At 43.0% G+C, this 72,089-nt stretch overlaps 1 protein-coding gene across 2 annotated transcripts; it reads left to right on the top strand.

The window, feature by feature from the left end:
* Positions 1-20,994: 20,994 nt before the first annotated feature.
* Positions 20,995-50,374, top strand: LOC132765469 (uncharacterized). Of its 2 annotated transcripts, XM_060759751.2 has the most exons (9): positions 20,996-21,406; positions 25,503-25,790; positions 27,779-28,960; positions 32,252-32,367; positions 34,421-34,553; positions 38,235-38,392; positions 44,723-44,862; positions 47,601-47,927; positions 49,677-50,374. In XM_060759751.2, the coding sequence occupies exons 1-9, from the start codon at positions 21,202-21,204 to the stop codon at positions 49,858-49,860; spliced, it is 2,733 nt and encodes a 910-aa protein (XP_060615734.2). In that variant the 5' UTR covers positions 20,996-21,201; the 3' UTR covers positions 49,861-50,374. The 2 variants fall into 2 exon arrangements, with proteins under 2 accessions (XP_067320301.1, XP_060615734.2); XM_067464200.1 differs by lacking the exon at positions 25,503-25,790 and having other exon boundaries at positions 20,995-21,406.
* Positions 50,375-72,089: the final 21,715 nt, after the last annotated feature.

The raw sequence follows: 72,089 nt of genomic DNA on the forward strand, positions 1-72,089 counted from the left end.
CTTTGACTAAAAGGATAAAAATGGATGGTTACAGTTAGCCCTCCATACCTTGGGATTTTGCACCCATGGATTCACACTTTCATGGTTTAAAAATGTATTTTTTTATTCTAAAAGACAAACCTCGAAATTTTATATATGAGGCACTATTTTACTATCTATTTTATGTATGTTGTTGTTCTTTTCATACATGTAATTGTAGTACAAGAGACTTGTCTCCTGTTGAAATATTAAGAAGAATTCATTACTTGAAGAACGTGTTTTCATCACCAACACCGAAACAAGGAACTACACCTGGGATACCTTGTTGTAACCTGGTCACCGTGTAGAACTCTTCTCTGACACAACCTTAGATGCTACAAATAGTCCTTCAAAACATCTACAAGTGACTTTTTAAATTATCAGACAGATTGGATTATTATGTTTATCTACATGAATATCCATGACAAAGAGAAGTTGTTCCTCTGTATTGTGTTTATAAGTAATAAAAAGTGTCATATGACATCATATTTGAAGTATCAACAGCAATAACATAATACTTTGTGTACCATTTTACTACTACTACATTGTCTTTAAAATTTTGGTAAGCTTGAGGGTTCCTGGAACCAAATCTCCAGCAGACACAATGGGCACACTGTACTCTTGAATGTTTTCATTTTTATACACATTCCCTTACCACAACCCAATGATTTGAATGGTTTATGTCTATGAGGCATCTTTAGTGACTTATATCATTGCTAACTAAAGATCCATCTTAGTTCAGCCCTTATGTCTTCCTGATGACGAGGATGAGCCCTTTGGAAACTACATTAGGAACAGTTGCCAGCACTTTCACTGTGTACAAGTAAAATTGCATGCACATGTACACATGCATACATAAGCAAATACCAGCTTTGTCACTGTGCTCCTGATCCATGTTGAGTGAAATTAGAGAATTAGCTGCTTTTCTCAGAGAAATGAGTAACACTGAGTTGAAGCTGTTGTTTTCTATTTCCCAGTATATATATAAAAAAATCTGGTCTTGATGGGACTTGGTGATATATAATAGAGGAGTAGAAGCTGTATAATTTTGGCCACTTAACAGGATATTTTGACAACACGCACCATCATTGCTCTCATCACAATTATTGCTGTTTCTGGCATAATATGCCACATTTCACAGTGCCCCACAAATACAAAAAACATATTTGGATTACATAGGATTTAGGATGTTTTCCTGGATGAGTGCATGTGAATCTTGGCAAGGCTGCCAGCTTATTTTGGAGCACACAACCTTGGTTCCTGGTTATTTCACATGTATGTGTTTCTATGTGTACTTCCTTTTCTCTCTTGTGTGTGTATGCTAGGTATATAAAAAGCTTTGGTTCAAATAGTATTCATTACAACTGCGCAGAGCGGTAGCTTGGGAGTGATCCTGGACTCATCGCTGAGCTTGGAACCCCAGGTCTCGGCGGTGGCCAGGAGAGCTTTTGCACAATTAAAACTTGTGTGCCAGTTGCCCCCGTACCTTGGGAAGTCTGATCTGGCCACAGTGGTCCACGCTCTTGTTACATCCCAAATAGATTACTGCAACGCACTCTACGTGGGGTTGCCTTTGAAGACTGTTCAAAAACTTCAATTAGTCCAGCGGCCGGCAGCCAGATTACTCACCGGAGCGTCATACAGGGAGCATACTACCCCCTTGTTATGTCAGCTCCACTGGCTGCCAATCCAGTTCCGAGCACAATTCAAAGTGCTGGTTTTGACCTACAAAACCCTATACGGTTCCGGTCCAGCGTATCTGTCCGAACGCATCTCCATCTATGTCCTGCCTTGGAGTTTAAGATCTTCTGGGGAGGCCCTGCTCTCGGCCCCACCACTATCACAAGTGAGGTTGGTGGGGATGAGGAGCAGAGCCTTCTCAGTGGTGGCCCCTCACCTGTAGAATTCACTCCCCGGGGAAATTAGGTCATCAATATTAAATTAAAATTAAAAACATGGATATGGGACCAGGCTTTTGGGTAATCTGGCAGATAGACAAAGGACAATTGACGACTAGAATTGATAGGATTTTACAATGTGGAATGAATTTACGGACTCTGAGCTGATGAACGTTGAGCATTAGATTTTTACTGATTATGATGTATAATTGATTGTTTTAATTGTTTTACTTGCTGTTTATATATGTCTTATCTTATTGTTTGTGTTGGCATCGAATTGTGCCTTTTGTAAGCCGCCCTGAGTCCCCCCTTGGGGGTTGAGAAGGGCAGGGTAGAAATGCGCGAAATAAATAAATAAATAAATCCTTCTGGCAATTACTGATTTTTCCCCCAACATGCCATGTACTGGTAATATATGCGTGCCCACTGGCAACAACGGTATCTTTCCTTCTTGGAAACTCTCCATGGACTAGCACCCAATGGCTGAATGCCAGCACTAGTCCATGGGTCACCACTTTTGAGGAGCATCAGTATAGAGGACATTCCCCATGGAAAGGTGGTATATCCCTTGGGGTGACCCAAAGCTTACTTCAGGAGGGCAAAGTCCTGGTTTTGAGGGAGCTTGGGAAGCAAAAAGAAATGATTTTTAGAAATATTTATAAAGCTAAACTAAAAAACTACTTGAAAGAAAACATTTGCTTCATTGTTCAGCATAGGAGGGGTGCTATAAAGGAGTTGAGGCTTTATTTGGAAAATAAAAATCCCAACGCTGTTCCACCAAATTATAAAGGCGTAAAGATTTATCTATCTTATCTATACACATAATAAAAGTGAAAAATGTGTATCTGCATATGTGGCCAAGGTGTCTACTCACACAGACAGCCTCCCCCCTCCACAAGCAGGATATAGTTCTAGGTGCTGAGAAGCCTTCAAAGGCACTCCCTCAATTTTATAGTGAGCACCAAGAACTTGTAGCCCAAATGCTGCTAATGTCCTCCTCAAACACTAACCACTCATGGAATGTATTCATTTGGGGACAATTTCATCCTAGATTTGATGTGCTTCCTCCACCACAGGCAGGCATCCCAGGGGTCCTTGTGTGGAATTTGCATGACCCTACCCACTGGCTCTCTCTTAACCCTTTCCTCCCATTTTCTATGGCACACAGCAAACACAGGGCAGGGCGGGGGGGGGGGGGGGAGTTTGATCAGCAACTGAACAGACTGGAGGGGTTTGAGGGACTGACTCAACAGGATGGAAGTTGCAGTTCACTGTGCATCAAGGCAGAACACCATGAATCCCTTCAATAATAGACCTGGACCCCATTTGCTATGCAGAACCCCCATGATCAGGTTTGGGGAAATTGACCTTGAATTATTGGAGTTGGAGTTCAGTTACATTCAGAGAGTACTGTGAACCCAGCCAACGATGGATGTGGACCAAACTTGGCACATAGACCCAACATGGAAAACTGTGCATACTGGCAGGTTTTGGGAATGATTGCCCTGGGAATCTGGGAGTTGTAGTTCAACCTTATCCATACACCATGAAGCCAGCTGACAACAGATCTGAACCAAACTTTGCACACAGAACCAACATGGGCAACTGTGATTACTGATATCGGATCTCGACTACACTTGGCACACAGACCCAACATGGCAAACTTTGAATAATGGCAGGGTTTGGGAAGGATTGACTCACAATTCACCCACATCCTTATACATTTTCTATTGGGAGCATTCATTAAAAAAAATGGAAAGACTGGCTTTTTTCTCTCTAATAAATAGCGTTACACATTACCAAAGTTTTTTTTGTCGTGTTAGGAGCAACCGCTTCTGGTGTGAGAGAATTGGCCGTCTGCAAGGACGTTGCCCAGGGGACACCTGGATGATTTTTGATGTTTTATCATCCTTGTGGGAGGCTTTTCTCATGTCCCCGCATGAGGAGCTGGAGCTAATAGAGGGAGCTCATCTGCCTCTCCCCGGATTTGAACCTGTGACCTGTCAGTCTTCAGTCCTGCCGGCACAGGGGTTTTACCCACTGCACCACCGGGACCTCCATAATAATAATAATAATAATAATAATAATAATAATAATAATTATTATTATTATTATTATTATTATTATTACTGTTGGACTGTTGGACACCACCGGGGGCTCCTATTACCAAACAGTTTATTACCAAACTGATATAACTAAACTTCAAAAAACAAACAATGCCTTTCTCAACCTGAGCACCGCCGGGACCTAGTTTGGAAATAAAAATCCCCAAAGCAGAACACTACTCAGGTTGGAATGAGGCTTCTGTGATTAAAAGCCCCAAAACAAAAGCTGTAAGGAAAGCTGGAACTTTCTACTGGCCGAAAAATCTTTTGAAAACCACCAAAATCAAAAGCACTGATAAGCCCTTGGCTTACTTGAGGTATCTTAGGCGAGAATGTGTTAGATTAGCCCTTCAGGTTTGTGTTTCTGAGGTAACACTAAAGATTGTTCTTTAAAATCTACGCTGCCACCATTAGTCTCCTGTTTGCTGCAGGAAACTGCTTTTAAAACTTCACCCACAGAGGCACACGTGAGGTAGTTGTCGTAAATAACAAAACCAAGATGCTTATTTAAGACAGTGTTTCTCAACCTGAGGGGGTTGTGAGGGGGTGTCAGAGGGGTCACCAAAGACCATCAGAAAACACAGTATTTTCTGTTGGTCATGGGAGTTCTGTGTGGGATGTTTGGCCGAATTCTATCGTTGACGGGATTCAGAATGCTCTTTCATTGTAAGTGAACTATAAATCCCAGCAACTACAACTCCCAAATGTCAAGGTCTATTTTCCTCAAACTCCACCAATGTTCACATTTGGGCATATTGAGTATCCATGTCAAGTTTGATCCAGATCAATCATTGTTTGAGTCCACAGAGAGATCTGGATGCAGATGAACTACAACTCCAAAACTCAAGGTCAATGCCTACCAAACACTTCCAGTATTTTCTCTTGGTCATGGGAGTTCTGTGCGCCATGTTTCGTTCAGTTCCATTGTTGGTGGGGTTCAGAATGCTCATTGATTGTAGGTGAACTATAAATCCCAGCAACTACAACTCCCAAATGTCAAGGTCTATTTTCCTCAAACTCCACCAATGTTCACATTTGGGCATATTGAGTATCCATGCCAAGTTTGTTCCAGATCAATCATTGTTTGAGTCCACAGTGCGATCTGGATGCAGATGAACTACAACTCCAAAACTCAAGGTCAATGCCTACCAAACACTTCCAGTATTTTCTCTTGGTCATGCGAGTTCTGTGCGCCATGTTTCGTTCAGTTCCATCGTTGGTGGGGTTCAGAATGCTCATTGATTGTAGGTGAACTATAAATCCCAGGAACTACAACTCCCAAATGACAAAATCAATTCTCCCTCCAACCCCACCAGTATTGAAATTTGGCATATTGGGTAAGGTAAAGTAAAAGTTTTCCCCTGACATTAAGTCCAGTTGTGTCCAAGTCTGGGGGTTGGTGCTCAATTTCTAGGCCAAAGAGCTGGTGTTGTCCATAGGCACCCCCAAGGCCGACATGACTGCATGGAGCTCCGTTATTTGGTATTTGTGCCAAATTTGGTCCAGTGAATGAAAATACACCCTGCATTTCAGATATTTTCATTATGATTCATAACAGTAACAGAATTACCGTTAGGAAGTAGCAATGATAATAATTTTATGGTTGGGGGTCACCACAACATGAGGCGCTGTATTAAGGGGTCGCGGCATTAGGAAAGTTGAGAAACACTGATTTAAGCGAACTGGAACAATTCAGGTATCAAGCTTAGCTGTTTCAAAATACTGACTGAAAAGCGTGTGGTTACTTTAAACAGTTCGGACTTAGTTCCACATAAAACACTTCTCTCTCCCTCCTCAGATTCCTGACAGGATGGCTTCTCTGATAGTAGTTACTAAACTCCTCCACACAGACAGTCCTTGTCTTTTGGGATCTGTCTCTCCACTCCCTAGCTATCCTTCCCAAATAGGTGTAATCTTCTCACTAGCTATCTCTGCCAGCCAACTGACCAATCTCAGGCCTCTCTCACTAACCCTCTTCACCAGTCCAAACTCCTAACACCTTCTCCCTTTGACACCCAAGTTCAATCTCTCTGACAGTTTTTCAAAACCTTCCCTTAAAGTCAATTTTTTTCTCCATCCACTCTCCCTCGGCCAATTACATTCCTCCCTCATTTCCCTCCAAAGCTGCTCTTTCTAAACACGCCCCCTTCAAGAAATGAGTAACTAAAATGGATTCCCTCCCGGCACCCTTTCCAAAATGGCTGCCGAACTTCCTGGCCCTATATTCTATGCTTTTCCTAGCCTAACAGGGAGGGAATTCACTACAGACGCCTTTGACTGGATCATATAGCACATCCATATAAATAAAAATGTAATGTTCGTTTGTGGGATTAACATAACTCAAAAACCACTCAACCTTCTCAATGCCGTGACTCCTTAATACAGCCCCCAATTTTGTGGTGACCCCCAACCATAAAATTATTTTCGTTGCTACTTCGTAACTGTAATTTTGGCTGTTGTTATGAATTATAGAATCATAGAGTTGGAAGAGACTTCATGGGCCATCCAGTCCAACCCCCTGCCAAGAAGCAGGAATATCGCATTCAAAGCACCCCTGACAGATGGCCATCCAGCCTCTGCTTAAAATGTAATGTAAATATCTGATTCCAGAATGTATTTTCATTCACCGGACCAAATTTGGCACAAATACTTGCTAAAGTGGAGCCCCCGGTGGCGCAGTGGGTTAAAGCACTGAGCTGCTGAGCTTGTTGATCGAAAGGTCGCAGGTTCGATTCTGGGGAGCGGCGTGAGCTTCCGCTGTCAGCCCTAGCTTCTGCCAACCTAGCAGTTCGAAAACATGCAAATGTGAGTAGATCAATAGGTACCGCTCCGGCGGGAAGGTAACGACGCTCCATGCAGTCATGCCGGCCACATGCCCTTGGAGGTGTCTACGGACAACGCCGGCTCTTCGGCTTAGAAATGGAGATGAGCACCACACCCCAGAGTCAGACATGACTGGACTTAATGTCAGGGGACTACCTTTACCTTTACCTTACCTGATACATCCAAATTTGAATACTGGTGGGGTGAGGGGCTGGATTGATTTTTATCATTTGGGAGGTATAGTTGCTGGGATTTATAGTTAACCTGCAGTCAAAGAGCATTCTGAACTCCACCAATGATGGAACTGAACCAAATTTGGCACTCAGAATTCCCATGACCAACAGAAAATACTGGAAGGATTTGATGAGCACGGACCTTGGGTTCTGGAGTTGTAGTTCACCTACATCCAGAAAGTACTGTGGACTCAAACAATGATGGATCTGAACCAAACTTGGCACAAATACTCAGTATGCCCAAATGTGAGCACTGGTGGAGTTTGGGGAAAACAAACCTTGACATTTGGGAGTTGTAGTTGCTGGGATTTATAGTTCACCTACAATCAAAGAGCATTCTGAACCCCACAAATGATAGAATTGGGCCAAATTTCCCACACAGATTCCTGATGCCCAACAGAAAATATTGTGTTTTCTGATGGTCTTTGGCGACCCCTCTGACATCTCCTCACGACCCCCTCAGGGGTCCCGACCCCCAGGTTGAGAAACCCTGCACTAGGCGAATTGTCGCCAAATTTGGCCACAAGACACCTACTTAACCCAAGAAGTGACCACCACACACAAAAAATTGATTTTGTCATTTGGGAGTTGTAGTTGCTGGGATGTATATTTCACTTACAATCAAAGAGCATTGTAAACTCCACCAATGATGGAATTGATACATACAGGACACCCATGACAAACAGAAAACACTAGAAGGGCTCAGTGGGCATTGACCTTGAGTTTGGGAGTTGTAGTTCTTCTACATCCAGAGAGCACTGATGGATCTGGATCAAACTTGACACGAATACTCTATATGTCCAAATATGAACATAGATGGAGTTTGGGGGAAATAGACCTTGACATTTGGGAGTTGTCATTACTGGGATTTATAGTTCACCTACAATCAAAGAGCATTCTGAACCCCACGAACAATAGAATTGGGGCAAACTTAATATACTGAACCCCCATGACCAACAGAAAATACTTAAGGTCATCCAGTCCAACTCCCTTCACCAGGGCAAGAAAATGTAATCAAAGCCCTCCTGACAAAGAGCCATCAAGCCATAGATATAGATATAGATATAGATATAGATATAGATATATATAACTCACTCATACACAGACACACACACACACACACAGATATAGTATCATAGTTTTGAAAGGGATCCCTAAAGAAGGACAATTATATGTTGTATTTATTTATTTATTTATTTATTTATTATTTACTTCATTTATATACCACTTTTTCTCAGCCCTCAGGCGACTCAAAGCTGTTAACAACAGCAAAATTCAAGGCAAAACATCATAAAACGATTATGGGACAGTTAAAACAATAGCATCATCAACAATTAAACATCAATATAACAATCATTAGCGTCTCATCAGTAAAATCAGAATCCAATCTCATCATCCATTAATCTGTGTTCCTATATTCATTACACTGCTTAATTGAATTCTTGTTCGAACAGCCAGGTCTTCACTTTCCTCCGAAATGCCAATAGGTATGGGGCTGCTCTGATATCTATAGGAAGGGTGTTCCACAGCCGAGGGGCCACCACTGAGAAGGCCCTGTCCCTCGTCCCTGCCAAGCGCGCCTGTGATGCAGGCGGGACCGAGAGCAGGGCCTCCCCAGATAATCTTAATGTCCTAGTTGGTTCATAGGAGGAGATGCGTTCAGAGAGGTAAGTAGGGCCAGAACCGTTTAGTGCTTTATAGGCTAACGCCAGCACTTTGAATTGTGCCCGGTAGCAAACTGGCAGCCAGTGGAGCTGGCGCCACAGAGGAGTTGTATGCTCCCTGAGTGCCGCTCGTGTTAGTAACCTGGCTGCCGAGCGTTGGACCAGTTGAGGCTTTCAAGCAGTCTTCAAAAGCAACCCCACGTAGAGAGCGTTGCAGTAGTCTATACGGGATGTAACCAGAGCGTGGACTACCGTGGCCAAGTCAGACTTCCCAAGGTCTGGGCGCAGCTGGCGCACAAGTTTTAACTGTGCAATGCATGTTCCCGATTAGGCAAACTAGACATCACACTGACAAAGAAATAACAAGAAATACTGTTTACCCACAAGCATACAGAAATTACGTATATTAGAAACCAACACTTTCTCATTACTTTATTTTCCAGATCACCAGACTGGGTCAGAGCAACGCGTGGCAGGGGACAGCTAGTAATTAATAAACATGTAAACACAAGCTGATTGGACATTTAGGCACCCATCTGAATGACCAGAAATCATGTGCCTTTAGCGAAATTAAAGTTAACTAGAAACTTACTATGAGCACACTTCACCCAATCAGCTAGTAATGAAAAACCACCTGACTTCTGAGAATTCACATGTGTTGTAGGAAATAGAAACCTACTTTGAGAAAAGGTATAAAGGTCCACCCACTGTATGTTCTGGGTGGGCAGTTTAAATAAATAAATGAATCCAGTTTGTTCTCACCTGAACCAATCTCTCTATTTTTCTCTGCCTGCACCTTTTCTGATCATGTACCTTCACAAATCCACTACAGTTGTATGTGACTTCCTATGGCTAGAGAAAATAAAAAAGGCAGATTTGTGTGTGTGTCAGGAGCGACTTGAGAAACTTTAAATGTTGAGTCCCCCTCGGGGTGAGAAAAGCGGTATATAAATGCTATAAATAAAATAATAAGTTTCTTCTGGTGTGAGAGAATTAGCCATCTGCAAGAACATTGCTCAGGAGACGCCCATATGTTTTGATGTTTTACCATGCTTGTGGGAGGCTTCTCTCATTATTATTATTATTATTATTATTATTATTATTATTATTATTATTAACTTTATTTGAACCCCGCTAGCATCTCCCGAAGGACTCGATGCGGCTTACACAGGCCAAGGCCTCAATAACACAACAGCATAACAAAACACGTAACTTAATACAAATCAAACATTAAAACAATAGCAATAAACAATAAAAACCATACACCATAACACAATAAAACTAGGGCTTGGCCAAATGTAATGGGTACAGATTAAAAAGTGCTGGGTGTGTCCCCGCATGTCCCCGCAATGGAGAGCTGGAGCTGATAGAGGGAGCTCATCCGCGCTCTCCCCGGATTTGAACCTGTGACCTGTCTGTCTTTGGTCCTGCAGCGCAAGGGTTTAACCCATTGCGCCACTGGGGGCTCCACAAAAAGGCAGATTTAAATGGCAATGCAGGTTAAATCATGCACATTTTATTAGTGATTGTGATTTTCATTTATGCATCAATGTACACTGTGTGAAAATGACTATATATGTGTGTGTGTGTGTAAAATTATATATATACGGTCTTCATTTTATATATATGTAAAATTATATATATACCGCCTTCGTCACAAGTATGTTTGGTGGAGACGAGAGACAGGGCCTTCTTGGTGGTGGCCCCTTGGCTGTGGAATGCCCACCCTATAGACATTAGATTGGCCACCTCCCTTTTAACATTCTGGAAAAAAGTCAAGACGTGGCTTTTTGTACAAGTGTTTGCAAATGTAGAGTAATTGACACAGGAAAATGGAATGACTAGACAATGAGTCTGGACAATGTATTGTCGAAAAGCAAAACAACAGAGGGGAAACAAACAGGCACATAAAATCACTCTCAACAAAGGATTCCCTCCAGGCACTTCCAAGCCATTGAATGCTAATCAAGGTGATCAGCTGAAACATTCACAGCTAGCCCCAGCAGACAAAAGTCCTTTGTCTCACCCTGGTCATTCCACAGATATATAAACCCATTTTTCCTACTTCCAACAGACCTCACTACCTCTGAGGATGCTTGCCTTAGATGCAGGCGAAACGTCAGGAGAAAAATTGCCTCCAGAACATGGCCATATAGCCTGGAAAAACCTACAACAACCCAGTCTGGACAATGTTTTTAACAAGGAGACACTATGAATTTATATTTTATTGATTTGTTTAGTTTTTATTATATGTTATGTTTTTAATTGTATTTATGACATTGTAAGCATTGAATTTTGCCCTGAGTTGCCTACGGGGCTGAGAAAGGCAGTATACAAATACAGTGTGTGTGTGTGTGTGTGTGTATCAGGAGTCATTCTAAGAATAGTTTGTGGTTAATCAGCCATATAAATGAGCAATGAAGCATTATATCAAAGTTTTGTGCAAGAAAGGAACAAGGAACCAAACTTGTGCATCACATTGGCAACTAAGGCTGGAGAGAAATAAAGGTTCTCAAGAGCCAAACCAGACAGGATCCTCAATTTATAAAGAGTAATAATTAGTTCTTGGCATATTGTGTACAGGAAAGGTAACTGGCACAAAAATGTCCTTGAATGCTAAACTGCTGTTCTATGACCCCAGTCTCATGACACCATGGCTAGTATAGCCTTGAAAAGCCTACTTTCTCTCCCTGTGTGGATGGTTTTTTCTGGACAGAACCACATCAGGAGGCCTGTAACATGGTTGCCAGTTCAAATGCCACAACTAGAAATATTTATCCTATTATTTGTTCTGAGCAAACATTGACTGGAAGCACATGCGACTTCATTTCAACTGTGGAAAAGCTAAAGGAACGCTTTATTAAAGGAAAAGTCAAGGTGTCATGGTTAGGGGGAAACAGAAATAACCCAATATTAGTTACAAAGAAAACCGATATATATTTAATGTATCGTCGAAGGCTTTCATGGCTGGAATCACTAGGTTCTTGTGGGTTTTTTCGGGCTATAGGGCCATGTTCTAGAGGCATTTCTCCTGACATTTCGCCTGCATCTGATGCAGAGCATCTTCCCCCCCCCCCCCCCAAGTATTTGTAGTTCGCCAAGGGCCGGACGATGGATTCTGCTGCTTCCTGACCCAGCACACATAACTGGGTTCCTGTTTCCTCTCTGTGAATTCTCTGGCTTGTGCACTGGACCCTGGCCCCTGATCAGGGAAATGTAGTTCTCCAAAGGACATTGCCCACCTTCCACCACTTGCAGATTCTTTTACGGACCTTTCTGCCCTCTCTGATTGACTTGGTGCCCTAGCATCACGGACTTCCTCCACGAACTCAAAAGCCAAGCCGCTTGGGGGAGAGTGGCCCCCGCCTGTGTGTGCATGCCCTTACTGGAAAGGATCATATCTCAAGAACTCTGCTGATAGCCTCTATCAATTGCTGTGGTTTTCTAATAAACTTTATTGGGATGGGACGGGGATCTTTCATATGAAATCTATGAGTTATAAGAATCTATAAAGAATATATAAATGAAATATATATGATATGTAATGAAATGAAATGAGATGTACCTTCACCCCCTTTCCTTGCCTTTCCCCTCTTGAACTTTACCCTATAAAAGAGTATGTGACCTGGGGATTACAGTTAAGGAAATCCAATTTCCTTGGAAGAAACTCCATCCATATTGACATTGCATGGACAAATACTGGCAAATCTATGGCTTTGTTTTCAGAGTCAGACGAACAAAAGCCAGAGATTTGTCAGCCGAAAAGCCCGGAAAAACAGACTGATTAAATCAATCATGGTGTTTGTGTATGCTCCCTTGTGTCAAAGGATCTCCTTTGCCTACAGGGTTGAGATCCAGACACCACCCATAGCCACCCTTTTTGCCTATACACATCTGCTATCAGAACTCAGGAAATCCCTTTGTTTCCCCTGTCTGCCACCCTGCCGGGCCAGCAGCAAAGGCTTTCAGTCAGCTGGCAAGATGCCTCCCGGGCATCCTGCCCCCCTCTGAGCTGTCTAGCCATGTCCCGCCTCCGGACTGCTGATTGGACCATCTTCGGAGGCGCTAGGGAGGCTCCGATTGGCCCCCTCGGAGGCAGCAGCGCCCGCTGGTTGGCTGAGAGGCGGGACATGCGGCCAAGCCTCCTCCTAGCTGTTCCAGGGCCAGCCAATCAGGGCAAAGCCAGCTGAAGGAAGGCGGGCGGAAGTTTCAAACTGTTTTTCCTTTGTTCTGTCTGTATAAATATGCCTGAAAATCACTGTACTGTATGCCTTATGGAGGATTCATCCCTGTAACGCATCCTTTTCAGCTGAATCGCTAAATAAACGCTTCGGTCGCTGGGTACCTCTTCAGCCTCTGGCGAGATTAATTCTTAATATTTTTGCGTCTTATTGAATTGGCATCCGCTGGCCGCTCGCCAAGGTCAGGACCCCATTCGCGGTCCTTAGGGACTCTCCTCGCTGGGAGAACCCCCAAAAAGAGCTCGATATCACATCTATGGCAAGCATCCTCAGAGGTAGTGAGGTCTGTTGGAATTAGGACAATGGGTTTATATATCTGTGGAATGGCTGGGGTGGGGCAAAGAGCTCTTCTCTGCTGGAGCTAGGTGTGAATGTTTCAACTGACCACCTTCATTAGCATTTGATGGCCTGGCTGAGCCTGGGAAAATCTTTTGTTGAGAGGTGTTAAGATGTGTCTGGTTGTTTCCTCTCTGCTGTTTTGCTGTTGTAATTTTAGAGTTTTTTAATACTGGTAGCCAGATTTTGTTCATTTTCATGGTCTCTTCCTTTCTGTTGAAATTGTCCACGTGCTGGTGGATTTCAATGGCTTCTCTGTGTAGTCTGACATGAAGGTTGTTGGTGTGGTCCAGCATTTCTGTGTTCTCAAATAATATGCTGTGTCCAGGCTGGTTCATATATATTTAGTCTGTCTGGAGAATCTGCATCAGTGCTATATGTGGCAGTGCCAATGCTGGATTCACCATTGTGTTTAGGTATAGATTCATAGAATCAAAGAGTTGGAAGAGACCTCATGGGCCATCCAGTCCAACCCCATTCTGCCAAGAAGCAGGAATATTGCATTCAAATCACCCCTGACAGATGGCCATCCAGCCTCTGAAAGCTGTTTAAAAGCTTCCAAAGAAGGAGCCTCCACCACACTCCGGGGCAGAGTGTGAACGGCTCTCACAGTCAGGAAGTTCTTCCTCATGTTCAGATGGAATCTCCTTTCTTGTAGTTTGAAGCCATTGTTCCGCGTCCTAGTCTCCAGGGAAGCAGAAAACAAGCTTGCTCCCTCCTCCCTGTGGCTTCCTCTCATATATTTATACATGGCTATCATATCTCCTCTCAGCCTTCTCTTCTTCAGGCTAAACATGCCCAGCTCCTAAAGCCGCTCCTCATAGGGCTTGTTCTCCAGACCCTTGATCATTTTAGTTGCCCTCCTCTGGACACATTCCAGCTATGCTTAAGCACGGGACACCATCCAGGTATGCTTAAGCACAGGGCACCATTGGGATTTTATATAAGCACAATAGCAAGAATAATATTAATAATAATAATAATCTTTATTTATACCCCACCACCATCTCCTCGATGGGGACTCGGGGCGGCTTACATAAGGCCAAGCCCAATCAACAAATCACAGCAATATAAAACCGAAAATGAAAACAGTAAACAACATCATAATTACATAAAGCATATAAATGCATAACGATATAAAATTACAGTAAACACAATCTGTGCCATCACACCCAGACACTACAAAAATAAAACTAAGATGTGCTTCTATCTATATCTGGGCGAACTGCGGATGTCTTTCTTAAAAGCTTGAGATTCTCAACAACTGAGGCTACTACAGGTTTTGAACATCAAAACAGAATATTTATTTCTCAAAGTCCTTGCAGACTTGGCACAGCTTGCCAAAGTTACAAACAAAACAGTCAATTAGTGAAACCATAGAGATGTTCTTTCTTTCTTTCTTCCTCTAGTCACTGAGTTGCCTTCCTCCAAATGGTAGAAAAAATCCTGAGATCTTTTTACCTGAGATCTATCTATCTATCTATCACTCAATTAAGACTCAATTAAGACTCAATTGCCTTTCTGAAGGGCGCTAAATATTGGGAGAGAGATAAAACTGGGAGAATGGGAAAAATTGTGGACAAGAAAGAGCAGATACACCTACTCAACAGACATGAGAGAAAACTGGACGAAGATGTTCTTTAGGTGGTACATGACTCCCCAAAAACTGAGCATAATGTACAAAAACACCCAAAATAAATGCTGGAAATGTGAAACACAGGTCCGAACATTCTTCCACGCTTGGTGGTCATGCCCCAAAATGAAAGCCTTTTGGAAAATGATTTATTTATTTACTTCGCTTATATACCGCAATTCTCAGCCCAGGGGCGACTCACTGCGGTGTACAACATAGAAAAACAAGTGCAAAATACAAGACATAGTGTAAAATTCTTCATTATCAAAAACATCCTCATCAAAAACATCAACATTATTACAAAAGCCATTCCGTGTCGTCTCATCGTCAAACCCACAATCCAGTATCATTTTCCGATGTTCCATTCCTATGGTCAAATTACCAATCATTGCACTTCTTGTTCAAATGCCTTCTTAAACAGCCAGGTCTTTAATTTCCTGCGGAATATCATCAGGGAAGGAGCTAGCCTGATGTCCACGGGAAGGGTGTTCCACAGCCGAGGAGCCACCACCGAGAAGGCCCTATCTCTCGTCCCCGCCAGCCGTGCCTGTGACGCGGGCGGGATCGAGAGCAGGGCCTCCCCGGAAGATCTCAAAGTCCTCGTGGGCTCATAGGCCGAGAGGCGGTCAGTTAGGTATCTTGGGCCGGAACCGTTTAGGGCTTTATAGGCCAATGCCAGCACCTTGAATTGAGCCCGGTAGCAGATTGGCAGCCAATGGAGCTGGTACAGCAGGGGGGTTGTATGCTCTCTGTGTCCCGCTCCTGTTAGTATCATGGCTGCCGCCCGTTGGACCAGTTAGAGCTTCTGGGCCGTCTTCAAAGGCAACCCCACGTAGAGAGCGTTGCAGTAGTCTAAACGGGATGTAACCAGAGCAAGAAACATGCGGGGGAAAAAATTAAAACAAAAATCCAACTGAAGCCGGAATACTTTTTGCTGGGCCTAACGGATGAGGAATTCAAAAAAGACTGAAACAAGGACACCCTTTTCATATACCTCCCCACTGCTGCCAGAATGGTTGCAGCAAAAAAAAAAGGAAACAAAAAGAAATAGCAACAAAAGACGAATGGCTAAGCAAAATCCAAGAAATAAAAGAAGCGGATAAATTGACTTTTGCCTTAAAGGACTCGTACGGAAAACCGATTCTAAAAACAAACTGGAATATAGTAGACCAATACATCATGGAAGAATTTAGTCGTAAGCATCAATAGATAGGAGGATAAAATAAATAATAACAAGAATAGCAACAACGACAAAAAACAAACAAAAAAGCAACAATAAACAATCAAAGAAAAGTAACGATACTAAGAAAAAAAAGAATAAATCAAACAACCAATAATTAAGAGACCAAGGCTATATGTAATAGGGAAGAGAAGAAAATGTAAAGAAAGTAACCACAAGTCCAAGATACAATACAAGTGATAAGGGAAGATACTTTACAATTCAAATACTTACAACGTTATACTGGAAGAAGAAGTTTGGAAGTCGAAGAACTTCGCTTTTACTATCCTCCCCCCCCCCCTTTGCTTTCTATGCTTTCTCTACACTCCTTATCCTTACACCCTTTCCCATATTACTGCCTCTTCCCTCCTCCGCTATCACTCTCCCCTTCCCTCCCTTTTCTACTTTCCAAATCCCCTTTCCAAAGTACTATACTTTTGTAGACTTTTATGTACAACTAACAGAAAATGTATTCAATAAAAATTATTTTTTTAAAAAAAGACTCAATTGCCTTTCTTAATAACTCAATTAAGACTCAATTCTTTCCTTTACTCAATTGTACTTACAATGATTTTTTCAGAGCTCTCTGACTGGCCTTACAGCACATCTGAGGCTTTTCTCTAAAACTGAAGGATGCAGGGGGGATTTCAAAATGGAGATCTCAAGCCCAGGAAAAAAGGCGGACTTCTAACCCAAAGAGATACTTTTTAAACCAATAGCTGCAAAAAGGCCTGCAGGCTGGCTTTCCAGCCTCTGATGCTGTTAACTTTCAGGGTGCTGCTGAAATTGTAGCAACCCTGGGGAAATGCAAAAGAATGCTAACCCATGCAGCTAAAAGGCCATGTAAACCATGCTCCTGGAAGACGGAACACAATCACAGTGACAATGGCCAGGCTACATGTAATGATTAAAAGAAAAACTAATTAAAAACTGATTAAAAACTCGGGTGAGATAAAGGAGAAGCAGATTATTTGCGGAGGAGGGGGGCTCATTAAAACAAACTTTCCCACAAGGGGAGGGGGAAGATAATATTGTTTTTCCATTTAAACATCTCTATGTTGGAAGGTGGAAAGTCTATTTTAATTTTTTAATTCCATTGTGTGTATGTGTGGCTGGAAAAAGAATTTTAGGGAAAAAGCATCTATAAGGAGTAGAAGTACGTAATTTGCAAAACATCAAAGTTAGTTTTGTGTGTAACAAGACACCTATATTACAAATAACCAAAAATGATAAAGAAAATGACGACCATAGTGCTAATTATTGGGAGGAGATTACTGGAATGTTAACTGGAACTTACTATTTTAAAAATTAACATACAGAACTCCAGCTCTTTTTTTAGGGGAAACTCCCTTCTTAGGGAAAATAACTTTTTTAGTTTCCCACCTTTTTCCTTTCAGTGTTCCAGGCAGACATATAAATGGAAAGGTGCAGGGGAGAAAATGAGATGATGTCTGAGACGAAGCCACACTACTAAGCCGAGAGCAAGTCTTAATTGCTGGACTAATTGGAACCCTGGCACTTACACAAGGATGGTGGATTCATTCATTCATTCCACAATGAAATCTATGCAAAAGTTTTAAAGGGGTTAATAACGTCAGAAAATATACCAAAAGGCATCTTTATATTGGTATGTATGGCAAACACTAAATATCCTGAATGGCACTAAAATATCTGTTATGATATTCAAATTCTTTACAAAAGAAATGCAATTTTGCCTGGGACCCAACCAAGCTTCTTTAGGGGAAAAATATTCTGCAAGTGCAGAGCTACAACAGAAAAGGCCCATTCATCAACTGCCATACTCACAGCCCATAGAGAAAAAACTCTTGGTGCCAATCCAGAGTAAGGCTGTCGGAGGAGAGGGAATCCCTGAGGCAATAAGGTCTAAACTATGCAGAGCTTCATAGGTTAAGAACAACAGAATTAGTATGGCAAGGAAATACATTTTGGCAACCAGTGCAAGAACTCCAACAGCCAAGGAATAGTCTAGATTAATTCTATGTTGTCTATCTTTTCCCGTTGCTTTTAAAATACTCCACTCTTTCTTTTTTCAAGGAGCCCCCAGTGGTGCAGTGGGTTAAACCCCCGTGCCGGCAGGACTGAAGACCGACAGATCGCAGGTTCGAATCCGGGAAGAGGCGGATGAGCTCCCTCTATCAATTCCATCTCCTCATGAAATGAGAGAAGCCTCCCACGACGATGATAAAAACATCAAATCATCCAGGCGTCCCCTGGGCAATATCCTTGCAGACGGCCAATTCTCTCACATCAGAAGCGACTTGCAGTTTCTCAAGTTGCTCCTGACATGAAAAAAAAGATATATCCAAAAGGGGATACGTTCCTTGGCTTCAAATAGATATGTGAACCCTACTGAAATGATGGACATCTGACGTAACAGTATCATAGAGCAGAGCTTTCCTAACTGTGTCATTAGTGTCTCAGCTGAAGTGTGTAGATGTGTCACACTAACGTAACCAGAAACCTCTAATGAAATAATCAATAAATCATATCTATATAAACAAAAATGTAATGTTCGTTTGTGGGATTAACATAACTCAAAAACTATTGGATGAATTGACACCAAATTTGGACACAATACACCTATCAGGCCAATGTATGGTCTTTACTCAAAAAGTTTTTATTTTGTCATTTGGGAGTTGTAGTTGCTGGGATTTATAGTTCACCTACAATCAAAGAGCATTCAGAACCCCACGAACGACAGAACTGGAGCAGACTTCCTACACAGAACCCCCATGACCAACAGAAAATACTTAAGGCCATCCAGTCCAACTTCACTAGGGCAAGAAAATGTAATTAAAGCCCTCCTGACAAAGAGTCATCCAGCCATAGATATAGTTAGATATATATGATTCACACACACATAGTATCATAGATTTGAATGGGACCCCTAAAGAAGGACAATTATTTGTTGCATATTCCAGAGTAGGCAAACCAGATACTCTCCACATCAACACTGACAAAGAAACAAAAAGGAAATACTGTTTACCCACAAGCATAAAGAAGTTACATATATTAGAAACCAACACTTTCTCGTTAGTTTATTTTCCAGATAACCAGACTGGGCCACAGCAATGCGTGGCAGGGGATGGCTAGTATATATATATGAGAGAAGGTTTTCATTGAATATTTTGCTCTTACAATTTATGTATGTGTCCATATCTCTTATAAGGATTTGGTTTAACCTCTGGTTTAACTCCCGTCCCAGGGATATTGGATCGGCCTCCTCCCTCCTGACCTTTCGGAAAAGGGTGAAAACTTGGCTCTTTGAGCAAGCGTTTGGAGCTTCAGCATGACCAGATAAATACAAAATTGTAATACGAACACAGAACGGCTATGATGATGCAATTTTCCCGCTTCTTGGCAGGGGGTTGGACTGGATGGTCCATGAGGTCTCTTCCAATTCTATGATTCTATGAAAAATATATATTACAAGAATTCTTCCTGTTTAATTTATCAAATATGGCTTGCAGTTAAAGGTTGGTTCTGCTGCATTATAAGAGACAATATGGTGTGATAGATTGCATCAGATTGGACAAGAGAGACTTGAGTCCCAATCAGAGCTTCTGATATCATTTCCAAAAAGGAATTGCAGATAAAGTCCAAGACCCCAAGTCTTGGACTTTATGCTTTAAAATTTCTTATTCCTATCCTATTCCTCAAATGTAACTAAAAGAGTCACTTTTAAAATTATTTCAAGAAACATCTGAATGCAGAAGAACTTTTGCATTCATCAAAAATATTAATTTGTTATAAATAAATGATTTTCTTTCTTTCTAAGCTATTTTCCCATAGAGGGGTTAGCCTTGTGGCTGTCGTTTCCACAGGACTTTGTTTTGGGCATCCCCAGGTCTCAAGTTAGCAGCACGCATGTATTCGATGATGGGGTCCGTCTATCTTTTTTTTGGCTGTCCACATGGTCGCCATCCTGCAATCTCCAAATGTAGTGCTGTTTGTGCTACTGATGTTGGTTCTCTTCTCATGACATGGCTGTACCACTGTAGTCTTGCTTCCTGCGTTTTCTTGTTGATCGCTTTTATTCCTAGTTTTGGATGGATGTCATCATTTGGCACATGGTCAAAAAGTGTCCACCCCAGCACTTTTTGTTATGAATAATGTATTCTCCCAAAAAGTACAGATCCATTTTGTTTCTTGTACTTTAGAGTGAAAACAACTTGATGTGTGTGTGTGTCATTCGCTACTCTGCAGAGTATCTCGATCAGCCCCAAGGGTTGGATACTGCAATGAAGAGCATGGTCTTGTTCCATTTTAATTACATATATCAACTGTAGCAAAGGTTTTTTCCCCCCTCTGAACAACAATCCCAAATGTCAAAGAAGACCAAAGTCTCAAAAATAGAGCTTTAAAGTGTTACTTTTGGGAGAATAATGGGAACTGTATTAGGGGGAAAAAACCAAACTTTTCCAAACTCTGCCCCCAAAAGCACCATTTGAAAGCCCATCGTTTTAGAAATCACTGTGCCAATTCTCCTAAAAGACCTTTTGCAAGCTGCCCAAATCCACAACCCCAGTGGCGCCCCTTGGCTATATCCAGAAGCCAGTAAAAATCCCTTCCACTCGAGGAGAGGGATGCTGGTGCCTGTAGTCACAGGCTTGGCACTGTGTCGGGAGAGGAGGGGAGCCGAGGTCTCCTTCTCGACAGGAGCCGCTCAAGCCTTCTGGACAGTGGCTGGCTGTGTGTATGTGCACAGAAGCACCATTCATTGGTGTGAGGCCTCGGAGCCTGGCCAGGTGCTCTGAGACAAGCTCCCCTGTATGAGGTGGGCTCATACATCCTACGGCTGGCATGGATTTCCAGCACCCCCTTGGTACTATCGAAGCTTTCCCTCCAGTCAAAGTTGTGCTTCCCCTCCTCCCTCTTCCTCCTCCATCGTCAGAGAATTGTGGGGATGAAGAATATAAAAACTCTCACTGTACAGGAGGAATATATGCTCCCAAGCAGGGAACCCAGCCTGGAGAGCAACGGGCTTGCAGATAGCAAAGCAGCGAAAGGATGAAGCTCTTTCTCCTTGCTCTCTTTGCCTTGGCCCTGTGGGTTCCTCCTGGCTGGGCAGCCAGGAAAAAACCCAAAAGCCCAACCAAGGACTTGAGTTCCCCCTCCTCTCCGGCTGCCCTGAAGGTGCCAACCCAGGCAGTGAAGAGCCAAAAGCAGCTGACAGCCAGTGAGATCATCCTGGGAAAAGGTGTGGCAGTGGAAGGTGAGTCGGGGAGGGGTTTGGAGGAAAATGGATTATATGTGGACATTGGACTGTTTATCAGGAAAGGGCTCCAAAAAGGGATGGTGTGGACAAAGAGGACAGAGCTAGGGAAAGTTACGAATTTGGGACTACAGTTCCCATAACAACAACAACAACAACAACAACAACAATAATAATAATAACCATCTATCAGCTGCAAAAGGCTACCCTACTGGGATCTGCACGCATTATTCGCCGATACATGACATAGTCCTAGACACTTCAGAAGTGTCCGATGTGTGATCCAATATAACAGCCGACAGAGTGACCTTGTTTGCTGTGTACTGATCTTGTTGTGTTTCAAATAATAATAATAATAATAATAATAATAATAATAATAATAATAAGCTGACACAATATAAGGATTTAAAGATTGAACTGCTAAGGCTCTGGCAAAAGCCAGTAAAGGTGGTCCCAGTGGTGATTGGCACACTGGGTGCAGTGACTGAAGACCTAAGCCTGCACTTAATCACAATTGGTGCTGACAAAAATACCATCTGCCGGCTGCAAAGTGCCACCTTACTGGGATCTGCACGCATTATTCGCCGATATATCACACATCACACGATACGGACACTTGGGAAGTGTCCGACGTGTGATCCAATACAACCAGCAGAGTGATCTTGTCTGCTTTGGACTCATCTTGTTGTGTTTCTAATAATAATAATAATAATAATAATAATAATAATTGCTCAGATGATTCATTGGAACCTGTGTCACAAATACCATCTGCCTGCGACTAAGAACTGGTGGGATCACAAGCTGGAAAAAGTTACAGAGAATGAACATGCCAAACTCCTCTGGGACTTCCAGATTCAGACAGACAGAGTTTTGGAGCATAATACTCCTGACCTCACAATCGTGTTAAAAAACAAAGTATGGATCATCGATGTCACAATCCCAGGTGACAGCAGGATTGCAGAGAAACAACAGGAAAAGTTGACACGATATGAAGATTTAAAAATCGAACTGCAAAGATTCTAGCACAAACCAGTAAAGGTGGTCCTAGTGGTGACTGGCACACTGGGTGCAATGACTGAAGACCTAAGCCTGCACTTAAACACAATTGGTGCTGTCAAAATTACCATCTGCTAACTGCAAAATGCCACCTTACTGGGATCTGCATGCATTATTCGCCGATACATCACACAGTCCTAGACACTTGGGAAGTGTCCGACGTGTGATCCAATACAACAGTCAGCAGAGTGTCTGCTGTGGACTCATCTTCATGTGTTTCAGATCATCATCATCATCATCATCATCATCACCACCATCATAATCCAAGCAAGGGGACTCATAGCGAATTCCAACATACAATAGCAAACATTCAATGCCTCCATAAAACAAATGGATTCTGACCTAAATGAATCCCTTGGGCAGCATATTAACTAGGGATTCTAGAGGCCATAGTCCCCAAAATTTACTTTTCCAGGTTTGGAAGAAATGTAGCAAGGAGATGAGATAGACAGATTTTGTGAAACTACAACAAAACAGTGAAATGGATCAGAGATAGACTAGTGTCTCAGTGCTATGGACAATTCTGAACAGAGAACAGTACAGCCACCATATCCACAGTGGAACACTCCTAGATATCATATAGATATGAGAAATCACAAATAATAATGAACTCTATTGAAATGAAGGGCTTCTGCCCCAAGAATGCCAGAGAGATGTTGAACGACCTGGAATTTGTGAAACATGAAGAAAAGAAGCCACATATGTCAGTCCCATGTTAATGTGGGGGGTTGACTGAAAGCTGCAGATGGAGGGAACTCTGACTTTCCTCTGTGCCATCCAACAAGCTCCAAATCTCATCTTGCCCTTTCCAAGATATGTCAGCTTGCATTGGTTCTGCTTCCTCCTCTCTCCAGCCTAACCATTAAGATTACCACCATTCTTAATGTTACAGGCTCAGTGAGGATTTTACTCGCTTGGCTTGTCACCAGGTGGATGCGCCAGAGGCATATTTCAGCCAAGCTCTTTTTCTAGAGTGAACATGGCTGCTTCAAAAATCATAACACTATGTAACACGATTTTTGTTCCTGTGTTATAAATGTCATTTCCTAATTGGTTCTATCATAAAAACATGGGAAAGTTTATTAAACTTTGTTTTTGCAGGACATTCTGTAGCCCATTTTGCTATAGTTTTTCAATGAATATTTCATAGAGTCTCAACCTATTCAATATAGCTTGAATGCCATAAAACCAAGTTTCTAGAGTACAGCAACTACTTTCAAAGTAAGCGCCACACAATTAAACAGGAAGTAACGCTTTCAAACCATGAATAGAACACTTTTTCAAATTTTGTTACATCTTACTTAGGCGATCCCTCGTAGTCTGAGGGTGATGGTCCTCCAAGGTCAGTGTTCTGGCGGTGGATCCGTAGGTGACTGTGGAGCCCTATTCTTGATCTGCAGCTTCTCCCACAGTGAGGGCATCGGTTTCCAGGTGGAAGGCAGTTCCGGTTGGGGTTGGCTTAAGGCACCTTCCTCTTGGCATATTTCTCTCTTTCACCCTCCATTAGTACCTCTTCAGATTCTACAGCACTGTTGGTCACAGCTGACCTCCAACTGGAGCGCTCAAGGGCCAGGGCTTCCTAGTTCTCAGCGTCTTCACCAGAGTTTTTAAGATTGGCTTTGAGTCCATCTTTAAAACTCTTTTCCTGTCCTCCAACATTCCATTTTCCGTTCTTGAGTTCGGAGTAGAACAACTGCTTTGGGAGATGGTGGTTGGGCATCCGGACAACATGGCCAGTCCAGCGGAGTTGATGGCGGAGGACCATCACTTCAATGCTGGTGGTCTTTGCTTCTTCCAGCACACTGACATTTGTCTGCTTGTCTTCCCAAGAGATTTGCAGGATTTTTTGAAGGCCGTGCTGATGGAATAGTTCAAGGAGTTGCATGTGACGTCTGTACACTATCCACGTCTCGCAGGCGTATAGCAGGGTTGGGGGAACAATAGCTTTATAAACAAGCACCTTGGTATCCCTACAGATGTCCTGGTCCTCAAACGCTCTCTGCTTCATTCAGAAAAATGCTGCACTTGCAGAGCTCAGGCGGTGTTGAATTTCAGTGTCAATGTTGACTTTTGTGGAGAGGTGGCTGCCAAGGTAGCGGAAATGGTCATCATTTTCTAATGTTACACCATTAAGCTGTATTTCTGGAATTGGAGAGGGATTGGCTGGTGACCGCTGGAAGAGAACTTTGGTTTTCTCAATGTTTAGTGACAGGCCGAGCTGCTTGTATGCTTCTGCCAAGGTGTTTAGAGTGGCTTGTAGGTCTTCTTCTGAATGCCCACAGACGAAGTTGCCATCAGCATACTGGAGTTCTATAATAGATGTTGTTGTAACCTTGGTTTTGGCTTTCAGTCTGCTGAGGTTAAATAGCTTGCCATCTGTCTGATAGATGATTTCCACTCCGTTGGGAAGTTTCCCGTCAACAAGATGAAGTATCCTAGAGATTAAGATGGAGAATAACATTGGGGCAATAACACGTCCCTGTTTGACATCTGATTCCACCTTAAATGGGTCACTTTGGGAGCCATTGCTGTCTAAGACTGCTGCTATCATGTCATCATGGAGGAGCTGCAGGATGTTCACAAATTTGTTAATGCGCCTGATTTTTTGGAGGATGGTCCAGAGAGCGCCGCGATTCACTGTGTTGAATGCCTTTGCAAGGTCAATGAATGCCATGTACAGAGGTTGATTTTGTTCCCTGCATTTTTCTTGGAGCTGTCATGGAGTGTCCACTGTTCCTCTGGAGGAGCGTAATGCACACAGTGGTGTTACAGGGATATCGGGGAATGGTGAGAATTGTGTGCATTATAGAGTGTGCATGCTAAATATTAAGTGTTGATTATGTAGATATTAGAGCTATGTGGCACCTTCACCTTTAAAAAGAGGCTTATGGCACTGAATTAGAAGAAGACTATTTTTCATAGATAGTTTGTGGATCACAAAAGTAGTGTTAAAGAAGGATTTGAACATAGATCGGGCAGTGTGCTCAAAAGAAAATGGCGCAGGCACCTAATTTGTTTTTTTCCTGTTTGATTTTTACAGAGACAACTACACCTGCAGCAGAAGCAGGAAGTGTGACAGCGGAAAAAGAGTTGCACCAGAAAGGAGGAAAGTTTTCAGTCCTGAAAAACAGTGTCTTAAGGGCAAAGGAGCCAGCTCTTTCTCATTTTGACAGCCAAAGCCTGGTAAAGGGGGTTGTGACCAAGAAAGAGGAACTGCCCAAAGTTGGGAAGAAGGTGTTGGGCACAAAGAAAAATGAAGCCAAGAGTATTCCTGCCAGAGCAGAAACCATGGGTTCTGGCACAAACACCAGCCTAAGCCAGGCAGGGGGTAAGTACTCCCAAAGAAATGTGGGAATAAGGGAATAGTGGTAAACCTGTCAAGAGGTAAGCAGCCCTGCTTCTATATTTTAAACTTTGAATTCCAATTGTCATCACCAGCCTCAAACTTGTTAACTCAATTAAACTACCTGGATGTTACTTCTGAGTAACTGCCCCCAAACTTTTCTTGCCCACTTGATTTAAAGAGATGGTTTGGGATTGATTAATTAATAAATGATTTTGATTATATGAGCATAAAATCTCTGTGTTGGAAAGATTGGATTTGGTTTTACTTAGAACTAGAGTTGCATAATGAATGACACATTGTCATTTTAAATGCATGAAAATCTACGAATCCTCCCCTAACCTAGAGTTGGTAGATAACTAGTTACAAACAATGAATTGTTATGTGTCATCATGTCAACTCCAATAAAATAAATAAATAAATAAATAAATAAATAAATAAACTCCAACTAATGGCATCTGTCTAATAGGCTTCTCTTGGAAAGATTTATTAAGAGGTGGTTTGCCATTACCTTCCTTTGAGAATATTAAGACATAAAATCCATCCAGAATAAGCTCTGATTAACTTTACTCAGTGCTGTGTTTATCAGGACTGTGGCACAGCTGACTGGGAGTCAGCTACATCAAGATCACTACTGACCAAAAGGTCAGAGTTCGAAGCCAGCCCGGGTCAGAGTAGCTACCGACCAATTTGTGTAGCTTGCTGTCGACCTTTGCAGCCCGAAAGACAGCTGCATCTGTCAAGTAGAAAATTTAGGTGCCGCTTATGCGGGGAGGCTAATTTTCGGCGCCATAAAAATCTCCAGCAAGCATACAAAGAATGAGGAAGTACTTCATCAGTGTCACAAATGGATGGTGAAGCAACAGCTCCCCTGGTGGCCATAATACCCTCTTGAAAGCTGGAAAGTTAAATAGCCTCTGTGTGTCTGTCTATATATGTTCTTTGTCTATGACATTGAATGTTTGCCATGTTTATGTACCGTATATTCTGGTGTATAAGACTACTTTTTAACCCAAGAAAATCTTCTCAAAAATCAGGGGTCGTCTTATACGCAGGAGCCGTCTTATACACAGGAGTCATCTTATATGCTGGAGTAGCCTTATGCATGGGAGTTGTCTTATATGCGGGAGCAGTCTTATATGCTGGGAGTCATCTTATAGAGCGGGTGTTAAAATGTCCAATCCAGATTTGAGAATCTATGGTTGCTGCATATTGTGGGGGGAGCTCAAAAATGGCAATGGCCATGTGCCTGCCATATGCAGTGACTGTATGAAAGCATTAAGGGGGATGCTGTACAAGTATGGTAGAAGAAAATCCATTCATCGGGATTCATGGACTTGATGCAGTCTCGATGGTGAGGTGAAGGGGCGCCTCACTGGGAAGGTGTAAGTGAAGGGCAGAGCAAGCTGGAGGCGTCCAGGATGCCTCCAGCTTGCTCTGGAGGTATGGAAAAAAGAGATAGAGTAGCTCTGGACCCAGAAAAACACACCTCTTTTACCTGTCTAGTCCACCCTTGTGTCCTATTACCATACCCCTTCCTCTGCCTCTCAGATCTCGCTCCTGAAGACTGCAGTGAAGCGGTGCAAGTGTGCATGTGTGAGATCTGAGAGGCAGAGAAGGAGGTACAGTAATAGGAAAATTACCATATTGAAATCAAATCGCATGCTTTTAAAATTTTATTTGGTGTGTGTTGGAAGAGGGGTAGTCTTATACGGTGAGTATATCTCAAACTCTATATTTTAACTGGAAAAGTTGGGGGTCGTCTTATACGCCTAGTCGTCTTATACGCCAGAATATACGGTACATTGTAATCCACCCTGAGTCCCCTGTGGGATGAGAAGGGCAGAATATAAATACTATAAATAGATAAATAAATCAGTTTTGGATTGGTTCCATGTTGACTGGGAAGTGGGGTGTCCAGTAGATATATGAGGATGTCTGTCCACTTCATTATTTACTTCCTATCCCCGCAGGTTTGATTCATCAGGCCAAGAAAACAGCGCTGAAAGGAGAGGTTGCCTCCCACAGGACAAAGGCAAGAAAAGAATATGCTGCCGCCACACACAGAAATGCAACTAAGTCACAGAAAGGGAAAGTATCAGGCTTTCCGCACAGGAATGAAAGCCAAGCACTCTCTAGTCCTGCTCATAAAAACGTTGTTCACCTAAAAGACAGAAAGAAACCCAAGTTTCTGCACAGAAATGCCACCTGGACCTTGTTGCAAAAAGAGAACCTTTCACCTCAAAAGAATGCCAGCAAGACAGCATCAGGGAAGGATCATCTTACTCGCCACAGAAATAATAGCCACACTTTGAGGCAGAAAGACCATAACATTCCCACAAAAAACAGCACTCAGGCACAAAGGGCCAAAGAGATTAAGTTTCTCCACAAAAATGCCAGCTTGCCAGGGAAAGACAATGGTGTACCTTCCGTGAACACCAGTGCAACATTGCCAAGGCTAAAGCAGGGCATCTTCCAGAGGAATGCCAGCCGAGCACAGACATACAAGAAATCTATTCTCACTCACAAAAATGCCAGTCGGACTCTACCAGAGAAAAAACATAGCACTGTTTACAAGAATATGAGCTGGGTCGAAGCCAAAAAGGAGCCAATAACTTTTCAGAAGAATGCCAGCTGGACACGACCACAGGAAAGACCCAGGCCTTCACTTGGGAATACCAGCCAGGCACTGCCAAGGAAAGGACATGCTACCCACCAAAGGAATATCAGTTGGACTGAGGTCAATAAGGAGCACAGACCACTGCAAAAGAATACAAGCTGGAGCCTATTGAGAAAGGGGTCCAGCCCTTCCCAGAAAAATTTCAGCCAGGAATTGGCAAGGAGAGAACATCAGGTTCCTCAGAGGGTAGGTGGCCAAGCGGGGGCAAAGAACGTGTCTGGTGCCCCTTCCAGGAATACCACCCAAAGACAAACTCTAGTGAAAGAACAAGGACGATCTCGTCAGAACAGCTTCCGAGTTGGAGCGGTCACACCGAGATGGCGACTCACAGTACCAACAGGGAGGGATGAGCCCGTGATGCCGTCCTTGCCGATGACCTGCCTGCTTTCCGAACATGCCATTGCTTGTGGCAATGCCCGCCTGAAACACATACCCAAACTGAATGACTCTGCACTCAAAACCTTGTACCTTGCAGGTGAATCTCGGAGGGATTGAAGGGGATCTCCATACTAACCTTCTTCCATTTCCTGATTTTGGCACGCTGCCTGGCTGCAATAAGAGGGCAATCCTGTTCAGGTTTAGACAGAAATAACCCAATTTCAACACCAGTCCTAGGTTAAGGTGGAACAGATGCTAGTTTTTTCCAAATATCACTCTGGGGTCTCCCTTGCATTTGTAGAATTCACATATTAGGGCAAGGATAGGAATCCCTCAACCTTCCTGATGTCAACAGCAACAGCAATAGAAGAAGATAAAACACTAGATGCCCACATGACCCCCCGCCCTAATCTAATAATAATAATAATAATAATAATAATAATAAACATTATTTATACCCCACCACCATCTCCACCATCTCGGAGCGGCTTACATGGGGCCAAGCCCGAACAACAAATTACAATACAAAAATACAAATTTCAATAAAATAAACAACATAACAATAAAGTAGGGAATAATCTGGATTAAACTAAATCCAAAAGTGCAAATACTATTATTATTTATTATTATTTACAGTAAAAGCAGTTTACACATAGATAATGGCAAAAATTCGATGCCTTACAACTACAATAGTAAAACCACACTTTAAACAAAAATCATATTAAAAACAGTACATCATCAAATATCAAAACATTATTAAAACCATAAAACAATCTCATTAGTCGAGTTGCCGTTCCAGTCCTTGTCCCACTAAAAGCTGCATACTTCTGTTGTCTGAAGGCCTGGTCCCAGAACCATGATTTTAATTTTTTTTCCTAAAGGTCAGGAGCGAGGGAGCAGATCTTTCTTCCTTTGGGAGTGTGTTCCATAGGCGGGGGGCCACAGCCAAGAAGGCCCTGCTCCTTGTCTCCGCCAGCCGCATTTGCGCTGTTGATGGGAGCGAGAGCAGGACCTCCCCGGATTATCTTAAATTGTGAGGTGGGACATAGAGACAGATGCGTTTGGAATATCCACTAGCTTTCAAGGCCTCTTGTGAATAAAACTGACAGTGCAGGTCACTTAGGACCCATCTACATTACCACGTAAAATCCAGATTATTAGTTTTGAACTGGATTATGTGGCAGCATAGACTCATATAATCCAGTTCAAACCAGATAATGTGGATTATGTGCTTTTATATGGCATTGCAGAAGGGGGCATAGTTTGATCGATCAGAGTGTCAAGAATGATAGCAAACTTTATTTATGTGTAGGATTGATCCATTTCTTTGTCTAAGGAGCCTACAAGTTCCTTAGACAAAATTTAACGGGAGCAGAAATACCATATATTCTGGCATATAAGACTACTTTTTAACCCAAAAAATCTTCTCAAAAATCAGAGGTCGTCTTATACATGGGAGTCGACTTATAGAGCGGGTGCTGAAACTTCCAATCTAGATTGGAGAATCTGTGGTTGCTGCATATGGTGGGGGGAGCTCAAAAATGGCAGTGGCTGCAACCCTGCCATATGCTGCGACTGTATGAAAGCATTAACGGCGACGCTGTACAAGTACGGTAGAAGAAAATCCATTCATCAGGATTCGTGGATTTGATGCGGTCCCGATGGTGAGGTGAAGGGGTGCCTCACCAGAAAGGTGTAAGTGAAGGGCGGAGAAAGCTGCAGGCATCCGGGGCACCCAGGGTATGGAAAAAAGAGATAGAGTGGCTCTGGGCCCAGAAAAACACACCTTTTTAATCTGTCTGGCCCGCCCTTGTATCCTATTACTGTACCTCCTCCTCTGCCTCTCAGATCTCGCTCCTGAAGACTGCAGTGAAATGGTGCTGGTGCGCATGTGCGAGATCTGAGAGGCAGAGAAGGAGGTATAGTAATAGGAAAATTAGCATATTGAAATCAAATCTGATGCTTTTTAAATTTTTATTTGGTGTGCGTTGGAAGGAGGTAGTCTTATACAGCGAGTATATCCCAAACTCTATATTTTAACTGGAAAAGTTGGGGGTCGTCTTATACACTCAGCCGTCTTATATGCCGGAAAATACAGTACTCAAAAATTAATTTACAGTAATAGTTTTCCATATCAGGCAGCCAAATATGACAGGGCCATTGGAATAATCTATGAACTGTGGTATTAACTTTAAAAAAGGCTCTATTATTTGACTGGTGGTACTGGCTAAGAATGATGGGAATTACAGCTCAATACATCCAAAGGGCACAATTAAGAAGGCTAGTCTAAAGCAGGTTTTTGAACTTTATATCCCAGAAACCTCAGTCAATGGTCAGAGAGTCTCAGAGATGAAGTGCAAAACACTTGGAGGACCAGATTTTGAGAATCACTGGTCTAACAGGTTAAACAAATCAATATAAATTTTAGAAGACATTTATGCCACTTAGAAGCAAACTTTACCTGCTAACAATCCAATCCAAAAGACCAATGTGTTCTCTCTTGTTTCAGAAGAAAAAGACTTTAATTTTAAAGAACATTTGAGTTTGTGTTAATTTTGCATCTCAGTTGTGTACTGTTATTTACTCACCTCTGGTAAAATAGGGCTTTTGAACCAGGGAAAACAGTGCAAAGAAAGAGCACTGCTCTCATGCTAAAAAGATCTCCCATGTTTATCTATATAAATAAAAATGTAATGTTCGTTTGTGGGATTAACAAAACTCAAAAACCACTGGATGAATTAACACCCAATTTGGACACAATACACCTATCAGGCCAATGAGTGACCATCACTCATAAAAACACTGAAAAATACAGCGGAAGAGACTTAAAAAGCCAAAAAATAAAAAATACATTACAATGCATGTGCAAAACTACATATATACACACATATACATACATACACAAAACACTGGGCCACAGCAACGCGTGGCAGGGGATAGCTAGTGTGTAATATGGAAGGACCTTTGCAATTCTATGATTTTGATCAAGATCCCAGAAACAGAAGCAGCCTAGTTTTGGTTCTCAATGTGACCAGTAGAGATAATGGGAATTGTAGTCAGCTTTGAAAGACTATGGAGGATGAAAGCATAAATTAGTCTGAGGCCCCCTCAACACTGCCCTATAAAATCCAGATTATCTAATTATTATTAATTGGATTATATGGCCGTATAGACTGATATAATGCAGTTCAAATCAGATAATGTGGATTACTTGCTTTGAAAATCTGAATTATATGGCAGTGTAGAAGGGGCCTCAGTCTTTGTGTTGCCACTTCAAAAACATAGTTCAAGAGGAGTTCATTCTGCATTCCTCTTCCTCATAACTGTATTCACCTTCTTGATAATCCTCTTCAGATTCATTCCTGCTTTTTTCCTCTGTGCTTTCTAGAGAATGAAATTACCAATATCCCAGCTGGGATTTTCTTGGGATTGCCCAATCTGGAATGGCTGGATCTCAGCAAGAACAAGCTGGATTCTGCAGGTTTGCACCCGGAAGTATTCAAGGTCAGTGGAGAAGATTCTCCTGCCAGTGAGCTTTAGAGTCAGAGAAGAGGGCTAGAAGCAACTGAAGTTGAGGCGAGCTGCATGGGAATGAAATAAACAGGAAAAGCCTAGTATTATTATTAGAAACACAACAAGATGAGTCCACAGCAGACAATATCACTTTGCTGGCTGTTGTATTGGATCACACGTCAGACATTTCCCAAGTGTCTAGGACTGTGTGATGTATCAGCGAATAATACCTGCAGATCCCAGTAAGGTGGCCTTCTGCAGCTAGCAGATGGTAATTTTGTCAGCACTGATTGTGTTTAAGTGCAGGCCAAGGTCTTTAGGCACTGCACCCAGTGTGCCGATCACTACTGGGACCACCTTGACTGGCTTGTGCCAGAGTCTTTGCAGTTCGATCTTTAAATCCTCATATCATGTCAGCTTTTCTAGTTGTTTCTTTTCAATCTTGTTGTTGCCTGAGATTGCAACATCAACAATCCATACTTTGTTTTTTAACATGATTGTGTGGTCAGGAGGATTATTGTGCTCCAAAACTGTGTCAGTCTGAATTCGGAAGTCCCAGAGTATTATTATTATTATTATTATTATTATTAGAAAGACAACAAGATTAGTACAGAGCAAATAAGATTACTATTCTGGCCAGGCGCATAGCCAGGATTTTGATTCGGGGGTGGGGGGGGGGGCGGAGTTTGATTCGGTGGACAGAGTTTGATGGGGGGAGGTTGAGTTTGATTTGAGGGGGGCTGAGTTTGGTTCGGGGGGTTGGGTTTAGTTCGGGGGGATGAGCTTGATTTGGGGGGGGCTGAGTTTGGTTTGCGGGGGGCGAATTTGGTTTGGGGGCTGAGTTTGGTTTGGGGGGCTGAGTTTAGTTTGGGGGGATGAGCTTGGTTTGGGGGGCTGAGTTTGGTTCGGGGGGCTGAGTTTGGTTTGGGGGGGCTGAGTTTGGTTCGGGGGGCTGAGTTTGGTTCGGGGGGGCACGCAGGATCTACCCTAGCAAACCTTTTGTAACATTATCCCAATACCCCTATGCATATGGGATATATTGAGCATGGTGATCAGATCATGATATGAATAAATATAACAGTTTTAATAATGTACCAGTAAGGCCTTCTCGCGGACACCCTGAGAATTTCGGGGGGGGGGGGGGCTGAGGCTACTCAAGCCTCCCTGCCCCCGGCTACGGGCCTGATGCTGACTGTTGTATTGGATCACACATCAGACACTTCCCAAGTGTCTAGGACTGTGCGATGTATTGATGAATAATGCATGCAGATCCGAGTACGGTGGCCTTTTGCAGCTGACATCATCATCATCATCTTATTATTATTATTATTATTATTATTATTATTATTATTATCATTATGTTTATTTATATCTCACTTTTTCTCTCCACAAAGGAGAATCAAAGTGGCTAGTTGTTTAAAAATAAAAACATTCTGTTGAATTGTAGCATAAGTATTTTATAGACCAGGGGTCCTCAAACTTTTTAAACAGAGTGCCAGATGATAGCACCTCAAACAGTTAGAGGGCCGGATTATAATTTGAAAAAAACATGAATGAATTCCTATGCACATTGCACATATCTTATTTGTAGTGCAAAATACACTTAAAAACAATGCAATAATTATAATGAAGAACAATTTTAACAAATATAAACTTATTAGTATTTCAGTAGGAACTGTGGGCCTGCATTTGGCTGATGAGATAGGATTGTTGTTGTATGCTTTCAAATAGTTTCAGACTTAGGTTGACCCTGAGCGAGGGCCGGGTAAATGAACTTGGAAGGCCGTATCTGGCCCCCGGGCCTTCATTTGAGGACCCCTGTTATAGACAGTCACATATAGGTATCACCCTCTCTGATTGTGTTACCCGGTGTAGACTGCACCTTGAGTGACACAATTGTTTTTAATCAAACTGTAAAATTGCTTATCCACATGTGTTCCAGTTCTCATCTGTGAAATGCTGGAGAATATTTGAGACAGTGGTATCTGAATAACTGTAAACGCATATCAGAATTAACCGGGATTATCATCTCCTCCCCATGCAGAACCTCACCAAGCTGAAGCGTCTGAATCTAGATGGGAACCAGCTTACCACAGTCCCAGCCTTACCTAGTTCATTACAGGAATTAAAGATGAATGACAATCATTTAGAACGTCTGCAGAGACATGACTTTCAAGGTATGGAAACTCTCTTGTTTTTTAGAACACCCTTCCTGGAATGGGAATATGCATGTTTTTCCCATGTACTCTGATGGACCATTCCTCGGTGCCAGGACTTTTCTATACACAAGGTGGCAGCCTATTAATTTAGCTTTCTAACATGTGCAATTCTGACATAAACTGGTCATGGGGTATATCCTGTGATTCTTACAGCAGAATGCACAAGATGAGGAACAGATATTATTTCTTGTGGCACCAAAGTTGTCATAGTCGTCCTATGCATGAGGGCATTTCTGTCTTCTCCAGAACTAAATTAAAATATGTATTGATGAAGGCTTTCATGGCTGGAATCACTGGGGTGTTGTGTGGTTCCTGGCTGTAAGGCCGTGTTCTAGCAACATATTCTCCTGACATTTCGCCTGCATCTGTGGCTGACATCTTCAGAGGATGCTCTGAAGACATCAGCCACAGATGCAGGTGTAACATCAGGAGAAAATGCTGCTAGAACATGGCCATAGAGCCCAGAAACCATACAACACCCCAACAAGTTAAAATAGCCTGGAAGCATTCAATTAGCTTCATTTTTCCCACAGAGATCAATTATTTGATTACATTTGATGCAATGTTTGTTTTAACTGTGTGCTATATAGTCAAGTCTTCACATTTACCGGTTAAATTTTTGAAGATCTGATTATCCATGAATTTGATTAATTTGTTATCTCTAGGAATCTCTTGGTCCTCCTCTGTGATTCTGTAGTCAGCTTTTACTATCACTGTGGAGGATCTAGAGCAGGCATGGGCAAACTTCAGCCCTCGGGTATTTTGGACCTCTACTCCTGGTAGGCTGTTAGGAATTGTGGGAGTTGAAGTCCAAAACACTTGGAGGGCCAAAGTTTGCCCATGCCTGATATAGATATTCTAAGTTTTCTTTTTAAAAAAAGGTTTTCTAAATTGCATTTTCCTGACATTTCCTGTATTTCAATTCCTGCGAAAGTGGAAAGTCTACTATATTATAATATTTTCATTGCAAGAAGATGCCCAGATAGTTTAATACATCCATAGTTTGTTTTGTCAACAGCTGATTTTTTGTAATTTTGTTTTATTTTTAACTAGCCGTCCCCTGCCACGCGTTGCTGTGGCCCAGTCTAGTGATCTGGAAAATAAAGTAATGGTTTCTAATATATGTGATTTCTTAATGCTTGTGGGTAAACAGTACTTATTGTTGTTTCTTTGTCAGCATTGATGTAGAGATTGTCTGGTTTGCCTACTCTGGATCATGGAACATATTATTGTCTTTCTTTAGGAGTCCCTTTCAAATCTATGATATTATATCTGTCATTGTGTGTGTATGTGAATCATATATATCTATCTGTATCTGCCAACCTAGCAGTTCGAAAACATGCAAATGTGAGTAGATCAATAGGTACTGCTCTGGCAGGAAGCTAACAGTGCTCTATGAAGTCATGCTGGCCACATGACCTTGGAAGTGTCTACGGACAACACCGGCTCTTCGGCTTAGAAATTGAGATGAGCATCACGTCTGGACTAAATGTCAGGGGAATACCTTTATCTATGGCTGGGTGGCTCTTTGTTAGGAGGGATTTGATTATATTTTCTTGCCCTGGTGAAGGGAGTTGGACCGGATGGCCTTAATGCACCATTTCTCAACCTGGGGTTGGGACCCCTAGGGGGGTCGTGATGGGGTGTCAGAAGGGTTGCCAAAGACCACCAGAAAACACAGTATTTTCTGTTGGTCGTGGGGGTTCTGTGTGGGAGGTTTGGCCCAATTCTATCATTGGTGGGGTAGTAAATTCCAGTTACTACAACTCCCAAATGTCAAGTTCTATTTTCCCCAAACACCACCAGTGTTCACATTTCGACATATGGAGTATTTGTGCCAAATTTGGTTGAGGTTCTTCGTTGTTTGAGTCCACAGTGCTCCCAAACTTCCAAACACAAGGTCAATGCCTACCAAACCCTTCTAGAATTTTCTTTTGGTTGTGGGAGTCCTATGTGCCAAGTTTGGTTCAATTCCATCATTGGTGGGATTCAGAATGCTCTTTGATTGTAGGTGAACTGTAAATCCCAGAAACTACAAATCCCTAATGACAAAATCCATTTTTTGAGTGATGGTCATTCCTTGGGGTAGTAGGTGTATTGTGTCCAAATTTGGTGGCAATTTGCCCAGTAGTTTTTGAGTTATGCTAATCCCACAAACTAACGTTACATTTTTATTTATATAGATATATTAGTAGCAAAAGCCTTATGCTGTTCTACTCTCAGTAGCTTAATGTGTATCAGTCTGGATTGAAATCAGAGATCATATATTAGTCTAGCCTTTTCTTCATTTATCCATGGCATGGCAACATGCCCCTACAACTCTCTCCATTGGCTGTATGAACTAAGGCGGCCAAAATTTACAGGCCAAAAACATCTGGAGAACCACAGCTGCCCCGTTCCCTGCTGTATGAGGATGGATGGATGTGTGGGTTGCTTCCTGTGCAACTTGTTAGCAACTGATAAATGGTGTGTAAACAGGAAACTGAAAGTACACACTGGGCTGGTTATGAGCAAGCCTTGTTCTGGATACACTCAACAGAGAACCTTTGTTTCTAATACTCCCTCTGAGGATCTGCTGGTGGCCACTGGAAGGAAATGTGAAAATTGAGCTGACTTGCTGGTTTTTAGTTAATTCTCTGTTGCCCTGAGTATCAGCTGCTCTGATACAAGTTAGGGGGTGTTTTGAATAATTGAGTTGCCTGCTTTCCCCACTTTGCATCTGTGTATTTCCTAGACCATTAGAAATTCAGCAGGTGAAGCTTTTTCCTAACTGTATTGTCGAAGGCTTTCATGGCCAGAATCACTGAGTTGTTGTAGGTTTTTTTCCGGGCTATATGGCCATATTCTAGAAGTATTCTCTCCTGACGTTTTGCCTGCATCTATGGCAAGCATCCTCAGAGGTTGTGAGGTACCTCACTACCTCTGAGGATGCTTGCCATAGATGCAGGCGAAACGTCAGGAGAGAATGCCTCTAGAACATGGCCATATAGCCCAAAAAAACCTACAACAACCCACTTTTCCCTAACTCTTTACTAAATCAATTAATTTCAAGGAAAAGTTGAAGGGTATAAGAACAGGACTAGTAAGGGGCTGATGGATTTTACACACCTTGAACTGAAATATGCTTTTGATTGGGTAGCTCAGGTCCCATCTACACTGCCATATAATCCAGGTTCTGAATTCAGATGATCTGCTTTGAACTGGAAGCGAAGTGAAGCACATGCTTTGAACTGGATTTTATGGCAGTGTAGAATCACATAATCCAGTTCAAAGCAGATAATCAGGATTCAGAAACTGGATTATCGGTAACTCTAAAAGCACAATTGAACTCTTGAATTGGAAATTATTGCACAATGTAAGTGAGAAAGGAGTTTATTACTGGGTATTTTTCAACAAGAAAAAAATTGCTTTTCAATCAGTTCTGGGAGACCGCAGGAGAAATCAAGGGCTGGCGTTCATGCATTTTCATCCTATCTGGATTCAGCTCCCCAAAACACAGCAGCTCAAGGCAAAAGGTGTTCATTTTACTCTTGCTCTTGAAAAGAACTCCATGCCACTAAAATGGCAATGAACTTGTAAAAGATGTTAGATGTTCCCCCCAACACACACATTCCTGTCCTGCCTTGATCTTTCCCATAGGGCTCTTCAAGCTGCTTACCCTGGAGCTGGAGGGAAACCAATTGCATGATGGAAATGTGCTCCCTACTGCCTTCAAGCCGCTCGGCAGACTCATCTATCTGCGACTGGACCGGAACCACTTCAGGGCGATCCCATCCGGTTTGCCTGCATCTTTGCAGGTGAGATGGTGGTGGTGGTGGCTCAGAGTTAGCGAGGTTTCTAAAATGGTGATCCTGGGCAGATCAAGGGCATACTTTCAGCTAAAATAGTGAAGAGTAAGTAAGACATGAATGAAGGCAAATAATAAGTCTAGCAAATGGCAACTAGCTGTGAGGTTGCTTTCAAGTTGTGATACAAAGGATAGTAGAGACTTACTTACTTACTTACTTACTTTACTTACTTTACTTACTTAGGTGATCCCTCATTGGTCGAGTAGGATAGTCTTTCAGGATCAGTATTCTTGTGGGTCCGTTGGTGACTGTGGAGTCCTATTCTTGATCTGCATCTTCTTCCGCAGTGAGGGCATTGGTTTCCAGGTGGAAGGCGGTCTCGATCAGGGTTGGCTTGACGTGCCTTCCTCTTGGCACGTTTTTCTCTTTCACCCTCCATTCGTGCCTCTTCAAATTCTGCAGCACTGCTATTCACAGCTGACCTCCAGCTGGAGCACTCAAGGGCCAGGGCTTTCCAGTTCTCAGTGTCTATGCCGGAATTTTTAAGGTTGGCTTTGAGCCCATAGTAGAGAGATAGTAGAGAAAGTAGATAGTAACCACCCTGAGTATCCCTGGGGAGAGAGGGTGGGTTATAAAATTATTATTATTATTAGGGTTTTTTGTTGTTCATTCATTCAGTCATTTCCGACTCTTCGTGATCTCATGGACTAGCCCATGCCAGAGCTCCCTGTCGGCCGTCATTACCCCCAGATGACTTTACATCTGAGGAGGATTCTACTTCCCTTTCTGAAGGCTCTTCACGTGGGTCTCATAGAGCTAAGCTGTTTGAACCCAGACGTTCTAATCGGCCGTCACCACCCCCAGCTCCTTCAAGGCCAATCCAGTCACTTCAAGGATGCCATCCATCCATCTTGCCCTTGGTTGGCCCCTCTTCCTTTTTCCTTCCATTTTCCCCAGCATCATTGTCTTCTCTAAGCTTTCCTTTCTTCTCATGATGTGACCAAAGTATTTCATCATCATCATCATCATCATCATTACTAGCCATCCCCTGCCACGTGTTGCTGTGGCCCACATGTGTGGGAGGTTTGGCCCAATTCTGTCGTTGGTGGAGTTCAGAATGCTCTTTGATTGTAGGTGAACTATAAATCCCAGCAACTACAACTCCCAAATGACAAAATCAATTTTTTGGAGTGAAGGACATACATTGGGTTGTTAGGTGTCTTGTTTCCAAATTTGGTGTCAATTCGTCCAGTGGTTTTTGGGTTATGTTAATCCCACAAACTAACATTACATTTTTATTTATATAGATTATTATTATTATTGATATTACTGAGAAGATCACATGGCCATTCAAGCTCCAGATTTTGGAAGGAGACTATAACTCCTAATCAGTGTGGGCAATTATGGGATGTATAGTCCACAAACATACAGAGGGTGACAATTAGTGATTCTTCCTTTAATCAAGTTTCATTTGCTCAGAAAAACTCAGGGTGGTCACATGCCCTCCCCTCCTCCTCCTCCTCCTCCTCCTTTGTACAAACAACAATTCCTTCTACAGCAGGTTGCTACAGCATGTTTCCTACTTTTTGAAAGAGTTTTGTATTTAAAGCCTGTTCAGTCCAAATCTGGTTTATGTATGATATAAGAAAACAATTTAAATTATGATGAGAAGAGCATTGGAGTGGCCTATCAATGGTAAGGACCTTGGGGACAAAATAAACAGGCACGCCATTGATATTTTTCTCTGCCGTCATAAAAGGCCCTGTGTTTCTATTTGAAGTTATAGTAATTATGTCTAAATTTGTATCTAAACATATCAATTAGTACATTCAGTTTCCATGCACATTTCTGTTTTATTTTGTCCTCTTTATTTCTGGCAAAGCTTTTAATCTCAACCCCGTCTGCTTTCTGAACAGTTTGCAAATGAGCAGAGGGCAAGGGCTATTGCCCTCATGTCCTGTTTCCCAGAGGCATCTGGTTGGCCCACTGTGGGGAAACAGGATGCTGGGCTTGTTCGGCAGGGGTCTTTTTAATGTCCATGACATGGACTACTTTCATCATCTTCTTTTTAGAAATGCCCCAGGCTACAGCCCTATTTCAGGTAGAAGAAGCAACAAGGGGATTGACTACTCTTGATCTCATCTTAACAAATGCGGAGGACCTGATCGATGCGGTCGAAGTGGTAGGATCCTTAGGGGCAAGTGACCATGTGCTCCTGCAATTTGAGGTACAAAGGAAGGCCGAAACTAAGACAAGTCAAACCCGCATTTTGGACTTTAGGAGAGCTGATTTCCAAAAAATGAAGGAAACGCTGAGCAGCATTCCGTGGACACAGATACTAAAAGACAAGGGAGTTACGGATGGATGGGAATTTCTCAAGAGTGAAATACTCAAGGCGCAATTGCAAACTGTGCCAACAAAGAGAAAAAATAGGACAAGTGCAAAGAAGCCAGAATGGATGTCCAAAGAACTTCTAACTGTGCTAAGACACAAAAGAGACATGCACAAGAAGTGGAAAAAGGGAGAAATCACCAAAGAAGAATTCAAACAAATAGCCAACACCTGTAGGGAAAAGGTCCGCAAGGCTAAAGCAAAAAACGAGCTCAGACTTGCCAGGGACATTAAAAACAATAAAAAGGGCTTCTATTCTTATGTCAGTAGAAAAAGGAAAAACAAGGAGGCGATAGGACCTCTTCGAGGAGAAGATGGGGCAATGATGACAGGGGATAGGGAAAAGGCAGAACTACTTAATGCCTTCTTTGCCTCGGTCTTCTCACAAAAAGAGAGTCTTCAACCTCAGCAAGATGGAGTGGATGAGGGTTTGGAGGACATCCAACCCCAAATTGGGAAAGAAGTCGTTCAGGAATACCTGGCCGCTCTTAATGAGTTCAAGTCCCCAGGGCCAGATCAACTACACCCCAGAGTATTGAAGGAACTAGCGGAAGTCATTTCGGAACCATTGGCAACCATCTTCGAGAGTTCTTGGAGAACGGGAGAAGTTCCAGCAGATTGGAGGAGGGCCAATGTGGTCCCAATCTTCAAGAAGGGAAAAAAGGATGACCCAAACAACTACCGTCCGGTCAGCCTCACGTCGATACCGGGCAAGATTCTGGAAAAGATTGTTAAGGAAGTGGTCTGCAAACACTTAGAAACAAAAGCAGTCATCGCTAATAGTCAACATGGATTTATCAAAAACAAGTCATGTCAGACTAATCTGATCTCTTTCTTCGATAGAGCTACAAGCTGGGTAGATGCAGGGAATGCCGTGGATGTAGCGTACCTGGATTTCAGTAAGGCCTTCGACAAGGTCCTCCATGACCTTCTGGCAAGGAAACTAGTCCAATGTGGGCTAGGCAAAACTACGGTGAGGTGGATCTGGAATTGGTTAAGTGGACGAACACAGAGAGTGCTCACTAATGCTTCCTCTTCATCTTGGAAAGAAGTGACAAGTGGAGTGCCGCAGGGTTCCGTCCTGGGCCCGGTCCTGTTCAACATCTTTATTAATGACTTAGATGAAGGGCTAGAAGGCATGATCATCAAATTTGCAGACGACACCAAATTGGGAGGGATAGCCAATAGTCCAGAGGACAGGAGCAGAATTCAAAACGATCTTGACAGATTAGAGAGATGGGCCAAAACTAACAAAATGAAGTTCAACAGTGACAAATGCAAGATACTCCACTTTGGCAGAAAAAACGAAATGCAAAGATACAGAATGGGTGACGCCTGGCTCGAGAGCAGTACGTGTGAAAAAGATCTTGGAGTCCTCGTGGACAACAAGTTAAACATGAGCCAACAATGTGACGTGGCGGCAAAAAAAGCCAATGGGATTTTGGCCTGCATCAAGAGGGGCATAGTGTCTAGATCTAAGGAAGTAATGCTACCCCTCTATTCTGCTCTGGTTAGACCACACCTGGAATATTGTGTCCAATTCTGGGCGCCACAATTCAAGAGAGATATTGACAAGCTGGAATGTGTCCAGAGGAGGGCGACTAAAATGATCGAGGGTCTGGAGAACAAGCCCTATGAGGAGCGGCTTAGGGAACTGGGCATGTTTAGCCTGAAGAAGAGAAGGCTGAGAGGAGATATGATAGCCGTGTATAAATATGTGAGAGGAAGCCACAGGGAGGAGGGAGCAAGCTTGTTTTCTGCTTCCTTGGAGACTAGGACGCGGAACAATGGCTTCAAACTACAAGAGAGGAGATTCCATCTGAACATGAGGAAGAACTTCCTGACTGTGAGAGCCGTTCAGCAGTGGAACTCTCTGCCCCGGAATGTGGTGGAGGCTCCTTCTTTGGAAGCTTTTAAACAGAGGCTGGATGGCCATTTGTCAGGGGTGATTTGAATGCAATATTCCTGCTTCTTGGCAGGGGGTTGGACTGGATGGCCCATGAGGTCTCTTCCAACTCTTTGATTCTATGATTCTATGATTCACTTTCTGAGTGTATGAGAGATGCTAGATCTGTAAGCTACACATTTTAAAGCTTCATGGCACTTCTCTTAGTTTTTTTTTTTACTGCAAATGTAATGTTTTTTTTGTTTTTTTTTACTGCAAATCTTGATTCTGGTGTGTAATCCAAAGAAGCAATGTTTCTACACAGTGGCCCACATAGATCCCAAATCTGTCAAGAAGAGGCATGAACTCTAAGATCTTCCGGGGAGGCCCTCCTCTTGGTCCCACTACCGTCTCAAGCGCGGTTGGTGGGGGCAAGAGAGAGGGCCTTCTTAGTGGTGGCCCCCCACCTCTGGAACGCCCTTCCAAGGGAAGTAAGACAGGCCCCATCCCTCCCCTCTTTTCGTAAGAGCGTGAAGACCTGGTGGTTTCAACAAGCTTTTGAGAATGACCAGTTCTAACTCAGCCCTACACATTGTTGAATACGACCTTATTCTTCCTACCAATTACCCAAAGGAGCCCCTAGTGACGCAGTGGGTTAAATCCCTGTGCAGGCAGGACTGAAGACTGACAGGTTGCAGGTTCGAATCCGGGGAGAGGCGGATGAGCTCCCTCTACCAGCTCCAGCTCTTCAAGTGGGGACATGAGAGAAGCCTCCCACAAGGATGATAAAACATCAAAACATCCGGGCGTCCCCTGGGCAACGTCCTTGCAGACGGCCAATTCTCTCACACCAGAAGTGACTTGCAGTTTCTCAAGTCTCTCCTGACACAACAAAAAACAAACAAACAAACAAAAAACCAATTACCCAGATCATTTCCTCTAATCGGCCCCGGAATGAACAGCCACAGACCCGTACCTTATATTATTGTGAATTAAGTGCCATAGCATTGCACTTAATTCCCGGGCCACCTAGAAATTTTGGGCTCGCACAAATCTTGGCCCGGCCTTTTTTACATTTTTCAATTACCTTGAACAGGCAGAATTCTTTTAATATATGTGTGTTATGGCGACAATTTTCATGCTTATATTTTGTTTTGTTAATCTTATGGTTATGTTGTTTTTCCCGTACCTTTGGAAGTCTGACTTGGCCACGGTGGTCCATGCTTTCATTACATCCCATTTAGATTACTGCAATGCTCTCCACGTGGGGTTGCCTCTGAAGACTGCCCGGAAGCTGCAGTTAGTCCAACGCTCGGCAGCCAGACTACTAACGGGTGCTGGGTATAGGGAGCACACCACTCCGCTGTTACACCAGCTCCACTGGCTGCCAATTAACTTCCGAGCACAATTCAAAGTGCTGGTGTTAACCTATAAAGCCCTAAACGACTCTGGCCCTGTTTACCTCTCTGAATGTATTCTCCCCTATGAACCATCAAGATTATTAAGATCGTCTGGAGAGGCCCTGCTCTCGGTCCCACCGGCCTCGCAAGCGCGTCTGGTGGGGACGAGGGACAGGGCCTTCTTGGTGGTGGTCCCTAGACTCTGGAACTCTCTCCCACTGGAGATCAGAACCGCCCCGTCTATCCTGATGTTTAGGAAACAGGTGAAGACTTGGTTATGGAGACAGACATTCGACGAGTGAGCCAACACCCTGAGATATGGATGGAGGATGATGAGCAACGATTTTAGTGTGACGACTGACCATTATAGTTATTGATTGTAATTGCTGTTTTAATGTTTTACTGTAATATGTATTATGATGTTTTATTGATTGTATGTGATATTATGGTTGGAAACCGGTCTGAGTCCCTCAAGAGAGGTGAGAAGGCCGGTATACAAAACTTTCAAGTAAATAAATAAATAAATAATGTTACCTGGGAACCACTCTGAGTCCCCTTGAAGAGATGGAGCGGTATATAAATAAAGTATTATTATTATTATTATTATTATTATTATTATTTTAAGAAGACAGATTTAAACGGGATTCCTCTCCCACCTTCTAGGAGCTCCACCTTGATTCGAACCACATTGAGGAAGTACCTGAAAGTATCCTCAACAAAACCCTGAATCTCACAGTGCTGGTTCTGAGCAACAACAAACTCCAGGAAGATCGTATTGCTCCACGTGCCTGGATAGACCTTCCGTGAGTAATGTTAGAGATGAAGCTGAGGATTGCTAACTAAAACTGCCATCCAGCCTTCCTAATTAAAGCATTTCTGATATCAATATAATAGGGGTATGTTGACAAGCAGAAATTCAGCCTGAAAAACCTACAACAACCCAGAAATTCAGAAGTTTATTTTTTATTTTGTATCAAAAGCATTGCACAAATTAGTATAAAACTGATAAAAATAGAAGGAGCACAAGTGGCTAAATATCTTTTGACCAAAAATGGGCAACAGCAACGGCATTGTCTGTAGCCTCCAAGAATTCTTCCTCTGTACATGAGGCAGGGCATAGTGGACAAGCATACAGATGCGGAGTTGTCTGTTCTGCTCCACAGTCACATAAGGTGTGTGATTCTTTTAGGTAGTGCCATTTTGCCAGGTTGTCTTTTGATCTGCTCACTCCACTTCTGAGTCTGTTCAGGGACTTCCAAGTGCCCATTCTTGGTTTGCCCCTTGAGGCAGACCCTTGTGGGGGGCCATCCAGTTGGAATTTCCTGGTCTAGTCGCCCAGAGGGATGCTCTTGCTGTTGCAGGGGGGACGTTAAGAGGATTGGTGGTTCTCGTGAAGCTTGATTTGAGTCTACCGGGAGGAGGCTGATAGCCATGCAGTGGATGGCTTTCACAGTGTTCAACCTTATTTCTTTCACATTTAGCAGCAACTTCCCGTCACACATCAGGGAAGCAATGCCAGCTAGCTTGTAGAGTCTATCAACAGGTGTAGGTTTAAGACATCCTGTGATTATTCTGCATGTTTCATTCAATGCTAAGTTCAACTGCTTCAGAAATTAATATTGTTAACATAGATGTCAATGGCACTACCTGATGCTCCATGGATGATAAGGCTTTAGGGATTTGGCCAGAGTGAAAAAGAATAAATACTCTCTAGAAGGGCTTCTTTTAACCATTGTATTTTTTTCTTTTCTGGAATTATTTATTATTTATTTACCACATGTATATCCCGTCCTTCTCAACCCCAAAGAGGACTCAGGGCGGCCTTACAAGGCGACAATTCAATGCCACATGTACACATATCATTGATAAATAAACAAAAACATTAAAACATTAAAATTAACCAGTTAAAACATCATATTAAGACAACAACTTAAAATCACATAATCCAGGTCATAATCCAGGGCCAGTCCGAATCGTCAATGTTAATTTATAGTCTCTTATTGCACTGTTCCCATTACTGACCAAAGACCTGATTCCAAAGCCATGTTTATAGTTTTTTTCCCCTGAAGGGCAGGAGGGAGAGGGCTGACCTAGTTTCACTGGGAAGGGAGTTCCATAGATGAGGGGCCACCACTGAGAAGGCCCCGTCTCTCGTCCCCACCAATTGTACTTGCGAGGGAGATGAGACTGAGAGCAGGGCCTCCCCCAACAATCTTAGCCTCTAAGGTTGCTTCTGTCTCTTTTGGAAAGGTCACAATGCCTTTCAAGAGACACAAGCAGGCTAATTCCAGAAAGAAAAATGGAAATAATGTTAATGAGCAACAAACCAATCCAAATAAATGGACCAAATTCAAAAGAAGATAGGACTCCTGAATATTAATACTTCTGGCGTGGAAGAGAATCAACATGGTATAGTGGTTTGAATGGGTTCATATCCACTCTCAGCCATGTAAATTTACTCTGTAGGATGGCATAGATGCTTACGGCATGATAAAACTAAAGCGACTGTGGATTTTAATCATTTTGTAAGATGAACAGTGTTTACCAGGATTATGCTCCTAGATGCCTTTATGGGTTTCAACACAAGGGTTTTATAGAAAAGAGACAAAATAATAATAATAATAATAATAATAATACTTTATACCCCGCCACCATCTCCCCAAGGCAGGCCAGGATTTTGATTCGGAGGGGTGGGTGGGTCTGAGTTTGATTCAGGGGAGGGGCTGAGTCTGAGTGAAAGAGGGTCTAGCCTAGCAAACCTTTTGTATCATTACCCCAATACCCCCATGCATATGGGATATATTGAGCATGGTGATCAGATCATGATATGAATAAACATAACAGTTTAAATAATGCACCAGTAAGGCCTTTTCGCGAACCACCACGAGAATTTGGGGGGGGGGGGGCTGAAGCCCCCCAAGCCCCCCCTCCCCCCCAGCTACATGCCTGCCCCAAGGGGACTCGGAGCGGCTTACATGAGGCCAAGCCCAACAACATATCAGTAAAAACAACAAAGCAATAAGCAAATAAAACAATACAATTAATATAACTCACATATAGACAATAACACAAAAAATTTTTAAAAAACCAATGGCCGGGCCAGATGTAATAGTTTTAATTTTTAAAAAAATAAATAGGCAAGGAAATCCTCTTTTTGAACAAATCTTGTCCAGAAACTCCTGATAGGCTTAAGGCTGTAGGGTTGCTTGAAGTCAGAACCAATTTAATGGCACACGACAGCAACAATATTCAAGGTAAGAAAAGTGGGCCATGCTACAATTCCATTCCTCCTCCCATGTGATTGTTCTGCAAAGTCTGTTCTTTTGAGGACATTATCATAGGGCTCTTCCACACAGTCATATAACCCAAGGCAGAAAATCCCACAATATCTGCTTTGAGCTGGGTTATTCGAGTCCACACTGCCATATATTCCAGTTCAAAGCAGATAATGTAGAATTTTATGTGTGGAAGGGGGCGTAGTTTAGGATTCTTGAAGGTCTGAATGGGTTTTTTTTTCTCTCTCCCTCACCACCATTTACAGGAAATTGGAGGCACTGGATCTTTCCCACAACCGTTTGGCACTTGTGCCTTCATTCCTGCCCCGGCACCTGAAACAGCTGACTCTGCACCACAACTGTATAGAACGTATCCCTGGCTACGTCTTTGCCCACATGAAGCCAGGCCTGGAATTCCTGCACCTCTCTCACAATGTCTTGCAGGATGATGGCATCCATGCAGTCTCCTTCTTGGGACTCTACCACTCACTGGCCGAACTGCTCCTGGACAATAACCAGCTCCAGTCCATTCCCCGTGGCATTTTGAACTTAAAGGGCTTGCAAGTTCTGCGGCTGAGCCACAATCGCATCAGGTAAAAAGAGATATTAGCAGCTAAGCATCTGTATAAAAGATAAGGCCAAAATACTCTGGAGGCATCAGATCTCATTCAATATAATAACTTTGTTTTTATACCCCGCCTCCATCTCCCCAAAGGGACTCTGGGCGGCTTACATAGGGACAAGCCCAAAGCTTAGAAGCTTACTAACCAAGTAAAGCTTGGTTAGTACTTGGAGGGGAAACCACCAATGAATGTCAGGTGTTATATAGGCTATATTGAAAAGATCACAATGACAAACTACTTCTGAACATTCCTTATCTTAGCAAATCCTATGAAATTAATGGTGTTGTTGTAAACAATCAGGCATATATTGAATTACTCCCAAGCGATTAGATCTTGTCTTATCTTGAAAATCAAGCAGGGTCAAGTCTGGTCAATACTTGGATGGGGGACTGCCAAGAAATTTGAGATCAATGTAATTGCAAAACCTCCTTGGCGTACTTCTTGCCTAAGAAAATGCTGTGAAAATTACAGGATTGCTATAAGTTGATAGGTGATTTGAAAGTACGTGTATTTTACATGCTTAGAGAAGAAGGTAGTTCCTAAAGGGAGTACTTACTTAGGTGATCCCTTGTTGACCGAGTAGGATAGTCTTCCAGGATCAGTGTTCTGGTGAGTCCGTAGGTGACTGTGGAGCCCTATTCTTGACCTGCATCTTCTCCTGGACAAGCAGAGTTGATGGCGGAGGACTATCACTTTAATGCTGGTAGTCTTTGTGTGCTGGTATGGCTGTACCAGGAGCTCCAACTTTATTTGCTTTGTATTAAATGTTTGCTTGCAGTCCAAGGTTTCAAGGAGTCTGCAGAAAGGTGGCTTCTTCTGGTTGCAGTCGTAGAGCAAGTCACCTGTCCATCATCGTTAAGTTTTGGTTCCACCCCTTGCTCAGGGCAATTGGGAAGGGTAGGGAGCCATTTTTAGTTAGTCTCAGTAAGGAAAGCTAATTTAGAGGACGTGTACAAGCTTCTCCTGTACAAAAGCTTCAACCCTTATGACTTTCCGGGGGAGAACAGTCTTAAGAGCATCCAAAGATCTCCAAAGATTTCCAGGGAAGCAGTCCTAAAGCTTTGAGGAATTTCGGAGGGAAACAGTTTTGGAAGACCAAAGAACTCCAACTGGAGAATCTACTGGCCTTACTGGTAGGTCCACTCGGTGCTCGAGATGCAGTTCGACCCGGTAGCGGAGCCCACATCAGTAAGACTTGGATTACAGTCAGCCTGGGAGAAGTTAAAAAGGGTTTTTCCTACAGAGAAAGTTTAATTAATCAAAGTCAGGTGCCAGTCCATTGAGGACTAGACTGAGAAAGCCTTGAAGTGTTGTTTGAACCATTGAAGATTTGTTGTTTGTTCCATAATAAAGACTTTGTTGCATTATCAAAGACTCTAAAGACCATCACTTCAGAAAAATCCCTGAGAACTTCTCTTTGGGGCCCCCTGGCTTCCCACTGGGCAAAGGTTTCACGTCCTATTTTAAAGGAAATTCTTTACAGGCCCAGCGTGCAACAGAACACTTTGCTTCTTCCAGCATGCTGACGTTTGTCCGGCTGTCTTCCCAAGAGATTTGCAGGATTTTCCTAAAGGGAGTAATGCAGTTTGGAAACATTGCTTTTCTTACTGGCCAGGTCTTTTGGAAATTGGAGTCTGGAGCCTGCTTAAATGATTATTGTGGCAGTTAAAGCCTCTTACAAGATCTGAATAAATATCTATGTTCTCTCTTCTTGGGCAGAAACATCCCACTGAACTCTGTCTGTGACACGCGTGTGGCAGAGGACTCCAACATTGTGTCCATGCACCTGGAGAACAACCTGATTGACCGCCGCCGCATCCCACCCACAGCTTTCTCTTGTATCAAAGCGTATCACAGTGTGGTGCTGCGGCCACAGCAGAATGAAGATGAGGATGACTACTAAAGAGACAACCCTAGCAAGTCATTCCCAACATCGGTCAGATAGACCCAACACTATGGGCACAAAAATAGATCCCACCCATCCTAGGGGTGGCTGTGGAAAGGAAACTCTTGCTCTTCAAGATATTTCAGTGTCAGAATATGTTACAAAAAGATGTACCTCCTCAAAACCTTCTCTGTTGTTTCATATTCCTTCTTCATTTGAAGGGTACATCTTTTGTGGACAGTCTTTGAAGTTGTGAGTAATGAAAGTGTATGGGAAGCCTATGGAGCTTTTCTCTGATCTGCCTCTTCATATGTTTTCCAAACACAATACAACTCCAATGTCTTTGGGAATATGTTCTTGGCATGCATGTTGATATGCAAAAAAATAATAATTGGATAATAGTGAACATTACTGGAATGAAAGACTCCTGGCCCAAGAATACCACAGAGGCCATATTTATTGGATGTGGATAAAGGAAGCTCCAGATACTGGATCCAGAGATATGCAGGTTGCATTGTATAGGGATATGGAAGATCAGGCAAGAATCCAGGCTTATAAGCACAAGCACATATTGATTCTCACCCCAAAATACTTAAGCCCCCTTTCCTTCACCTTGACTATCTTGCTGTCAAATTGCTCACTAGATTTCAGTAATAAACTATGTCTTTAGATTTCTCCCCCTTCAAACAAGTTGGATGCGATTTTCCTGCTTCTTGGTAGGGGGTTGGACTAGATGGCCCACAAGGTCTCTTCCAACTCTAGGATTCTGCAATTTTAAGTTAGGATGGTGGTAGAATCATAGAATCAAAGAGTTGGAAGAGACCTCATGGGCCATCCAGTCCAACCCCCTGCCAAGGAGCAGGAATATTGCATTCAAAGCACCCCTGACAGATGCCCATCCAGCCTCTGTTAAAAAGCTTCCAAATAAGGAGCCTCCACCACACTCTGGGGCAGAGAGTTCCACTGCTGAATGGCTCTCACAGTCAGAAAGTTCTTCCTCATGTTCAGATGGAATCTCCTTTCTTGTAGTTTGAAGCCATTGTTTCGCGTCCTAGTCTCCAAGGAAGCAGAAAACAAGCTTGCTCCCTCCTCCCTGTGGCTTCCTCTCACATATTTATACATGGCTAACTTATCTCCTCTCATCCTTCTCTTCTTCAGGCTAAACATGCCCAGCTCCTTAAGCCGCTCTTCATAGGGCTTGTTCTCCAGACCCTTGATCATTTTAGTTGCCCTCCTTTGGACACACTCCTCTGGTAACTAGAAGACAAGTGCCAGCGCTCAGCAAAAGGTGCAAACATTTCCAGAGAGAGGTTCATTTGCCATATTTAAAGAAAATACTTATAATCCACTTAAAAGTATGTGTATGTATACATGTCTTCAAGTTGCCTGTCAACCTATGACAACTATATTAATTTCCTAAGTTTTTTAAAGGCAAAGAATATCCAAAAAGATGGGTTCGCAGTTATCTTTATTCTCTACAATAGATTTTCCTGCTGTAGCAAAACTTCCATTTTTCATATATTCAATTTTTCATATAGTCAACAGTGTGTTCACTTAGATATTCATCTGTCCTCGTTCTGTCTTTCCTAAATAGACAACAATTCATTTAAGAGGCTACTTGATTGTTGTTTTATGCTATTAGCTGTTCCCAATGACACATTCATCCATCCACAGTTATTTAGACATGGATGCATTGCACATGCTCCCCACTGACACATTTTCATTACCTCCATCTGTTCTATTTGATAAATGCTCCATCATATACCTTCCTCCAGCTGCTTTTAAAATACCCCAGGTTCTCTGACCTCCTTTCGCTTTGTCTTATTTCTACTGCGTGAACAGATTTCTTAAGTGCAAAAGTAGTTTGCACTCAAACTGGGAGGGGATGCGAGCAGTTGGGTGAAATTACGCCCTTCCCAGTAGGTTCAGACAAAAGCCAACTGCTGCAGCTCTCCTAGCTTGAAAGTTCTTCTTCAAGTATAATGTTCGCCATCTTGACCACACTCTGATGTTGCTTAACTCCCAGTATCTGTCTGCAAAATTATCGAAAGTATGTATTTACCATATGTAGCTGTATATCTAATTATTCACCTCCACACTTAACCATCCATCTACAAGTAGAGATGTACACTGCATGGTGTATGTGTCTGTGTGTATGTATGGAGTATCTCTATTTAGGAACTACCAAGGGATGGGAGAAAGTGGTGGGGAAAGGATTTGAGCCTCCTTGTGGAGAGAAAAAGTTGGGCATAAATAAATACAATAAACATAATAAACATAATAAACATAATAATAATAATAATAATAATAATAATAATAATCCTACTGATAGTCCCAACTAGCAAGAACTCACTACATCAACAAGATGTATGTAAGTGTTGTTGATTCACCCTCCAATAATTGATTCAGTATGTCTACACAGACTGGGATTTCCAAGGATGTAAGCTGATGTATTTATACTATGTAGAACTTTTTTAAAACAATGGATTATGAATTAAACTATCTTTTGAGTAAGAGCTAATCAATTCAAATTAGACCAATGTTTTATAACAGAAGGTGACATGAATTTACTGTTATTTTTTGAGTTATTGAAATTCAATAAAAGATTTGGACTGCAGTGATATTGCTTCTTCTAGTCCTTCTCTTGGAAACCAGCATGGTTTAGTGATTTGACCATGGGCCGTTCACATTCTCTCAGCCCCATTCCACACCGCTGTATGAAATCCACATTGAATTGGATTATAGGTCAGTGTGGACTCAGATAACACAGTTCAAAGCAGATATTGTGGATTATCTGCCTTGATATTCTGGGTTATGTAGCTGTGTGGAAGGACCCTCCTCTTCAGAGGAAGCATGCATGTAGCTGGGGGGGGGGGGGGCTTGGGGGGCTTCAGCCCCAACCCCCCACGAAATTCTCATGGTGGTTCGCGAAAAGGCCTTACTGGTGCATTATTTAAACTGTTATGTTTATTCGTATCATGATCTGATCACCATGCTCAATATATCCCATATGCATGGGGGTATTGGGGTAACGATACAAAAGGTTTGCTAGGGTAGACCCTCTTTCACTCAGACTCAGCCCCCCCCCCCCGAAACAAACTCAGCCCTCCCCCCCCCCCCCCCGGATCGAAATCATGGCTACGGGCCTGAGAGGAAGGTAATGCTAAACTCCCCTCGAGTTAATCATATTTAGAAAAACCTATTATAGAGTTACTTTAGGGCAGTGTTTCTCAACCTGGGGGTTGGGATCCCTTGGGGGGGTCTCAAGGTATGTCAAAGGGGTCGACAAAGACCATCAAATAACAGCATTTTCTGTTGGTTGTTGGAGTTCTGTGTGGGAAGTTGAGCCCAATTCTATCGTTGGTTGGGTTCTGAACGTCCTTTGATTGTCGGTGGATAAATCCCAGCAACTGCAACCCCCAAATGTTAAGGTCTATTTCTCCCAAAATCCGCCAGTGTTCACAATTGGGCATATTGAGCATTCATGCCAAGGTTGATCCAGATCCATCATTGTTTGAGTCCTCACTGTGCTCTCTGGATGTAGGTGAACTACAACTTCAAAACTCAAGGTCAGTGCCCACCAAACTCTTCCAGTATTTTCTGTTGGTCATGGGAGTTCTGTGTGCCAAGTTTGGTTCAATTTCATTGTTGGTAGAACTCAGAATGCTCTTTTGCTTGTAAGTTAACCATAAATCCCAGAAACTACAACTCCCAAATGGCAAAATCAATCTCCTCACAACCCCACCAAACTTGGACGTATTGAGTATTTATGCCAAATTTGGTCCAATGAATGAAAATACATCCTGCATATTGGATATTTACATTAAGATTCACAACAGTAGCAAAATTACAGTTGTGAAGTAGCAATGAACATAATGTTATGGTTGGGGGTCACCACAACATGACAAACTGTATTAAGGGGTCGCAGCGTTGGGAAGGTTGAGAAACACAGCTTTAGGGTATCGATGAAGCAAACAACTTAAAGGCACATAACAAGTAATCCTTTCCTTATTCCATTCAAAACCCTTCTCCATTGTTTATAATTGTTTTAATTGCTGTTTATATATGTTTTATTTTTATTGTTGTGTAGGCATCGAATTCTGCCTTTTGTAAGCTGCCCTGAATCCCCCCTCGGGGGTTGAGAAGGGCGGTGTAGAAATATGCGAAATAAATAAATAATAAATAAATGCAGATTGACTGCATTGAACTGGATTCAGAATGCAGATTGACTGCATTGAACTGGATTATATGGCAGTGTAGCCTCATATAATTCAGTCCCATAGGAGCCCCCGGTGGCGCAGTGGGTTAAACCCCTGTGCCGACAGGACTGAAGACCGACAGGTCACAGGTTTGAATTCGGGGAGAGGCGGATGAGCTCCCTCTATCAGCTCCAGCTCCTTATGCGGGGACATGAGAGAAGCCTCCCACAGGGATGATAAAACATCAAAAATCATCCGGGCGTCCCCTGGGCAACGTCCTTGCAGACGGCCAATTCTCTCACGCCAGAAGTGACTTGCAGTTTCTCAGGTCGCTCCTGACACGACAAAAAAAAAAAAAAATTCAGTCCCATGCAATTAAGATGCATTCTGAAACTGGATTATATGGCACATCCGGCCTGAGTCTTAAAAGTAAACAAAGCACATAGTCCGTTTATACACAGCACGCTTCCCACTCTTGTGATTGCCTTGAGCATTTTTTTTATTTCAGCAATATAATCTGAGTTCTTGAGCGAGGGTGGCGGATTACTGGGTTGCTGTGAGTTTTTCGGGCTGCATGGCAATGTTCCAACAGTATTCCCTCCAAACGTTTCACCTGCATCTGTGGCTGGCATCTTCAGAGTTTCTGGTGGGGGATTATATTGTTGTGGCTGCTATTGTTAAACTGTTGGGACTGAGAAATTTGTGGGAATGTGCTACAAATCACCCCATGTTTTACCAGTAGATCCAGGCCTGCCTTTGGCAAAGTGGCCCCAGGAGGCATCTTTGTCAAAAGGCAGAGCAAGGTGAGAATATCTTAGCCTCTGTACAAAAAGCCTATTTTGAGCCACACAGCTTTTTGTTCTATTTGCACTGGGGATGGATGGCTTGGCGGGGGCCGGGAGCTCTGACGCAGCCTCCAAAGCTGGTTCCAATTTGCAAGAGGCAGGGTTGGGGAGGAGGGTGAAATGGGACTGGAGGGAGCACTGCAAGTCCAAGCCAAAGCCAACATTTGCCTCTGGCCCCCCTGACCTTCCTAAAAACAGGAAGTGCCTTTGTTATGATCCAGATCAGAGGGAGATTGTAGCTGCAAGCTGGGCATTAACTGTTCCTTGCTCTTGACGGGACCCTGAGGGGCCAGGGCTGGCTTTGGGTAAAGGAGGGAGAGACACAAAGTCAGCCCAGAGAAAAACAAGTCCTCATTGCAGAAGGCTCCAGTCGGGGCAAATTGTGCCAGATAGGAACTTATTACTGGGTCTATATCCACACATTCAACCATATATGCCTTGAAGATAGATATATATATATATATATATATATATATATATAGATAATTGAGAAGATTTTAACAACATAAACAACACAAGGACAAACAAACGTGCATACAGATTAAAAAGATTGCTACAATTGAGAGCTAAATGTTATCTTTTGTATATACTAAGTTCTTACATACTCATCAATATATGTAATGTCTTGATGCTTGCGAGTAAACAGTATTTCTTGCTGTTTCTTTGTCGGTGTTGATGTGGAGATTGTCTGGTTTGCCTACTCTGGAACACGCAACACATAATTGTCCATTTTTAGGGGTTCCTTTCAAATCTATGATACTATATCTGTGTGTGTGTGAATCATATCTATCTATATCTATGGCTGGATGGCTCTTTCTCAGGAGGGCTTTGATTACGTTGTCATGCCCTGGTGAAGGGAGTTGGACTGGGTGGCCTTAAGTATTTTCTGAAGGTCATGGGGGTTCTGTGTGGGAAATTTGCCCCAATTCTGTCATTTGTGGGATTCAGAATGCTCTTTGATTGTAGGTGAACTATAAATCCCAGTAACTACAAATCCCAAATGTCAAGGTCTATTTTCCCCAAACTCCATCTGTGCTCATATTTGGATATATTGAGTACTCGTGCCAAATTTGGTCCAGATCCATCATTGTTTGAGTCCACAGTGCTCTCTAGATGTAGTGAACTACAACTCCAAAACTCAAGGTCAATGCCCACCAAACCCTTCTAGTGTTTTCCGTTGGTCAGGGGAGTCCTGTGTGCCAAGTTTGGATCAATTTCATCATTGGTGGAGTTCAGAATGCTCTTTGATTATAGGTGAACTATAAATCCCAGCAACTACAACTCCCAAATGACAAAATCATAATTTTTTGAATTTCCAAAGATTTTGGTATCTATGTAGTCTCTCTCTCTCTCTCTCTCTCTCTCTGTGTGTGTGTTGACTTAAAAGCATTATTCTTTACAGGACACGTCCAAAAGATACTCTTCTATGCCAGTACTTGAAAAACCTATCTTTGTGAACTACATTTCTCAGCACCTTCCACCCCTGCCAGTGGGACGAGTCATCTAATTGGCTATTGGGTTTTGGAAAGTCACAAGCCCCCTGTTTGCGATCCTGTTTCACACAGGGCTTGTTTTGTTGCATTCTGACCAGAGCATGAAAGTAATTAGTTAAAAATACCATATATAAGATGATTGGGCATATAAGACGACCTCCAACTTTTCCACTTAATATATAGAGTTTGGGATATACTCGCCGTATAAGACTACCCCTCTTCCAACACACACCAAATAAAATTTTTAAAAGCATCAGATTTGATTTCAATATGGTAATTTTCCTATTAGTGTACCTCCTTCTCTGCCTCTCAGATCTCGCACATGTGCACCTGCACCTCTTCACTGCAGTCTTCAGGAACGAGATCTGAGAGGCAGAGGAGGAGGTATGCTCCTACTTTATCTGCTCCTATTTTATCTCATCATAGTCTGTTAATTGTTTTTTATTTGGAATATGTGGCCTGTCCATTGTCATCTCTATCGTGATTGTGTCTATTGGAATTTTATTTTATTTTATTTTTTTATTACTATTATTATTTTATTTTATTTTAATGTCATTTTGATAATGTTGTTGTCTGGTGTATATGCTTTGATTTTATTGCTGTATTATGTTGTCTAAGCTTGGCCCCATGTAAGTCGCTCCAAGTCCCCATCGGGGAGATGGTGGCGGGGTAGAAATAAAGTTTATATTATTATTATTATTATTATTATTATTATTATTATTATTATTATTATTATTATGATGCCTGGGCTTGGGCCCCATGTAAGCCGCCCTGAGTCCGCCGGGGAGATGGAGGCAGGGTAGAAAAATAAAGTTGTTCCTCCTCCTCCTCCTCCTCTTCTATCTAGAGTTGCACTTTCAAAATGTATCTGTTCCAACTTACATACAAAATCAATTTATGTTCAAACCTACGGAACCCATCTTCTTCATAACTTGGGGACTGCCTGCAATATGGGCAGGATGAGTGTATGTTTCGCAGCAAAGTCCTATGTCTTGTACTATTGTAATGTTTAAAAAAAACCCAATGATAAATAATTTTTACTTTTGAGAAACAACTCTGATGAATGATAACTATCTAAATGGAAACTAGAAAGACAACCAGTTACTTCCGGCCACTGGAACGGTTACTTGATTAATTTTTTTTTTTAAAGGTAACTTTCCAAGTTCTGTGACTTTGCTAGAATTCACACAATTCCATTGGAATTCTGAGAATATGAGCTGTGAATCAGCTTGTTCTCAAGGAAAACAAAATAGTTGTGGGCAGAAACAGTAAACAATAAAAACACATTGTGTGTTGGTTTCCAAAACAAGGCATAAAACTGATAGGGATGTAAACCTTCACTGAATGAATGCAGAATTTCAATAGTTATCTTTCTACTAGCCAGTATTAAGACAATCTCATGTCGTCCCATTTAAAGGATGATAACATCTGCAGGTATTCTTTCATCCCTACTCACCAATGTACTACATTCATATTTTGGTAGAAATGTCTGAATTTCTATGTCACAAGCAAAAAGTTCTTCCACCACAATGGGCAGAATGCATGGTTTTCCTTCTGCAAACAAATATATAAGTGAGAGCCATCATTAAATAATGATAAAAAGATAAGCAAGCACTGTTATTTGGAACTATTATTTGGAAGTGGGGCAGCAACAACTAGTTTAAAGGGAAAGAAGGACTTTATCTATACACTAGTGTACACTAACTATCATGTATATGCAGGGGTGGCTCGTCCATTATGCGAAGTAAGCGGTCGCAGAACACTTTTTTTTGCCAGGGGCGCAGAGGTGCCTCTGTAAATGCCCCTCGACCGCCACTTGAGGAGCGCCCCCTCAGCTCACAACAGCGCTAGCAGTCCGTGGGGAGCCTCGGCTTTCTTGCCTCGCTGCCGGGTGATCCTCTTCCCAAAGGGGCCGGGCCCTTGAGCCTCGCCTAGCCCCTCTTGTTCCTGCTCCACCCGGCCACCAGGTGGGCAAGCAGAGCCGGTGCTCAATCGTTCTCCACATTCGACCCCTTCCCCATGACCGGCTCCCTTCCTGATCCCCCAGCGCTCCACCCACCTTCTCTCCTCTCCCCAATCCGCGGGTGGGCCAAGGGGCGGAGCCGCCGCGCCTGGCCCGCTTCGGGTCCAGAGGTGTGTCTGAAGACCCTAGCGTGTGCACCAAAAGTCACCTCTTCTCCTGACTTTCTCTTCAGCCATTGGGACCAAGAGAGAGAGAGAGAGAGAGAGAGAGAGAGAGAGAGCCCCTCCAGCTGATCTCCCACCTCCGCTCCCTCCTTTGTTTTTTGCGCCTACCTTCAGGAAAGGTGGGCATCTCCACCTCTCTCTCTCTCTCTCTCTTGGTCACAATGGCTGAGGAGAAAGTCAGGAGAAGAGGTGACTTTTGGTGCACACGCCGGGGGTCTTCAGGCACGCCTCCGGACCCAAAGTGGGCCAGACAAGGGAGCAAGTGCAGCAAGTGTAGTTACTGGGATGTATAGTTCACCTACAATCAAAGAGCATTCTGAACTCCACCAATGATGGAATTGAACCAAATATGGCACACAGAACTCCCACGACGAACAGAAAATATATATCAATGATTGGTTGGGGGGGGGGGGGCAAAATACTGTTTGCTTACCATTGAAAATTACCTACGGCCACCTCTGTGCATATTAACCCCCCCCCCCCCCAAATTGCCTTGGTATTGAGGGTCTTTCTGTCCTCTCCAACTCTTCTCTGGGCCTGAAAGATGTGGACTTTTTAGTCCAAACCCTTCAATTATTCTAAGTTAGATAATGAAAGGTATGGGTGCCAGGTCTGGTTGATCAAGCCATAGAGGATCCTTTGTAGTACAAAAAACGACAAACCAACATACATTCATATTTTGAATTGTATATACATAAGTTGCAGAATTACTCTGGGGTTAAGTGCATTTACTTTGCACTAAGCAAGGGAAACTCAACTGTGAGCAATGCATTTAATATAATATGGCACTCAAGTCTTCAGAGAAGCAGGAGATTTTTTAAAATTTCTATACATCTTACCCCGTGAAAGAAAAGGGTGTGTTTTTGCTTGAAGGCAATAAGAGCACTTCCAAACCACACCCAATTTGGTTCTACAAATGTTACATATGTCTTTACGCAAATTAAATCAAATATATTGCTTTCCCAAAGAGTTTGAAGGAATTTATAACCTAATTAAAATGGTGGCAGGGGAGAGAAATAAAAGAAAGAACAGACAACAATCTACTGTTTATTACCCCCCTCCCCATACCCAACTTAGGTGCTTTTATTTGTGAGGTTTAATTAGATTTTTTTAAAGGGAATCTTTAATGGGAATGGAAAATGTAATATCAGCTTGTATAACAGTTTTGGGCTCACAGAGTTGAGGTTTCATAATGTGTCATATGTTATCGAGAAATTGGACCCCCAAAATTATATATATTCTCTCTATTTGGCATATAGCAAGCACATGTGCTTTCACTCTGCAATAATCTCTTATGAACTGACTTTGGAATTTTGTCTAACACCCCGTCAGATCACAGGGAATGATTATTTAAAATCCCCATAATCCCTTCACAATGAACTGGGAGATGTGCATCAGAACTCCTGGGTCTCCCTGATATGATTGGGGCTATTGGTGGGAAGGATCCATCTACCATGCCTCAAACCAGCTCCACCCTTGCAACACTCATTGAATTGTCGAAAGCTTTCATGGCTGGAATCACTGGGTTGTTGTCGGTTTTTTCGGGCTATATGGCCATGTTCTAGAGGCATTCTCTCCTGACATTTCGCCTGCATCTATGGCAAGCATCCTCACTACCTCTGAGGATGCTTGCCATAGATGCAGGCGAAACGTGAGGAGAGAATGCCTCATGAACATGGTCATATAGCCCGAAAAAACCTACAACAATCCAACACTCATTAAAATGGTCGTCACCTTCAAGCACCTATTGTGTATTTTGGACTAACCCCATTGTGGGGTCATCACCTTCAAGCACCTATTATTTATTTATTTATTTATTTATTTATTTATTTACTTCATTTGTATACCGCCATTCTCAGCCCTAAGGTGACTCATAGTGGTTTACAACAAGCAAAAACAAGGCGAACAATCAAGGCAAACATTCAATGCGGCATCAACAAGGTACTTAAAAACAGTTAACACAGAAACAAATTAAACATTTTAACAGTCATAAACATTCAGTGGCGTCTCATAACTAGAATCATGATCCAAACTCGTCAGTCGTAGTTCCATTTCCTGAAATTCATTGCACTGCTTATTCAAACGCCTGTTCAAATAACCAGGTTTTCACTTTCCTCCGGAATACCATCAATGAGGGGACCAATCTGATGTTGGTGGGAAGGGCGTTCCACAGCCGAGGGGCCACCACCGAGAAGGCCCTGTCTCTCGTCCCCGCCCGCCGTGCCTGTGTTGCAGGCGGGATCGAGAGCAGGGCCACCCCGGAAGATCTCAAAGTCCTAGTGGGTTCGTAGGTGGAGATGCGATCGGATAGGTAACTTGGGCCAGAACCGTTTAGGGCTTTATAGGCCAAAGCCAGCACTTTGAATTGGGCCCGGTAGCAAATTGGTAGCCAATGGAGCTGGCGCAACAGAGGGGTTGTATGCTCCCCGTGTGCCGCCCCTGTTAGTATCATGGCTGCCACACGCTGGACCAATTGAAGCTTCTGAGCCGTCTTCAATGGCAACCCCACGTAGAGAGCATTGCAATAGTCTAAACAGGATGTAACAAGAGCGTGGACTACCGTGGCCAAGTCAGACATCCCAAGGTACGGGCGCAGCTGGCGCACAAGCTTTAACTGTGTGAATGCTCACCGCTGAAACCTGGGGTTCCAGGCTCAGTGGTGAATCCAGGATCACACCCAAGCTGCAAACCTGCGTCTTCAGGGGGAGTGTGACCCCATCCAGAACAGGCTGTAACCCTATACCCTGTTCGGCCTTGCGACTGACCAGGAGTACCTCTGTCTTGTCTAGATTCAGTTTCAATTTGTTCGCCCTCATCCAGACCGTCACAGCGGCCAGACACCGGTTCAGGACCTTGACAGCCTCCTTGGTAGCAGGTGGAAAGGAGTGACAGAGTTGGACATCATCTGCGTAGAGATGACACCGTACTCCGAAACTCCGGATGATCTCTCCCAGCGGCTTCATGTAGATGTTAAACAGCATGGGAGACAGTATTGAACCCTGAGGAACCCCACAAGACAAAGGTTGTGGGGTTGAACAGGTGTCTCCCAATAACACCTTCTGAGACCGACCCTCCAGGAATGACCGGAGCCACTGCAAAACAGTACCTCCAAGACCCATTCCCGCGAGGCGTCCCAGAAGGATACCGTACTTTGGACTGAGCCCATCCATTAAATTCATCCTGGACCTAATGGCAATCATCACACCACATTACTTTCCAATCGCATCCCTCTCAGAGGTGGATCAGTAAATGGACCAACAGTTCAAATGCTCTAGTGACAGATTATTAAATTTTCTGGCACCACAAAAATCTAACCAGCGTCGACACCAGACAAAGTCGCGAGACACCCAGGATGTGGATCCTAGATGGACAGTTTCTTTAGAGTTTTTTTCTTTTTTTTCTCAGCTGACATCCTCTCTGGACATTGAGAATAAACCAAAAAATAAAATACATGAAATGCAAACAATATAATAAGCGACACAACAATATAAAATCAGACATTAAAACACAAAAGATTTTGCTGGGCAGGGCCAAATTCAGGATAAAATTTTAAAACACTGAGAGATAGGACAATGTCAAACATTGGGAGGAGGATCCAGGGATGAGGAAGGATTTAATTGCACGAACCATAAGATAAAGTGCTACTGAGGTCATTTTGTGCAAAATCTTTGGTCAGGGAGTATCTTATGTTCAATCACTGAAGGCACATTGGAATAATCAGGTTTTCAGATTCCTCCTGAAGATTGCCAGCGTGGGGGCTTGCCTAATATCTCTGGGGAGTGAGTTCCAGAGCTGAGGGCCACCACAGAGAAGGCCCTCTCTCTCGTCCCCGCAAGTCGCACTTGTTATGCGGGCTGGAGTGAGAAAAGAGCCTCTCTGGAAGATCGAAGAGATCGGTGGGTTCGTAAACAGAGATGCGGTCGCAAAGGTAGGCGGGTCCCAAACAACACTCAAAAACAGGGGAATTCCAAACAAGAAACAATCAGGGCCTGTGCAGGTACTGCTGTACCAGGAGCTCCAATTTTGTTTGCTTTGCATTGAATGTTTGTTGCAGTCCTAAGTTTCAGGGACTCTGCAGATAGGTGGCTTCTTTTGGCTGCAATCATAGGGCAAGCCACCTGTCAATTATAGTTAAGTTCCCTGATACCGCCCTCTTTTGGGTTTTTGGAGGGAACAGGAGCCTTTTTGGGTCTGTCCACACAGAGAAGCTTTCCATACAGGACATAAAACCAAGAGCTCCTGTAGAAAGCTTTGTCTTCTACGGCTTGGCCAGGGAGATATACAGTCTACAGCTTGGCCGGGGTTATACAGTCCACAGCTTGGCTGAGGATCATACAGCCTTACAGCTCCTTCGCTGAAGGACTTCAGCCAGCCATCACCAAAACCTGAACTCCTTTTCCCCTGGAAGTCTACAAAGCTCTGCTTGGTAAGGGTCTCTCACGGAAGCCAGAAGCAGTTGGTACCGGGTGCAGGGGCTCCATGCCAACAGAGGCAAAGAAAGACTGCCCAGATTAGAAGTTAAGGATTTCCCCATTAGTTACAGTTATGAAGATAGTGCCTGTTCCCTGTGGACAAGATTGAAAGAGCCAATAGACTGTTAAGAAAGCCTTAAAGTACCTGTTTGTTTTCACCAATAAAGAACTTTGTTGAACCTTTAAGTATTCTAGAGACTGTGTTTTAAGGAAATCCAAGGGCCTTTAATCTGAGGCAGCCCTGGTGTCCCGTTGGGCACACAGAATTTATGTCCTGTCTACAGTCTTATGCACAGACCCAGCGTGCGACAGCACAGGGCCAGCTTATCAGCTCCCAACAAATGATTCCCCCAGGCAGTAAGAAGCCAGACCTTGAAACTGCTAGGCCATTAAATGCTAATCAAGGTGGCCAATTGCAACATTCACACCTGCCTCAAACAGACAAGAGTTCTTTCTCCCATCTTGGACATTCCACAGATATATAAACCACATTTTCCTAGTTTTCAACAGACCTCACAACCTCTGAGGATGCCTGCCATAGATGCAGGTGAAACGTCAGGGAAGAATGCTTCTGGAACACGGCCATACAGCCTGGAAAACTCACAACAACCCAGTGATCCGGCCATGAAAGCCTTCGACAATACATAATTATTTTATTGATTCTTTTTCTTTCTCCCTTCGCTTCCCACTTTGTGCAGCTCCCTCCCTTCCTGCCATGTGCCACCTTGCCTGACATGCCCAGCCAAGGCCTTGTCTGCCCCTATTAGTCTCATTGACACACATTGTCTGCCTCCCTCCCTCTCTCTCTAGGCTCCCACCCATTTGGACCCTTAGGGCAAAGAGTGCTGGTGCAGCAAGGAGAGGCCTGCCTCAGCACCTGCCTTTTGCTGCCTCTCCATTTACCATAAAAGATGAACTACTGCAGTCGGTAGTTTACCTCCTGGCCAGTAAGCCCCAAAGAACCGCCCTTTGAGAGAAAGAAAGAGGGGGCACCGAAGCTCATGCATGAGGGGCAAGTCGGTGGCAAGCAAAAGATGACCCTCGGAGAGTCTCGGATGTTGAAACTTGGGTTAGGCATGATGGCAATCCTTCTGCAATTATGGAGTGTTGACGTGGCCCGTTTTGGGTGAACCGCCTCTAACGCACCATGCCTGATCCTTGTGAAGAATTTGACCTGAGCTGAACCTTGATCTGATCTTCCCAAAGTACTCTCTCAGGATGATTCAGCAGAGACCACAGGCTTTACCGTGAACAGATTCCATGCCCTATTCTTTTATAACAAGGATGGCCCATAACATTTTTTCTGCTCGAGGCAGAGAAACAAATGCTGCTCCATATCCGCCCAAATCAATAGTACCAAAAAAACTCAGAAAAGTGATTTGGGCCAACAAAGCAGAAAATCCTTTCAAATCCTGGAAGTAAAAATACAATTGCAACCCAGGAAATAATTAAGAATTTTCTTCCCTTTTATGACATCCCATATCTGCCCCATGAAGAGGCTGGTTCAATTTGCCTCCATGTAAGTCAGTCAACCAAGACCCACATAGTTAAAGCAATGGTATTCCCTGTATGGAAAATGGAATGTTGGTGGGCAGGAAAAGATTGTTAAGGAAGCGGTCTGCAAACACTTAGAAACAAATGCAGTCATCGCTAATAGTCAACATGGATTTATCAAAAACAAGTCATGCCAGACTAATCTGATCTCTTTCTTCGATAGAGTTACAAGCTGGGTAGATGCGGGGAATGCCGTGGATGTAGCGTACCAGGATTTCAGTAAGGCCTTCGACAAGGTCCCCCATGACCTTCTGGCAAGGAAACTAGTCCAATGTGGGCTAGGCAAAACTACGGTGAGGTGGATCTGTAATTGGTTAAGTGGACGAACACAGAGAGTGCTCACTAATGCTTCCTCTTCATCTTGGAAAGAAGTGACGAGTGGAGTGCCGCAGGGTTCCGTCCTGGACCCGGTCCTGTTCAACATCTTTATTAATGACTTAGATGAAGGGCTAGAAGGCATGATCATCAAATTTGCAGACGACACCAAATTGGGAGGGATAGCCAATAGTCCAGAGGACAGGAGCAGAATTCAAAACGATCTTGACAGATTAGAGAGATGGGCCAAAACTAACAAAATGAAGTTCAACAGTGACAAATGCAAGATACTCCACTTTGGCAGAAAAAATGAAATGCAAAGATACAGAATGGGGGACGCCTGGCTCGAGAGCAGTACGTGTGAAAAAGATCTTGGAGTCCTCGTGGACAGCAAGTTAAACATGAGCCAACAATGTGATGTGGCGGCAAAAAAAGCCAATGGGATTTTGGCATGCATCAATAGGAGCATAGTGTCTAGATCTAAGGAAGTAATGCTACCCCTCTATTCTGCTTTAGTTAGACCGCATCTGGAATATTGTGTCCAATTCTGGGCACCACAATTCAAGAGAGATATTGACAAGCTGGAATGTGTCCAGAGGAGAGCGACTAAAATGATCAAGGGTCTGGAGAACAAGCCCTATGAGGAGCGGCTTGGGGAACTGGGCATGTTTAGCCTGAAGAAGAGAAGGCTGAGAGGAGATATGATAGCCATGTATAAATATGTGAGAGGAAGCCACAGGGAGGAGGGAGCAAGCTTGTTTTCTGCTTCCTTGGAGACTAGGACGCGGAACAATGGCTTCAAACTACAAGAGAGGAGATTACATCTGAACATTAGGAAGAACTTCCTGACTGTGAGAGCCGTTCAGCAGTGGAACTCTCTGCCCCGGAGTGTGGTGGAGGCTCCTTCTTTGGAAGCTTTTAAGCAGAGGCTGGATGGCCATCTGTCAGGGGTGATTTGAATGCAATATTCCTGCTTCTTGGCAGAATGGGGTTGGACTGGATGGCCCATGAGGTCTCTTCCAACTCTTTGATTCTATGATTCTATGATTCTATGATTCTATGAAAAGACATTTAAAGATGGGTTCAAAGCCAACCTTAAAAACTCTGGCAGAGACACTGAGAACTGCGAAGCCCTGGCCCTTGAGTGCTCCAGCTTGAGATCAGCTGTGACCAGCAGTGCTGCAGAATTTGAAGAGGTACGAATGGAGGGTGAAAGAGAGGAAGGTGCGTCAAGCCAACCCCGACCGGGACCGCCTTCCACCTGGAAACCGATGCCCTCACTGCGGGAGAACATGCCGATCAAGAATAGGGTTCCACAGTCACCTACGGACTATCCTACTCTGCCAACGAGAGATCGCCTAAGTAAGTAAGTAAGTAAGTATTCCCCGTAGTAACCTACGGATGTGAGAGCTGGACCTTAAGGAAGACTGAGCGAAGGAAGATAGATGCTTTTGAACTGTGGTGTTGGAGGAAAGTTCTGAGAGTGCCTTGGGCAGTGAGAAGATCCAACCAGTCCATACTCCAAGAAATAAAGCCTGACTGCTCATTGAAGGGAAGAATAGCAGAGGCAAAAACTTGGGCCACATCATGAGAAGACAGGAAAGCTTAGAGAAGACAATGATGCTGGGGAAAATGGAAGGAAAAAGGAAAAAGGGCCAACAAAGGGCAAGATGGATGGATGGGATCCTTGAAGCGACTGGATTGACCTTGAAGGAGCTGGGGGTGGTGATGGCCGACAGGGAGCTCTGGCGTGGGCTGGTCCATGAGGTCACGAAGAATCAGAAACGACTGAACAAATGAACAACAACAAGGCAAAGGACAATATCCTGTCTTCAATTCCTTCCCTGCATATAATCTGAGCATAGCTGAACTCTCTGTCAGATCTTCTACTGCCTCTCAGGCCCCTTCTACTCTGCTGTATAAAATCCAGATTACCTGCTTTGAACTGGATTATATAGCAGTGTAAAAAAAAGCTAGTTTAGGATGCACAGAATAGAATAAGCCTTCTTCCACACAGCTGTATAAAATCCACATTGAACTGGATTATATGTCAGTGTGGACTCCAATAATCCAGTTCAATGCAAATATTGTGGATTATCTGCTTTGATATTCTGGGTTATAAAGCTGTGTGGAAGGATCCTAAGTGACATACGTTCAATCCTCGTCTTTCAGTTACCTGCTACCACTCTCTGCTTCACAGCATCTTCCGCTAAAAGTAGCTGTCTCTCTTTGCCTAAATCGTAGGAACTGGCCCCATTCACAATTCACAACAGGAAGGAGGAAACCATGAAAATGAACAAAATCTGGCTATCAGTATTAAAAAACTCAAAAATTAGAACAGCACAACAGAGAGGAAACAAACAAGGACATCTAATCAAAACCTCTCAACAAAAGATTGCTCCAGGCACTGCCAGGCAATCAAATGCTAATCAAGGTGGTCAGTTGAAACATTCACACCTAGCTCCAGCAGACAAAAGTCCTGTGTCCCACCCTGGTCATTCCACAGATATATAAACCCCCTTTCCTAGTTCCAACAGACCTCACTACCTCTGAGGATGCTTGCCATAGATGCAGGCGAAACATCAGGAGAAATGCCTCTAGACCATGGCCATATAGCCCGAAAAAACCTACAACAACCCAATTCACATATAAATTATGTTAAGGAGTGATAGACAATCCTGCTGAGATGAATTTCAGAGACGGTGAAACAGCAAATAATTTATTTACAAACTAGATGCTTTCATGTCCTGCCCTCATGGCTTTGTAGTAACAGTGAAAGCTCTAATAAAAAGTTACGTGAATTTAGCAAAAAATCCAATGGAAAATCTCTTCCCAACTCGAAGCAGCTGTAGTCACAAAAAAATAAAAAGAGATTACCTAACATGGCACATGGAATGCCCCAGTTTCTTATCAGGAAAGACAACTCAGGATGTTATGCAAGTCTATGCCTTTCGAATATTTAGTATCTGAGGGCAGTCCAAGGTGGACCAATCTCCCTTTTTACTCCATAAAAATTACTTGTGTACTCAGTTTGTGGGGGTCGGCAAAATCTTCATACACCCACATAAATTCACATGTGCATGGAAAAGACTTGCAGGCACACAACCACAACCACCACCATTTCACTGAAGGAATAAAAAGGGAGGAGCACTTGTTATGCCATACACAAAAGGGATGTTTGTTATGTTATTTCACCTATCACAAGGACCATGGGTTCAGAGCCCAGCGCATCAAGCTCCAAAAGGATCAAATAAGATACATATGGGATGAAAACATCAATCAGAGGCTAAAGAGGATATCAGCAGAGACATAATAATAATAATAATAATAATAATAATAATAATTCAGACAGACAGAGTTTTGAAGCATAATACTCCTGACCTCACAATCGTGTTAAAAAATAAAGTATGGATCGTTGATGTTGCAATCCCAGGTGACAGCAGGATTGCAGAGAAACAACTCGAAAAGATGACACGATATGAGGATTTAAAAATCGAACTGCAAAGACTCTGGCACAAGCCAGTAAAGGTGGTTCCAGTGGTGATCGGCACACTGGGTGCAGTGCCTAAAGACCTTGGCCTGCACTTAAACACAATCGGCGCTGATAAAATTACCATCTGTTAGCTGCAAAAGGCCACCTTACTGGGATCTGCACACATTATTCGCCGATACATCACACAGTCCTAGACACGTGGGAAGTGTCCAACGTGTGATCCAATTCAACAGCCAGCAGAGTGTCTGCTGTGGACTCATCTTGTTGTGTTTCAAATAATAATAATAATAATAATCTTTATTTATACCCCGCCACCATCTCCCCAGAAGGGACTCGGAGTGGCTTACATGAGGCCAAGCCCAGCAATACATTACAGCAGCATAAAATATAAACAGCAAAATAACATCACAATAAAATAAACAAACCAATCAAGTAAAATAAACAATACAAAGTAACATAATGGAAAATAAAATACAGTGGGCGGGCCAAATGCACAACATAAAATGATAAAACACTGGATGAGATAGCAACGAAAAGGTACATTTGTGGGGGAGGAGCTCATAGGGGACTGAACAGTGGAATCAGACTTTCAATAAGGTGGGGGAAAGTGCAATATGCAGGAAACAGTGTAGGTGAAGCAACAGGACTGGAATATATGGTCACTCTCCAAAGGCACATCGGAATATATGGTCCAAAGGCACATCGGAATATATGGTCACTCTCCAAAGGCACATCGGAATATATGGTCCAAAGGCACATCGGAATATATGGTCACTCTCCAAAGGCACATCGGAATATATGGTCCAAAGGCACATCGGAATATATGGTCACTCTCCAAAGGCACATCGGAATATATGGTCCAAAGGCACATCGGAATATATGGTCACTCTCCAAAGGCACATCGGAATATATGGTCCAAAGGCACATCGGAATATATGGTCACTCTCCAAAGGCACATCGGAATATATGGTCCAAAGGCACATCGGAATATATGGTCACTCTCCAAAGGCACATCGGAATATATGGTCCAAAGGCACATCGGAATATATGGTCACTCTCCAAAGGCACATAAGCACAATTGCAAACATACAGATTTATTTATAGCATTTTGACAGCTACCCCCGCCCCCCGCCCCCCACAAAGCATTGTAACATGCTGGCTCGTCCAAAATGGTACCAGATAGGATCTGGTCCCTGATAGGTCCAGGGCTCCATCCATCAAAATTGCTGATTAGCTTCAATCATAGTGGGATTTTTTTTAAAAAAACTGTCACTGGCATATTTGAAGGCTTGTGCCTGTTCACTGATCCACCCAGAAGAAGGTGTGAGCCAAAGGGGATGTGATGGAGGAAGAGATAATGGGTTGAAATGGGTTTTGATATCTCTGGTCAATACAATGGATGGGGAGAAAAAGGAGTAGGAATGGAGAGATGATGTGTGTGCAAATGTGTGTAAGAATGGGGGGACTTTGTGAAGAAGTGGGCCAAATAGAGGAAAGTTGTGTATATATGAAGAATGGCTATATGACTGCATGGGGGAAGAGAGAGGGCAACTAGAGGCATCATTCAGCATCTACACTGTGGTCCCTATGTCATTACCACAGACGACGACAACAACAACAACAACAGACTGTCGACCCTTGCCTTGGGCAAATAAATGCAAACACACACACACACACACACACAAGTTCCTATATTCCACTAGATAGGGCTGTTTATATGCCATGCAGGTGTTTCTCTCACAATAAAAGATGCCATTTTTGATTTTCTGCCACAGGGCAAAACTAAAAATTGCAAGGAACACAGCTGCTGTCCCCATGTAGCCTTTCCTCAGTGGATAGAAAAGCTAACTGAGACCAGAGCATAATTTGAATGAAAAACAGGCAGGCAAAGAGCACCTTCTCTCCCATCTGCAGGCCATCCATTCCTGTTTGTTGCCTTCTGAAGCTACAATTCGTATGGAGTTGGTTTGCTTTTCTTTTTTTCCCAAAAGCCCATAGAAAGTTTCATGAATTGTCATTAGCATGTAGTTTTGTCCCCAATCTCATGGAGGCTTAAGCACCTGATGTACTTCAGATGTTTTGCATTACAATCAAAATTACATAAAAACATATGAATACAGTAACAATATAACATTACAATAAACACAATCACGGTGACAGTGGGCGGGCCACATGTGCAAGATAAAATGTTAAAAAACTCGAATGAGATAAGAAGAGGAGCAAGTTATTTGCAAGAGGGAGCTCATAAAGAAACAGGGTGGGAGAACCAAATTTTCCCATGGGGGGGGGGTTTCCTCCAGTGACAGAAGCTTTGAGGGGAGCAGTAGTGTCATGTTTTACACCTACTCGCCAAAGGCGCAGCAGAAGAGCCAGGTTTTAAGGTTATTTTTAAAGTTTTCTAGTGTAGGGGCTTTCCTGATTTCTCCAGGTAATGAGTTCCAGAGTCGGGGGCCACAGAGGAGAAGGCTCTCTCCCTTGTGCCCACAAGACGAGCTTGTGAGACTGGCAGAGGTGAAAGAAGGACCACCCCCAAAGATCAAAGGGCCCAGGTTAGTTCATGGAGAGAGATACGGTCACGAAGGTAGGCGGGTCCCAAACCGTTTAGGGCTTTATAGGTGATAACCTGTACCTTGAATTGGGCCCAGAAAATAAACGACTTTATCCCCACGAATGTCGAAAAACTTCAGTTTAACTGTGCCTTTCACCAGGCATCATTTAACAATAACATTCAGAGAACACATAGTTTATTCCAAAAAAGCACTTGTTATTTATTTATGACTGGCTCATTGAGTCTGTATACTGAGCAACCAGATTGTTATATACAAAAGTGAAAAATATATGGTCATCCATATGTTGTTGACTGTAGTTCACATAGGAGGGAAGAGGAAACTGTAGCCCAGCAACTTCTGGAAGGCTGTATTTTCCCATGCCTCTGTTAGGAAACAGGAACTCTGTATACCTTTGTTGCTGTGTGTCTTCAACTTGTTTCTGATTTATGGTGATCCCATCACAGGGTTTCTTTGCAAGATTTGTTCAGAGTGAGTTTGTTTTTGTCTCCCTCTGAGGCTAAGAGAGCGTGCCTTGTCCACAGCTGGCTTTCCACAGCTGAGCAGAGATTCAAACCATGGTCTCTAGACCATGGTTTGAATTGAGCACTCAAACAACTCAGGCTGGATCTACACTGCCTTGTATCCCAAGATTCAATACTAGGGCCCTTCCACACAGCCCTATATCCCAGAAGATCAAGACAGAAAATCCCACATTATCTGAGTGTGGACTCAGATAACTCAGTTCAAAGCAGATAGTTTGCGATTTTCTGCCTTGATATTCTGGGATATAGGGCTGTATGGAAGAGCCCCCAGATGATCTGCTTTGATCTGGATTATATGAAAGTATGGGCCCTTCCACACAGCCATATAACCCAGAAGATCAAGGCAGAAAATCCCACAATATCTGCTGTGAACTGGGTTATCTGGGTTCATACTTCCATATCTTCCAGTTCAAAACAGAAAATGTGGGATTTTATTCAGCTGTGTGGAAGGGGCCTGGACTGCTAGATAATCTGGGATTAGATCCTGGAATATATGGATCCAGCCTGAGAAACTAGTTCTCTTCCCTCACCCATGTGCTCAAAATACAAGTTGGGGAATGATGAGAGCATTGAGGTGCAAATGCAAAATGCTTATTTG

This window comes from Anolis sagrei, chromosome 2 (assembly GCF_037176765.1).
Source record: "Anolis sagrei isolate rAnoSag1 chromosome 2, rAnoSag1.mat, whole genome shotgun sequence".
Classification (NCBI taxonomy): domain Eukaryota; kingdom Metazoa; phylum Chordata; class Lepidosauria; order Squamata; family Dactyloidae; genus Anolis; species Anolis sagrei.

What these genes read in the sequence shown, in the direction of transcription:
- LOC132765469 (XM_060759751.2), top strand. Translation starts at nt 21,202, where the DNA reads ATGAAGCTCTTTCTCCTTGCTCTCTTTGCCTTGGCCCTGTGGGTTCCT. An exon ending in CAAAACCTTGTACCTTGCAG is followed by an intron (nt 28,961 to 32,251) that starts GTGAATCTCGGA and finishes TGTGCTTTCTAG; the next exon opens with AGAATGAAATTACCAATATC. An exon ending in CTGAGCCACAATCGCATCAG is followed by an intron (nt 47,928 to 49,676) that starts GTAAAAAGAGAT and finishes CTTCTTGGGCAG; the next exon opens with AAACATCCCACTGAACTCTG.